Below are 72,089 nucleotides of genomic sequence, written 5' to 3'. Positions count from 1 at the left end.
TGTCACAAATTTAAACACAAGGCCTGGAGGAAATACTGAACTGTCACAAATTTAAACACAATGCCTGGAGGAAATACTGAACTGTCACAAATTTAAACACAGGGCCTGGAGGAAATACTGAACTGTTACAAATTTAAACACAAGGCCTGGAGGAAATACTGAACTGCCACAAATTTAAACACAGGGCCTGGAGGAAATACTGAACTGTTACAAATTTAAACACAAGGCCTGGAGGAAATACTGAACTGTCACAAATTTAAACACAAGGCCTGGAGGGAATACTGAACTGTCACAAATTTAAACACAAGGCCTGGAGGGAAATACTGAACTGTCACAAATTTAAGCACAGGGCCTGGAGGAAATACTGAACTGTCACAAATTTAAACACAAGGCCTGGAGGAAATACTGAACTGTCACAAATTTAAACACAGGGCCTGGAGGAAATACTGAACTGTCACAAATTTAAACACAAGGCCTGGAGGAAATACTGAACTGTCACAAATTTAAACACAAGGCCTGGAGGAAATACAGAACTGTCACAAATTTAAACACAGGGCCTGGAGGAAATACTGAACTGTCACAAATTTAAACACAGGGCCTGGAGGAAATACTGAATTGTCACAAATTTAAACACAAGGCCTGGAGGGAAATACTGAACTGTCACACATTTAAACACAAGGCATGGAGGAAATACTGAACTGTCACAAATTTAAACACAGGGCCTGGAGGAAATACTGAACTGTCACAAATTTAAACACAAGGCCTGGAGGGAATACTGAACTGTCACAAATTTAAACACAAGGCCTGGAAGAAATACTGAACTGTCACAAATTTAAACACAAGGCCTGGAGGAAATACTGAACTGTCACAAATTTAAACACAAGGCCTGGAGGGAATACTGAACTGTCACAAATTTAAACACAAGGCCTGGAGGAAATACTGAACTGTCACAAATTTAAACACAGGGCCTGGAGGGAAATACTGAACTGTCACAAATTTAAACACAAGGCCTGGAGGAAAGACTGAACTGTCACAAATTTAAACACAGGGCCTGGAGGAAATACTGAACTGTCACAAATTTAAACACAAGGCCTGGAGGAAATACTGAACTGTCACAAATTTAAACACAAGGCCTGGAGGAAATACTGAACTCTCACAAATTTAAACACAAGGCCTGGAGGAAATACTGAACTGTCACAAATTTAAACACAAGGCCTGGAGGAAATACTGAACTCTCACAAATTTAAACACAAGGCCTGGAGGAAATACTGAACTGTCACAAATTTAAACACAAGGCCTGGAGGAAATACTGAACTGTCACAAATTTAAATACAGGGCCTGGAGGAAATACTGAACTGTCACAAATTTAAACACAGGGTCTGGAGGAAATACTGAACTGTCACAAATTTAAACACAGGGTCTGGAGTAAATACTGAACTGTCACAAATTTAAACACAGGGCCTGGAGGAAATACTGAACTGTCACAAATTTAAACACAATGCCTGGAGGAAATACTGAACTGTCACAAATTTAAATACAGGGCCTGGAGGAAATACTGAACAGTCACAAATGTAAACACAGGGACTGAAGGAAATACTGAACTGTCACAAATTTAAACACAGGGCCTGGAGGAAATACTGAACTGTCACAAATGTAAACACAAGGCCTGGAGGGAATACTGAACTGTCACAACTTTAAACACAAGGCCTGGAGGAAATACTGAACTGTCACAAATTTAAACACAAGGCCTGGAAGAAATACTGAACTGTCACAAATTTAAATACAGGGCCTGGAGGAAATACTGAGCTGTCACAAATTTAAACACAAGGCCTGGAGGAAATACTGAACTGTCACAAATTTAAACACAAGGCCTGGAGGAAATACTGAACTGTCACAAATTTAAACACAAGGCCTGGAAGAAATACTGAACTGTCTCAAATTTAAATACAGGGCCTGGAGGAAATACTGAACTGTCACAAATTTAAACACAAGGCCTGGAGGAAATACTGAACTGTCACAAATTTAAACACAGGGCATGGAGTAAATACTGAACTGTCACAAATTTAAACACAAGGCCTGGAGGAAATACTGAACTGTCACAAATTTAAACACAAGGCCTGGAGTAAATACTGAACTGTCACAAATTTAAACACTAGGCCTGGATGAAATACTGAACTGTCACAAATTTAAACACAAGGCCTGGAGAAAATACTGAACTGTCACAAATTTAAATACAGGGCCTGGAGGAAATACTGAACTGTCACAAATTTAAACACAAGACCTGGAGGAAATACTGAACTGTCACAAATTTAAACACAAGGCCTGGAGGGAATACTGAACTGTCACAAATTTAAATACAGGGCCTGGAGGAAATACTGAACTGTCACAAATTTAAATACAGGGCCTGGAGGAAATACTGAACTGTCACAAATTTAAATACAGGGTCTGGAGGAAATACTGAACTGTCACAAATTTAAACACAAGGCCTGGAGGGAATACTGAACTGTCACAAATTTAAATACAGGGCCTGGAGGAAATACTGAACTGTCACAAATTTAAATACAGGGCCTGGAGGAAATACTGAACTGTCACAAATTTAAACACAGGGTCTTGAGTAAATACTGAACTGTCACAAATTTAAATACAGGGCCTGGAGGAAATACTGAGCTGTCACAAATTTAAACACAAGGCCTGGAGGAAATACTGAACTGTCACAAATTTAAACACAAGGCCTGGAAGAAATACTGAACTGTCACAAATTTAAACACAAGGCCTGGAGTAAATACTGAACTGTCACAAATTTAAACACTAGGCCTGGAGGAAATACTGAACTGTCACAAATTTAAACACAAGGCCTGGAGAAAATACTGAACTGTCACAAATTTAAACACAAGGCCTGGAAGAAATACTGAACTGTCACAAATTTAAACACAAGGCCTGGAGTAAATACTGAACTGTCACAAATTTAAACACTAGGCCTGGAGGAAATACTGAACTGTCACAAATTTAAACACAAGGCCTGGAGAAAATACTGAACTGTCACAAATTTAAATACAGGGCCTGGAGGAAATACTGAACTGTCACAAATTTAAACACAGGGACTGGAGGAAATACTGAACTGTCACAAATTTAAACACAAGGCCTGGAGGAAATACTGAACTGTCACAAATTTAAACACAAGGCCTGGAGGAAATACTGAACTGTCACAAATTTAAACACAAGGCCTGGAGGAAATACTGAACTGTCACAAATTTAAACACAAGGCCTGGAGGAAATACTGAACTGTCACAAATTTAAACACAAGGCCTGGATGAAATACTGAACTGTCACAAATTTAAATACAGGGCCTGGAGGAAATACTGAACTGTCACAAATTTAAACACAAGGCCTGGAGGGAATACTGAACTGTCACAAATTTAAATACAGGGCCTGGAGGAAATACTGAACTGTCACAAATTTAAATACAGGGCCTGGAGGAAATACTGAACTGTCACAAATTTAAACACAGGGTCTTGAGTAAATACTGAACTGTCACAAATTTAAATACAGGGCCTGGAGGAAATACTGAGCTGTCACAAATTTAAACACAAGGCCTGGAGGAAATACTGAACTGTCACAAATTTAAACACAAGGCCTGGATGAAATACTGAACTGTCACAAATTTAAATACAGGGCCTGGAGGAAATACTGAACAGTCACAAATTTAAACACAAGGCCTGGAGGAAATACTGAACTGTCACAAATTTAAATACAGGGCATGGAGGAAATACTGAACTGTCACAAATTTAAATACAGGGCCTGGAGGAAATACTGAACTGTCACAAATTTAAACACAAGGCCTGGAGGGAATACTGAACTGTCACAAATTTAAATACAGGGCCTGGAGGAAATACTGAACTGTCACAAATTTAAATACAGGGCCTGGAGGAAATACTGAACTGTCACAAATTTAAACACAGGGTCTTGAGTAAATACTGAACTGTCACAAATTTAAATACAGGGCCTGGAGGAAATACTGAACTGTCACAAATTTAAACACAGGGTCTTGAGTAAATACTGAACTGTCACAAATTTAAATACAGGGCATGGAGGAAATACTGAACTGTCACAAATTTAAATACAGGGCCTGGAGGAAATACTGAACTGTCACAAATTTAAACACAAGGCCTGGAGGGAATACTGAACTGTCACAAATTTAAATACAGGGCCTGGAGGAAATACTGAACTGTCACAAATTTAAATACAGGGCCTGGAGGAAATACTGAACTGTCACAAATTTAAACACAGGGTCTTGAGTAAATACTGAACTGTCACAAATTTAAATACAGGGCCTGGAGGAAATACTGAACTGTCACAAATTTAAATACAGGGCCTGGAGGAAATACTGAACTGTCACAAATTTAAACACAGGGTCTTGAGTAAATACTGAACTGTCACAAATTTAAATACAGGGCCTGGAGGAAATACTGAACTGTCACAAATTTAAACACAAGGCCTGGAGGGAATACTGAACTGTCACAAATTTAAATACAGGGCCTGGAGGAAATACTGAACTGTCACAAATTTAAATACAGGGCCTGGAGGAAATACTGAACTGTCACAAATTTAAACACAGGGTCTTGAGTAAATACTGAACTGTCACAAATTTAAATACAGGGCCTGGAGGAAATACTGAGCTGTCACAAATTTAAACACAAGGCCTGGAGGAAATACTGAACTGTCACAAATTTAAACACAAGGCCTGGATGAAATACTGAACTGTCACAAATTTAAATTCAGGGCCTGGAGGAAATACTGAACAGTCACAAATTTAAACACAAGGCCTGGAGGAAATACTGAACTGTCACAAATTTAAACACAGGGCATGGAGTAAATACTGAACTGTCACAAATTTAAATACAGGGCCTGGAGGAAATACTGAACTGTCACAAATTTAAACACAAGGCCTGGAGGAAATACTGAACTGTCACAAATTTAAATACAGGGCCTGGAGGTAATACTGAACTGTCACAAATTTAAACACAAGGCCTGGAGGAAATACTGAACTGTCACAAATTTAAACACAAGGCCTGGAGGAAATACTGAACTGTCACAAATTTAAATACAGGGCCTGGAGGAAATACTGAACTGTCACAAATTTAAACACAAGACCTGGAGGAAATACTGAACTGTCACAAATTAAAACACAAGGCCTGGAGGAAATACTGAACTGTCACAAATTTAAATACGGGGCCTGGAGGAAACACTGAACTGTCACAAATTTATACACAAGGCCTGGAGGAAATACTGAACTGTCACAAATTTAAACACAAGGCCTGGAGGAAATACTGAACTGTCACAAATTTAAATACAGGGCCTGGAGGAAATACTGAACTGTCACAAATTTAAACACAAGGCCTGGAGGAAATACTGAACTGTCACAAATTTAAACACAAGGCCTGGAGGAAATACTGAACTGTTACAAATTTAAACACAGGGTCTGGAGGAAATACTGAACTGTCACAAATTTAAACACAGGGCCTGGAGGAAATACTGAACTGTCACAAATTTAAACACAAGGCCTGGAGGAAATACTGATCTGTCACAAATTTAAACACAAGGCCTGGAGGAAATACTGAACTGTCACAAATTTAAACACAAGTCCTGGAGGAAATACTGAACTGTCACAAATTTAAACACAGGGTCTGGAGGAAATACTGAACTGTCACAAATTTAAACACAAGGCCTGGAGGAAATACTGAACTGTCACAAATTTAAACACAAGGCCTGGAGGAAATACTGAACTGTCACAAATTTAAACACAGTGCCTGGAGGAAATACTGAACTGTTACAAATTTAAACACAGGGTCTGGAGGAAATACTGAACTGTCACAAATTTAAACACAATGCCTGGAGGAAATACTGAACTGTCACAAATTTAAACACAAGTCCTGGAGGAAATACTGAACTGTCACAAATTTAAACACAAGGCCTGGAGGGAATACTGAACTGTCACAAATTTAAACACAAGTCCTGGAGGAAATACTGAACTGTCACAAATTTAAACACAAGGCCTGGAGGGAATACTGAACTGTCACAAATTTAAACACAAGGCCTGCAGGGAATACTGAACTGTCACAAATTTAAACACAAGGCCTGGAGGAAATACTGAACGGTCACAAATTTAAACACAAGGCCTGGAGGGAATACTGAACTGTCACAAATTTAAACACAGGGCCTGGAGGGAATACTGAACTGTCACAAATTTAAACACAAGGTCTGGAGGAAATACTGGTCTGTCACAGCTTTAAACACAGGGCCTGGAGGAAATCCTGAACTGTCACAAATTTAAACACAGGGCCTGGAGGAAATACTGAACTGTCACAAATTTAAACACAAGGCCTGGAGGAAATACTGAACTGTCACAAATTTAAACACAGGGTCTGGAGGAAATACTGAACTGTCACAAATTTAAACACAAGGCCTGGAGGAAATACTGAACTGTCACAAATTTAAAAACAAGGCCTGGAGGAAATACTGAACTGTCACAAATTTAAACACAAGGTCTGGAGGAAATACTGGTCTGTCACAGCTTTAAACACAGGGCCTGGAGGAAATCCTGAACAGTCACAAATTTAAACACAGGGCCTGGAGGAAATACTGAACTGTCACAAATTTAAACACAAGGCCTGGAGGAAATACTGAACTCTCACAAATTTAAACACAAGGCCTGGAGGGAATACTGAACTGTCACAAATTTAAACACAAGGCCTGGAGGAAATACTGAACTGTCACAAATTTAAACACAAGGCCTGGAGGAAATACTGAACTGTCACAAATTTAAACACAGGGCCTGGAGGAAATACTGAACTGTCACAAATTTAAACACAAGGCCTGGAGGAAATCCTGAACTGTCACAAATTTAAACACAAGGCCTGGAGGAAATACTGAACTGTCACAAATTTAAACACAATGCCTGGAGGAAATACTGAACTGTCACAACTTTAAACACAAGTCCTGGAGGAAATACTGAACTGTCACAAATTTAAACACAAGGCCTGGAGGGAATACTGAACTGTCACAAATTTAAACACAGGGCCTGGAGGAAATATTGAACTCTCACAAATTTAAACACAAGGCCTGGAGGGCATACTGAACTGTCAGAAATTTAAACACAAGGCCTGGAGGAAATACTGAACTGTTACAAATTTAAACACAGGGTCTGGAGGAAATACTGAACTGTCACAAATTTAAACACAAGGCCTGGAGGGAATACTGAACTCTCACAAATTTAAACACAAGGCCTGGAGGAAATACTGAACTGTTACAAATTTAAACACAGGGTCTGGAGGAAATACTGAACTGTCACAAATTTAAACACAAGGCCTGGAGGAAATACTGAACTGCCACAAACTTAAACACAGGGTCTGCAGGAAATACTGAACTGTCACAAATTTAAACACAAGGCCTGTAGGAAATACTGAACTGTCACAAATTTAAAAACAAGGCCTGGAGGAAATACTGAACTGTCACAAATTTAAACACAAGGTCTGGAGGAAATACTGGTCTGTCACAGCTTTAAACACAGGGCCTGGAGGAAATCCTGAACTGTCACAAATTTAAACACAGGGCCTGGAGGAAATACTGAACTGTCACAAATTTAAACACAAGGCCTGGAGGAAATACTGAACTGTCACAAACTTAAACACAGGGTCTGGAGGAAATACTGAACTGTCACAAATTTAAACACAAGGCCTGGAGGAAATACTGAACTGTCACAAATTTAAACACAGGGGCTGGAGGAAATACTGAACTGTCAGAAATTTAAACACAAGGCCTGGAGGAAAGACTGAACTGTCACAAATTTAAACACAAGGCCTGGAGTAAATACTGAACTGTCACAAATTTAAACACAGGGCCTGGAGTAAATACTGAACAGTCACAAATTTAAACACAAGGCCTGGAGGAAATACTGAACTCTCACAAATTTAAACACAGGGGCTGGAGGGAATACTGAACTGTCAGTAATTTAAACACAAGGCCTGGAGGAAATACTGAACTGTCACAAATTTAAACACAAGGCCTGGAGGAAATACTGAACTCTCACAAATTTAAACACAAGGCCTGGAGGAAATACTGAACTGTCACAAATTTAAACACAGGGCCTGGAGGAAATACTGAACTGTCACAAATTTAAACACAGGGCCCGGAGGAAAGACTGAACTGCCACAAATTTAAACACAGGGTCTGGAGGAAATACTGAACTGTCACAACTTTAAACACAAGGCCTGGAGTAAATACTGAACTGTCACAAATTTAAACACAGGGCCTGGAGTAAATACTGAACTGTCACAAATTTAAACACAAGGCCTGGAGTAAATACTGAACTGTTACAAATTTAAACACAAGGCCTGGAGGAAATACTGAACTGTCACAAATTTAAACACAAGGCCTGGAGTAAATACTGAACTGTTACAAATTTAAACACAAGGCCTGGAGGAAATACTGAACTGTCACAAATTTAAACACAGGGCCTGGAGGAAATACTGAACTGTCACAAATTTAAACACAAGGCCTGGAGTAAATACTGAACTGTTACAAATTTAAACACAGGGCCTGGAGGAAATACTGAACTGTCACAAATTTAAACACAAGGCCTGGAGGAAATACTGAACTCTCACAAATTTAAACACAGGGCCTGGAGGAACTACTGAACTGTCACAAATTTAAACACAAGGCCTGGAGGAAGTACTGAACTCTCACAAATTTAAACACAAGGCCTGGAGGGAATACTGAACTGTCAGTAATTTAAACACAAGGCCTGGAGGAAATACTGAACTGTCACAAATTTAAACACAAGGCCTGGAGGAAATACTGATCTGTCACAAATTTAAACACAAGGCCTGGAGGAAATACTGAACTGTCACAAATTTAAACACAGGGCCTGGAGTAAATACTGAACTGTCACAAATTTAAACACAAGGCCTGGAGGAAATACTGATCTGTCACAAATTTAAACACAAGGCCTGGAGGAAATACTGAACTGTCACAAATTTAAACACAGGGCCTGGAGGAAATACTGATCTGTCACAAATTTAAACACAAGGCCTGGAGGAAATACTGAACTGTCACAAATTTAAACACAAGGCCTGGAGGAAATACTGATCTGTCACAAATTTAAACACAAGGCCTGGAGGAAATACTGAACTGTCACAAATTTAAACACAGGGCCTGGAGGAAATACTGATCTGTCACAAATTTAAACACAAGGCCTGGAGGAAATACTGAACTGTCACAAATTTAAACACAAGGCCTGGAGGAAATACTGAACTGTCACAAATTTAAACACAAGGCCTGGAGGAAATACTGAACTGTCACAAATTTAAACACAGGGTCTGGAGGAAATACTGAACTGTCACAAATTTAAACACAAGGCCTGGAGGAAATACTGAACTGTCACAAATTTAAACACAAGGCCTGGAGGAAATACTGAACTGTCACAAATTTAAACACAGTGCCTGGAGGAAATACTGAACTGTTACAAATTTAAACACAGGGTCTGGAGGAAATACTGAACTGTCACAAATTTAAACACAATGCCTGGAGGAAATACTGAACTGTCACAAATTTAAACACAAGTCCTGGAGGAAATACTGAACTGTCACAAATTTAAACACAAGTCCTGGAGGAAATACTGAACTGTCACAAATTTAAACACAAGGCCTGGAGGGAATACTGAACTGTCACAAATTTAAACACAAGGCCTGGAGGAAATACTGAACTGTCACAAATTTAAACACAAGGCCTGGAGGGAATACTGAACTGTCACAAATTTAAACACAAGTCCTGGAGGAAATACTGAACTGTCACAAATTTAAACACAAGGCCTGGAGGGAATACTGAACTGTCACAAATTTAAACACATGGCCTGCAGGGAATACTGAACTGTCACAAATTTAAACACAAGGCCTGGAGGAAATACTGAACGGTCACAAATTTAAACACAAGGCCTGGAGGGAATACTGAACTGTCACAAATTTAAACACAAGGCCTGGAGGGAATACTGAACTGTCACAAATTTAAACACAAGGCCTGGAGGAAATACTGAACGGTCACAAATTTAAACACAAGGCCTGGAGGGAATACTGAACTGTCACAAATTTAAAAACAAGGCCTGGAGGAAATACTGAACTGTCACAAATTTAAACACAAGGTCTGGAGGAAATACTGGTCTGTCACAGCTTTAAACACAGGGCCTGGAGGAAATCCTGAACTGTCACAAATTTAAACACAGGGCCTGGAGGAAATACTGAACTGTCACAAATTTAAACACAAGGCCTGGAGGAAATACTGAACTGTCACAAATTTAAACACAGGGTCTGGAGGAAATACTGAACTGTCACAAATTTAAACACAAGGCCTGGAGGAAATACTGAACTGTCACAAATTTAAACACAAGGCCTGGAGTAAATACTGAACTGTCACAAATTTAAAAACAAGGCCTGGAGGAAATACTGAACTGTCACAAATTTAAACACAAGGCCTGGAGGAAATACTGAACTGTCACAAATTTAAAAACAAGGCCTGGAGGAAATACTGAACTGTCACAAATTTAAACACGAGGTCTGGAGGAAATACTGGCCTGTCACAGCTTTAAACACAGGGCCTGGAGGAAATCCTGAACAGTCACAAATTTAAACACAGGGCCTGGAGGAAATACTGAACTGTCACAAATTTAAACACAAGGCCTGGAGGAAATACTGAACTCTCACAAATTTAAACACAAGGCCTGGAGGGAATACTGAACTGTCACAAATTTAAACACAAGGCCTGGAGGAAATACTGAACTGTCACAAATTTAAACACAAGGCCTGGAGGAAATACTGAACTGTCACAAATTTAAACACAGGGCCTGGAGGAAATACTGAACTGTCACAAATTTAAACACAAGGCCTGGAGGGAATACTGAACTGTCACAAATTTAAACACAATGCCTGGAGGAAATACTGAACTGTCACAACTTTAAACACAAGTCCTGGAGGAAATACTGAACTGTCACAAATTTAAACACAAGGCCTGGAGGGAATACTGAACTGTCACAAATTTAAACACAAGTCCTGGAGGAAATACTGAACTGTCACAAATTTAAACACAAGGCCTGGAGGGAATACTGAACTGTCACAAATTTAAACACAAGGCCTGGAGGAAATACTGAACTGTCACAAATTTAAACACAAGGCCTGGAGGGAATACTGAACTGTCACAAATTTAAACACAAGTCCTGGAGGAAATACTGAACTGTCACAAATTTAAACACAAGGCCTGGAGGGAATACTGAACTGTCACAAATTTAAACACATGGCCTGCAGGGAATACTGAACTGTCACAAATTTAAACACAAGGCCTGGAGGAAATACTGAACGGTCACAAATTTAAACACAAGGCCTGGAGGGAATACTGAACTGTCACAAATTTAAACACAAGGCCTGGAGGGAATACTGAACTGTCACAAATTTAAACACAAGGCCTGGAGGAAATACTGAACGGTCACAAATTTAAACACAAGGCCTGGAGGGAATACTGAACTGTCACAAATTTAAAAACAAGGCCTGGAGGAAATACTGAACTGTCACAAATTTAAACACAAGGTCTGGAGGAAATACTGGTCTGTCACAGCTTTAAACACAGGGCCTGGAGGAAATCCTGAACTGTCACAAATTTAAACACAGGGCCTGGAGGAAATACTGAACTGTCACAAATTTAAACACAAGGCCTGGAGGAAATACTGAACTGTCACAAATTTAAACACAGGGTCTGGAGGAAATACTGAACTGTCACAAATTTAAACACAAGGCCTGGAGGAAATACTGAACTGTCACAAATTTAAACACAAGGCCTGGAGTAAATACTGAACTGTCACAAATTTAAAAACAAGGCCTGGAGGAAATACTGAACTGTCACAAATTTAAACACAAGGCCTGGAGGAAATACTGAACTGTCACAAATTTAAAAACAAGGCCTGGAGGAAATACTGAACTGTCACAAATTTAAACACGAGGTCTGGAGGAAATACTGGCCTGTCACAGCTTTAAACACAGGGCCTGGAGGAAATCCTGAACAGTCACAAATTTAAACACAGGGCCTGGAGGAAATACTGAACTGTCACAAATTTAAACACAAGGCCTGGAGGAAATACTGAACTCTCACAAATTTAAACACAAGGCCTGGAGGGAATACTGAACTGTCACAAATTTAAACACAAGGCCTGGAGGAAATACTGAACTGTCACAAATTTAAACACAAGGCCTGGAGGAAATACTGAACTGTCACAAATTTAAACACAGGGCCTGGAGGAAATACTGAACTGTCACAAATTTAAACACAAGGCCTGGAGGAAATACTGAACTGTCACAAATTTAAACACAAGGCCTGGAGGAAATCCTGAACTGTCACAAATTTAAACACAAGGCCTGGAGGAAATACTGAACTGTCACAAATTTAAACACAATGCCTGGAGGAAATACTGAACTGTCACAACTTTAAACACAAGTCCTGGAGGAAATACTGAACTGTCACAAATTTAAACACAAGGCCTGGAGGGAATACTGAACTGTCACAAATTTAAACACAGGGCCTGGAGGAAATATTGAACTCTCACAAATTTAAACACAAGGCCTGGAGGGCATACTGAACTGTCAGAAATTTAAACACAAGGCCTGGAGGAAATACTGAACTGTTACAAATTTAAACACAGGGTCTGGAGGAAATACTGAACTGTCACAAATTTAAACACAAGGCCTGGAGGGAATACTGAACTCTCACAAATTTAAACACAAGGCCTGGAGGAAATACTGAACTGTTACAAATTTAAACACAGGGTCTGGAGGAAATACTGAACTGTCACAAACTTAAACACAGGGTCTGCAGGAAATACTGAACTGTCACAAATTTAAACACAAGGCCTGTAGGAAATACTGAACTGTCACAAATTTAAAAACAAGGCCTGGAGGAAATACTGAACTGTCACAAATTTAAACACAAGGTCTGGAGGAAATACTGGTCTGTCACAGCTTTAAACACAGGGCCTGGAGGAAATCCTGAACTGTCACAAATTTAAACACAGGGCCTGGAGGAAATACTGAACTGTCACAAATTTAAACACAAGGCCTGGAGGAAATACTGAACTGTCACAAACTTAAACACAGGGTCTGGAGGAAATACTGAACTGTCACAAATTTAAACACAAGGCCTGGAGGAAATACTGAACTGTCACAAATTTAAACACAGGGGCTGGAGGAAATACTGAACTGTCAGAAATTTAAACACAAGGCCTGGAGGAAAGACTGAACTGTCACAAATTTAAACACAAGGCCTGGAGTAAATACTGAACTGTCACAAATTTAAACACAGGGCCTGGAGTAAATACTGAACAGTCACAAATTTAAACACAAGGCCTGGAGGAAATACTGAACTCTCACAAATTTAAACACAGGGCCTGGAGGAACTACTGAACGGTCACAAATTTAAACACAAGGCCTGGAGGAAGTACTGAACTCTCACAAATTTAAACACAAGGCCTGGAGGGAATACTGAACTGTCAGTAATTTAAACACAAGGCCTGGAGGAAATACTGAACTGTCACAAATTTAAACACAAGGCCTGGAGGAAATACTGAACTCACACAAATTTAAACACAAGGCCTGGAGGAAATACTGAACTGTCACAAATTTAAACACAGGGTCTGGAGGAAATACTGAACTGTCACAAATTTAAACACAATGCCTGGAGGAAATACTGAACAGTCACAAATTTAAACACAGGGCCTGGAGGAAATACTGAACTGTCACAAATTTAAACACAAGGCCTGGAGGAAATACTGAACTCTCACAAATTTAAACACAAGGCCTGGAGTAAATACTGAACTGTCACAAATTTAAACACAAGGCCTGGAGGAAATACTGAACTGTCACAAATTTAAACACAAGGCCTGGAGGAAATACTGAACTGTCACAAATTTAAACACAGGGCCTGGAGGAAATACTGAACTGTCACAAATTTAAACACAAGGCCTGGAGGAAATACTGAACTGTCACAAATTTAAACACAAGGCCTGGAGGAAATACTGAACTGTCACAAATTTAAACACAAGGCCTGGAGGAAATACTGAACTGTCACAAATTTAAACACAAGGCCTGGAGGAAATACTGAACTGTCACAAATTTAAACACAGGGCCTGGAGGAAATACTGAACTGTCACAAATTTAAACACAAGGCCTGGAGGAAATCCTGAACTGTCACAAATTTAAACACAAGGCCTGGAGGAAATACTGAACTGTCACAAATTTAAACACAATGCCTGGAGGAAATACTGAACTGTCACAACTTTAAACACAAGTCCTGGAGGAAATACTGAACTGTCACAAATTTAAACACAAGGCCTGGAGGGAATACTGAACTGTCACAAATTTAAACACAGGGCCTGGAGGAAATATTGAACTCTCACAAATTTAAACACAAGGCCTGGAGGGAATACTGAACTGTCAGAAATTTAAACACAAGGCCTGGAGGAAATACTGAACTGTTACAAATTTAAACACAGGGTCTGGAGGAAATACTGAACTGTCACAAATTTAAACACAAGGCCTGGAAGGAATACTGAACTCTCACAAATTTAAACACAAGGCCTGGAGGAAATACTGAACTGTTACAAATTTAAACACAGGGTCTGGAGGAAATACTGAACTGTCACAAACTTAAACACAGGGTCTGGAGGAAATACTGAACTGTCACAAATTTAAACACAAGGCCTGTAGGAAATACTGAACTGTCACAAATTTAAAAACAAGGCCTGGAGGAAATACTGAACTGTCACAAATTTAAACACAAGGTCTGGAGGAAATACTGAACTGTCACAAACTTAAACACAGGGTCTGGAGGAAATCCTGAACTGTCACAAATTTAAACACAAGGCCTGGAGGAAATCCTGAACTGTCACAAATTTAAACACAGGGCCTGGAGGAAATACTGAACTGTCACAAATTTAAACACAAGGCCTGGAGGAAATACTGAACTGTCACAAACTTAAACACAGGGTCTGGAGGAAATACTGAACTGTCACAAATTTAAACACAAGGCCTGGAGGAAATACTGAACTGTCACAAATTTAAACACAAGGCCTGGAGGAAATACTGAACTGTCACAAATTTAAACACAGGGCCTGGAGGAAATACTGAACTGTCACAAATTTAAACACAAGGCCTGGAGGAAATACTGAACTGTCACAAATTTAAACACAAGGCCTGGAGGAAATACTGAACTGTCACAAATTTAAACACAGGGCCTGGAGGAAATACTGAACTGTCACAAATTTAAACACAAGGCCTGGAGGAAATACTGAACTGTCACAAATTTAAACACAAGGCCTGGAGGAAATACTGAACTGTCACAAATTTAAACACAAGGCCTGGAGGAAATCCTGAACTGTCACAAATTTAAACACAAGGCCTGGAGGAAATACTGAACTGTCACAAATTTAAACACAATGCCTGGAGGAAATACTGAACTGTCACAACTTTAAACACAAGTCCTGGAGGAAATACTGAACTGTCACAAATTTAAACACAAGGCCTGGAGGGAATACTGAACTGTCACAAATTTAAACACAGGGCCTGGAGGAAATATTGAACTCTCACAAATTTAAACACAAGGCCTGGAGGGAATACTGAACTGTCAGAAATTTAAACACAAGGCCTGGAGGAAATACTGAACTGTTACAAATTTAAACACAGGGTCTGGAGGAAATACTGAACTGTCACAAATTTAAACAATAGGCCTGGAAGGAATACTGAACTCTCACAAATTTAAACACAAGGCCTGGAGGAAATACTGAACTGTTACAAATTTAAACACAGGGTCTGGAGGAAATACTGAACTGTCACAAACTTAAACACAGGGTCTGGAGGAAATACTGAACTGTCACAAATTTAAACACAAGGCCTGTAGGTAATACTGAACTGTCACAAATTAAAAAAACAAGGCCTGGAGGAAATACTGAACTGTCACAAATTTAAACACAAGGCCTGGAGGAAATACTGAACTGTCACAAATTTAAACACAAGGCCTGGAGGAAATACTGAACTGTCACAAATTTAAACACAAGGCCTGGAGGAAATACTGAACTGTCACAAATTTAAACACAGGGCCTGGAGGAAATACTGAACTGTCACAAATTTAAACACAAGGCCTGGAGGAAATACTGAACTGTCACAAATTTAAACACAAGGCCTGGAGGAAATACTGAACTGTCACAAATTTAAACACAAGGCCTGGAGGAAATACTGAACTGTCACAAATTTAAACACAATGCCTGGAGGAAATACTGAACTGTCACAACTTTAAACACAAGTCCTGGAGGAAATACTGAACTGTCACAAATTTAAACACAAGGCCTGGAGGGAATACTGAACTGTCACAAATTTAAACACAGGGCCTGGAGGAAATATTGAACTCTCACAAATTTAAACACAAGGCATGGAGGGAATACTGAACTGTCAGAAATTTAAACACAAGGCCTGGAGGAAATACTGAACTGTTACAAATTTAAACACAGGGTCTGGAGGAAATACTGAACTGTCACAAATTTAAACAGAAGGCCTGGAAGGAATACTGAACTCTCACAAATTTAAACACAAGGCCTGGAGGAAGTACTGAACTCTCACAAATTTAAACACAAGGCCTGGAGTAAATACTGAACTGTCAGTAATTTAAACACAAGGCCTGGAGGAAATACTGAACTGTCACAAATTTAAACACAGGGCCTGGAGGAAATATTGAACTCTCACAAATTTAAACACAAGGCATGGAGGGAATACTGAACTGTCAGAAATTTAAACACAAGGCCTGGAGGAAATACTGAACTGTTACAAATTTAAACACAGGGTCTGGAGGAAATACTGAACTGTCACAAATTTAAACAGAAGGCCTGGAAGGAATACTGAACTCTCACAAATTTAAACACAAGGCCTGGAGGAAGTACTGAACTCTCACAAATTTAAACACAAGGCCTGGAGGGAATACTGAACTGTCAGTAATTTAAACACAAGGCCTGGAGGAAATACTGAACTGTCACAAATTTAAACACAAGGCCTGGAGGAAATACTGAACTCTCACAAATTTAAACACAAGGCCTGGAGGAAATACTGAACTGTCACAAATTTAAACACAGGGCCTGGAGGAAATACTGAACTGTCACAAATTTAAACACAGGGCCCGGAGGAAAGACTGAACTGTCACAACTTTAAACACAGGGTCTGGAGGAAATACTGAACTGTCACAAATTTAAACACAATGCCTGGAGGAAATACTGAACAGTCACAAATTTAAACACAAAGCCTGGAGGAAATACTGTACTGTCACAAATTTAAACACAAGGCCTGGAGGAAATACTGAACTGTCACAAATTTAAACACAAGGCCTGGAGGAAATACTGAACTGTCACAAATTTAAACACAAGGCCTGGAGGAAATACTGAACTGTTACAAATTTAAACACAGGGCCTGGAGGAAATACTGAACTGTCACAAATTTAAACACAGGGTCTGGAGGAAATACTGAACTGTCACAAATTTAAACACGAGGCCTGGAGGAAATACTGAACTGTCACAAATTTAAACACAAGGCCTGGAGGAAATACTGAACTGTCACAAATTTAAACACAGGGCCTGGAGGAAATACTGAACTGTCACAAATTTAAACACAGGGCCTGGAGGAAATACTGAACTGTCACAAATTTAAACACAAGGCCTGGAGGAAATACTGAACTGTCACAAATTTAAACACAAGGCCTGGAGGAAATACTGAACTGTCACAAATTTAAACACAAGGCCTGGAGGAAATACTGAACTGTCACAAATTTAAACACAGGGCCTGGAGGAAATACTGAACTGTCACAAATTTAAACACAGGGCCTGGAGGAAATACTGAACTGTCACAAATTTAAACACAAGGCCTGGAGGAAATACTGAACTGTCACAAATTTAAACACAGGGCCTGGAGGAAATACTGAACTGTCACAAATTTAAACACAGGGCCTGGAGGAAATACTGAACTCTCACAAATTTAAACACAAGGCCTGGAGGGAATACTGAACTGTCAGTAATTTAAACACAAGGCCTGGAGGAAATACTGAACTGTCACAAATTTAAACACAAGGCCTGGAGGAAATACTGAACTCTCACAAATTTAAACACAAGGCCTGGAGGAAATACTGAACTGTCACAAATTTAAACACAAGGCCTGGAGGAAATACTGAACTGTCACAAATTTAAACACAGGGCCTGGAGGAAATATTGAACTCTCACAAATTTAAACACAAGGCATGGAGGGAATACTGAACTGTCAGAAATTTAAACACAAGGCCTGGAGGAAATACTGAACTGTTACAAATTTAAACACAGGGTCTGGAGGAAATACTGAACTGTCACAAATTTAAACAGAAGGCCTGGAAGGAATACTGAACTCTCACAAATTTAAACACAAGGCCTGGAGGAAGTACTGAACTCTCACAAATTTAAACACAAGGCCTGGAGGGAATACTGAACTGTCAGTAATTTAAACACAAGGCCTGGAGGAAATACTGAACTGTCACAAATTTAAACACAAGGCCTGGAGGAAATACTGAACTCTCACAAATTTAAACACAATGCCTGGAGGAAATACTGAACTGTCACAAATTTAAACACAGGGCCTGGAGGAAATACTGAACTGTCACAAATTTAAACACAGGGCCCGGAGGAAAGACTGAACTGTCACAACTTTAAACACAGGGTCTGGAGGAAATACTGAACTGTCACAAATTTAAACACAATGCCTGGAGGAAATACTGAACAGTCACAAATTTAAACACAAAGCCTGGAGGAAATACTGTACTGTCACAAATTTAAACACAAGGCCTGGAGGAAATACTGAACTGTCACAAATTTAAACACAAGGCCTGGAGGAAATACTGAACTGTCACAAATTTAAACACAAGGCCTGGAGGAAATACTGAACTGTTACAAATTTAAACACAGGGCCTGGAGGAAATACTGAACTGTCACAAATTTAAACACAGGGTCTGGAGGAAATACTGAACTGTCACAAATTTAAACACGAGGCCTGGAGGAAATACTGAACTGTCACAAATTTAAACACAAGGCCTGGAGGAAATACTGAACTGTCACAAATTTAAACACAGGGCCTGGAGGAAATACTGAACTGTCACAAATTTAAACACAGGGCCTGGAGGAAATACTGAACTGTCACAAATTTAAACACAAGGCCTGGAGGAAATACTGAACTGTCACAAATTTAAACACAAGGCCTGGAGGAAATACTGAACTGTCACAAATTTAAACACAAGGCCTGGAGGAAATACTGAACTGTCACAAATTTAAACACAGGGCCTGGAGGAAATACTGAACTGTCACAAATTTAAACACAGGGCCTGGAGGAAATACTGAACTGTCACAAATTTAAACACAGGGTCTGGAGGAAATACCGAACTGTCACAAATTTAAACACAAGGCCTGGAGGGAATACTGACCTGTCAGAAATTTAAACACAGGGCCTGGAGGAAATACTGAACTGTCACAAATTTAAACACAGGGCCTGGAGGAAATACTGAACTGTCACAAATTTAAACACAAGGCCTGGAGGAAATACTGAACTGTCACAAATTTAAACACAAGGCCTGGAGGAAATACTGAACTGTCACAAATTTAAACACAAGGCCTGGAGGAAATACTGAACTGTCACAAATTTAAACACAAGGCCTGGAGTAAATACTGAACTGTCACAAATTTAAACACAGGGCCTGGAGGAAATACTGAACTGTCACAAATTTAAACACAATGCCTGGAGGAAATACTGAACTGTCACAAATTTAAACACAAGGCCTGGAGGAAATACTGAACTGTCACAAATTTAAACACAAGGCCTGGAGGAAATACTGAACTGTCACAAATTTAAACACAGGGCCTGGAGGAAATACTGAACTGTTACAAATTTAAACACAGGGCCTGGAGGAAATACTGAACTGTCACAAATTTAAACACAAGGCCTGGAAGGAATACTGAACTGTCACAAATTTAAACACAAGGCCTGGAGGGAATACTGAACTGTCACAAATTTAAACACAAGGCCTGGAGGAAATACTGAACTCTCACAAATTTAAACACAAGGCCTGGAGGAAATACTGAACTGTCACAAATTTAAACACAGGGCCTGGAGGAAATACTGAACTGTTACAAATTTAAACACAGGGTCTGGAGGAAATACTGAACAGTCACAAATTTAAACACAGGGCCTGAATGAAAAACTGAACTGTCACAAATTTAAACACAAGGCCTGGAGGAAATACTGAACAGTCACAAATTTAAACACAAGGCCTGGAGGAAATACTGAACTGTCACAAATTTAAACACAAGGCCTGGAGGAAATACTAGTCTGTCACAGCTTTAAACACAAGGCCTGGAGGAAATACTGAACTGTCACAAATTTAAACACAAGGCCTGGAGGAAATCCTGAAATGTCACAAATTTAAACACAAGGCCTGGAGGAAATACTGAACTGTCACAAATTTAAACACAGGGCCTGGAGGAACTACTGAACTGTCACAAATTTAAACACAAGGCCTGGAGGAAATACTGAACTGTCACAAATTTAAACACAAGGCCTGGAGGAAATACTGAACTGTCACAAATTTAAACACAGGGCCTGGAGGAAATACTGAACTGTCACAAATTTAAACACAAGGCCTGGAGGAAATACTGAACTGTCACAAATTTAAACACAGGGCCTGGAGGAAATACTGAACTGTCACAAATTTAAACACAAGACCTGGAGGAAATACTGAACTGTCACAAATTTAAACACAAGGCCTGGAGGAAATACTGAACTGTCACAAATTTAAACACAAGGCCTGGAGGAAATACTGAACTGTCACAAATTTAAACACAGGGCCTGGAGGAAATACTGAACTGTCACAAATTTAAACACAAGGCCTGGAGGAAATACTGAACTGTCACAAATTTAAACACAAGGCCTGGAGGAAATACTGAACTGTCACAAATTTAAACACAAGGCCTGGAGGAAATACTGAACTGTCACAAATTTAAACACAAGTCCTGGAGGAAATACTGAACTGTCACAAATTTAAACACAAGGCCTGGAGGAAATCCTGAACTGTCACAAATTTAAACACAAGGCCTGGAGGAAATACTGAACTGTCACAAATTTAAACACAAGGCCATCAGGAAATACTGAACTGTCAAAAATTTAAACACAGGGCCTGGAGGAAATACTGAACTGTCACAAATTTAAACACAGGGCCTGGAGGAAATCCTGAACGGTCACAAATTTAAACACAAGGCCTGGAGGGAATACTGAACTGTCACAAATTTAAACACAAGGCCTGGAGGAAATACTGAACTGTCACAAATTTAAACACAGGGCCTGGAGGAAATACTGAACTGTCACAAATTTAAACACAGGGCCTGGAGGAAATACTGAACTGTCACAAATTTAAACACAGGGCCTGGAGGGAATACTGAACTGTCACAAATTTAAACACTGGGCCTGGAGGGAATACTGAACTGTCACAAGTTTAAACACAGGGCCTGGAGAAAATACTGAACTCTCACAAATTTAAACACAAGGCCTGGAGGGAATACTGAACTGTCACAAATTTAAACACAAGGCCTGGAGGAAATACTGAACTGTCACAAATTTAAACACAAGGCCTGGAGGAAATACTGAACTCTCACAAATTTAAACACAAGGCCTGGAGGAAATACTGAACTCTCACAAATTTAAACACAAGGCCTGGAGGGAATACTGAACTGTCACAAATTTAAACACAAGGCCTGGAGGGAATACTGAACTGTCACAAATTTAAACACAAGGCCTGGAGGAAATACTGAACTGTCACAAATTTAAGCACAGGGTCTGGAGGAAATACTGAACTGTCACAAATTTAAATACAGGGCCTGGAGGAAATACTGAACTGTTACAAATTTAAACACAAGGCCTGGAGGAAATACTGAACTGTCACAAATTTAAACACAAGGCCTGGAGGGAATACTGAACTGTCACAAATTTAAACACAAGGCCTGGAGGAAATACTGAACTGTCACAAATTTAAACACAAGGCCTGGAGGAAATACTGAACTGTCACAAATTTAAACACAGGGCCTGGAGGAACTACTGAACTGTCACAAATTTAAACACAAGGCCTGGAGGAAATACTGAACTGTCACAAATTTAAACACAAGGCCTGGAGGAAATACTGAACTGTCACAAATTTAAACACAAGGCCTGGAGGAAATACTGAACAGTCACAAATTTAAACACAGGGCCTGAACGAAAAACTGAACTGTCACAAATTTAAACACAAGGCCTGGAGGGAATACTGAACTGTCACAAATTTAAACACAAGGCCTGGAGGAAATACTGGTCTGTCACAGCTTTAAACACAAGGCCTGGAGGAAATACTGAACTGTCACAAATTTAAACACAAGGCCTGGAGGGAATACTGAACTGTCACAAATTTAAACACAAGGCCTGGAGGTAATACTGAACTGTCACAAATTTAAACACAAGGCCTGGAGGAAATACTGGTCTGTCACAGCTTTAAACACAAGGCCTGGAGGAAATACTGAACTGTCACAAATTTAAACACAAGGCCTGGAGGAAATCCTGAACTGTCACAAATTTAAACACAAGGCCTGGAGGAAATACTGAACTGTCACAAATTTAAACACAGGGCCTGGAGTAAATACTGAACTGTCACAAATTTAAACACAGGGCCTGGAGGAAATCCTGAACGGTCACAAATTTAAACACAAGGCCTGGAGGGAATACTGAACTGTCACAAATTTAAACACAAGGCCTGGAGGAAATACTGAACTGTCACAAATTTAAACACAGGGCCTGGAGGAAATACTGAACTGTCACAAATTTAAACACAGGGCCTGGAGGAAATACTGAACTGTCACAAATTTAAACACAGGGCCTGGAGGAAATCCTGAACTTTCACAAATTTAAACACAAGGCCTGGAGGGAATACTGAACTGTCACAAATTTAAACACAAGGCCTGGAGGAAATACTGAACTGTCACAAATTTAAACACAGGGCCTGGAGGAAATACTGAACTGTCACAAATTTAAACACAAGGCCTGGAGGAAATACTGAACTGTCACAAATTTAAACACAGGGCCTGGAGGAACTACTGAACTGTCACAAATTTAAACACAAGGCCTGGAGGGAATACTGAACTGTCACAAATTTAAACACAGGGCCTGGAGGAACTACTGAACGGTCACAAATTTAAACACAAGGCCTGGAGGGAATACTGAACTGTCACAAATTTAAACACTGGGCCTGGAGGGAATACTGAACTGTCACAAGTTTAAACACAGGGCCTGGAGAAAATACTGAACTCTCACAAATTTAAACACAAGGCCTGGAGGGAATACTGAACTGTCACAAATTTAAACACAAGGCCTGGAGGAAATACTGAACTCTCACAAATTTAAACACAAGGCCTGGAGGGAATACTGAACTGTCACAAATTTAAACACAAGGCCTGGAGGAAATACTGAACTCTCACAAATTTAAACACAAGGCCTGGAGGAAATACTGAACTCTCACAAATTTAAACACAAGGCCTGGAGGGAATACTGAACTGTCACAAATTTAAACACAAGGCCTGGAGGAAATACTGAACTGTCACAAATTTAAGCACAGGGTCTGGAGGAAATACTGAACTGTCACAAATTTAAATACAGGGCCTGGAGGAAATACTGAACTGTTACAAATTTAAACACAAGGCCTGGAGGAAATACTGAACTGTCACAAATTTAAACACAAGGCCTGGAGGGAATACTGAACTGTCACAAATTTAAACACAAGGCCTGGAGGAAATACTGAACTGTCACAAATTTAAACACAAGGCCTGGAGGAAATACTGAACTGTCACAAATTTAAACACAGGGCCTGGAGGAACTACTGAACTGTCACAAATTTAAACACAAGGCCTGGAGGAAATACTGAACTGTCACAAATTTAAACACAAGGCCTGGAGGAAATACTGAACTGTCACAAATTTAAACACAAGGCCTGGAGGAAATACTGAACAGTCACAAATTTAAACACAGGGCCTGAACGAAAAACTGAACTGTCACAAATTTAAACACAAGGCCTGGAGGGAATACTGAACTGTCACAAATTTAAACACAAGGCCTGGAGGAAATACTGGTCTGTCACAGCTTTAAACACAAGGCCTGGAGGAAATACTGAACTGTCACAAATTTAAACACAAGGCCTGGAGGGAATACTGAACTGTCACAAATTTAAACACAAGGCCTGGAGGTAATACTGAACTGTCACAAATTTAAACACAAGGCCTGGAGGAAATACTGGTCTGTCACAGCTTTAAACACAAGGCCTGGAGGAAATACTGAACTGTCACAAATTTAAACACAAGGCCTGGAGGAAATCCTGAACTGTCACAAATTTAAACACAAGGCCTGGAGGAAATACTGAACTGTCACAAATTTAAACACAGGGCCTGGAGTAAATACTGAACTGTCACAAATTTAAACACAGGGCCTGGAGGAAATCCTGAACGGTCACAAATTTAAACACAAGGCCTGGAGGGAATACTGAACTGTCACAAATTTAAACACAAGGCCTGGAGGAAATACTGAACTGTCACAAATTTAAACACAGGGCCTGGAGGAAATACTGAACTGTCACAAATTTAAACACAGGGCCTGGAGGAAATACTGAACTGTCACAAATTTAAACACAGGGCCTGGAGGAAATCCTGAACTTTCACAAATTTAAACACAAGGCCTGGAGGGAATACTGAACTGTCACAAATTTAAACACAAGGCCTGGAGGAAATACTGAACTGTCACAAATTTAAACACAGGGCCTGGAGGAAATACTGAACTGTCACAAATTTAAACACAAGGCCTGGAGGAAATACTGAACTGTCACAAATTTAAACACAGGGCCTGGAGGAACTACTGAACGGTCACAAATTTAAACACAAGGCCTGGAGGGAATACTGAACTGTCACAAATTTAAACACAAGGCCTGGAGGGAATACTGAACTGTCACAAATTTAAACACAGGGCCTGGAGGAACTACTGAACGGTCACAAATTTAAACACAAGGCCTGGAGGGAATACTGAACTGTCACAAATTTAAACACTGGGCCTGGAGGGAATACTGAACTGTCACAAGTTTAAACACAGGGCCTGGAGAAAATACTGAACTCTCACAAATTTAAACACAAGGCCTGGAGGGAATACTGAACTGTCACAAATTTAAACACAAGGCCTGGAGGAAATACTGAACTCTCACAAATTTAAACACAAGGCCTGGAGGGAATACTGAACTGTCACAAATTTAAACACAAGGGCTGGAGGAAATACTGAACTCTCACAAATTTAAACACAAGGCCTGGAGGAAATACTGAACTCTCACAAATTTAAACACAAGGCCTGGAGGGAATACTGAACTTCACAAATTTAAACACAAGGCCTGGAGGGAATACTGAACTGTCACAAATTTAAACACAAGGCCTGGAGGAAATACTGAACTGTCACAAATTTAAACACAGGGCCTGGAGGAAATACTGAACTGTCACAAATTTAAGCACAGGGTCTGGAGGAAATACTGAACTGTCACAAATTTAAATACAGGGCCTGGAGGAAATACTGAACTGTTACAAATTTAAACACAAGGCCTGGAGGAAATACTGAACTGTCACAAATTTAAACACAAGGCCTGGAGGGAATACTGAACTGTCACAAATTTAAACACAAGGCCTGGAGGAAATACTGAACTGTCACAAATTTAAACACAAGGCCTGGAGGAAATACTGAACTGTCACAAATTTAAACACAGGGCCTGGAGGAACTACTGAACTGTCACAAATTTAAACACAAGGCCTGGAGGAAATACTGAACTGTCACAAATTTAAACACAAGGCCTGGAGGAAATACTGAACTGTCACAAATTTAAACACAAGGCCTGGAGGAAATACTGAACAGTCACAAATTTAAACACAGGGCCTGAACGAAAAATTGAACTGTCACAAATTTAAACACAAGGCCTGGAGGGAATACTGAACTGTCACAAATTTAAACACAAGGCCTGGAGGAAATACTGGTCTGTCACAGCTTTAAACACAAGGCCTGGAGGAAATACTGAACTGTCACAAATTTAAACACAAGGCCTGGAGGGAATACTGAACTGTCACAAATTTAAACACAAGGCCTGGAGGTAATACTGAACTGTCACAAATTTAAACACAAGGCCTGGAGGAAATACTGGTCTGTCACAGCTTTAAACACAAGGCCTGGAGGAAATACTGAACTGTCACAAAATTAAACACAAGGCCTGGAGGTAATACTGAACTGTCACAAATTTAAACGCAAGGCCTGGAGGTAATACTGAACTGTCACAAATTTAAACACAAGTCCTGGAGGAAATACTGGTCTGTCACAGCTTTAAACACAAGGCCTGGAGGAAATACTGAACTGTCACAAATTTAAACACAAGGCCTGGAGGAAATACTGAACTGTCACAAATTTAAACACAGGGACTGGAGGAAATACTGAACTGTCACAAATTTAAACACAAGGCCTGGAGGAAATACTGAACTGTCACAAATTTAAACACAGGGCCTGGAGGGAATACTGAACTGTCACAAATTTAAACACAAGGCCTGGAGGGAATACTGAAATGTCACAAATTTAAACACAGGGCCTGGAGTAAATACTGAACTGTCACAAATTTAAACACAAGGCCTGGAGGAAATACTGAACTGTCACAAATTTAAACACAGGGCCTGGAGGAAATACTGAACTGTTACAAATTTAAGCACAGGGTCTGGAGGAAATACTGAACTGTCACAAATTTAAACACAGGGCCTGGAGGAAATACTGAAATGTTACAAATTTAAACACAAGGCCTGGAGGAAATACTGAACTGTCACAAATTTAAACACAAGGCCTGGAGGGAATACTGAACTGTCACAAATTTAAACACAAGGCCTGGAGGAAATACTGAACTGTCACAAATTTAAACACAAGGCCTGGAGGAAATACTGAACTGTCACAAATTTAAACACAGGGCCTGGAGGAACTACTGAACTGTCACAAATTTAAACACAAGGCCTGGAGGAAATACTGAACTGTCACAAATTTAAACACAAGGCCTGGAGGAAATACTGAACTGTCACAAAATTAAACACAGGGCCTGTAGGAAATACTGAACAGTCACAAATTTAAACACAGGGCCTGAACGAAAAACTGAACTGTCACAAATTTAAACACAAGGCCTGGAGGAAATACTGAACTGTCACAAATTTAAACACAAGGCCTGGAGGAAATACTGGTCTGTCACAGCTTTAAACACAAGGCCTGGAGGAAATACTGAACTGTCACAAATTTAAACACAAGGCCTGGAGGAAATCCTGAACTGTCACAAATTTAAACACAGGGCCTGGAGGAACTACTGAACGGTCACAAATTTAAACACAAGGCCTGGAGGGAATACTGAACTGTCACAAATTTAAACACAAGGCCTGGAGGAAATACTGAACTGTCACAAATTTAAACACAGGGCCTGGAGGAACTACTGAACGGTCACAAATTTAAACACAAGGCCTGGAGGGAATACTGAACTGTCACAAATTTAAACACAAGGCCTGGAGGGAATACTGAACTGTCACAAATTTAAACACAGGGCCTGGAGGAACTACTGAACGGTCACAAATTTAAACACAAGGCCTGGAGGGAATACTGAACTGTCACAAATTTAAACACTGGGCCTGGAGGGAATACTGAACTGTCACAAGTTTAAACACAGGGCCTGGAGAAAATACTGAACTCTCACAAATTTAAACACAAGGCCTGGAGGGAATACTGAACTGTCACAAATTTAAACACAAGGCCTGGAGGAAATACTGAACTGTCACAAATTTAAACACAAGGCCTGGAGGAAATACTGAACTCTCACAAATTTAAACACAAGGCCTGGAGGAAATACTGAACTGTCACAAATTTAAGCACAGGGTCTGGAGGAAATACTGAACTGTCACAAATTTAAATACAGGGCCTGGAGGAAATACTGAACTGTTACAAATTTAAACACAAGGCCTGGAGGAAATACTGAACTGTCACAAATTTAAACACAAGGCCTGGAGGGAATACTGAACTGTCACAAATTTAAACACAAGGCCTGGAGGAAATACTGAACTGTCACAAATTTAAACACAAGGCCAGGAGGAAATACTGAACTGTCACAAATTTAAACACAGGGCCTGGAGGAACTACTGAACTGTCACAAATTTAAACACAAGGCCTGGAGGAAATACTGAACTGTCACAAATTTAAACACAAGGCCTGGAGGAAATACTGAACTGTCACAAATTTAAACACAAGGCCTGGAGGAAATACTGAACAGTCACAAATTTAAACACAGGGCCTGAACGAAAAACTGAACTGTCACAAATTTAAACACAAGGCCTGGAGGGAATACTGAACTGTCACAAATTTAAACACAAGGCCTGGAGGAAATACTGGTCTGTCACAGCTTTAAACACAAGGCCTGGAGGAAATACTGAACTGTCACAAATTTAAACACAAGGCCTGGAGGGAATACTGAACTGTCACAAATTTAAACACAAGGCCTGGAGGTAATACTGAACTGTCACAAATTTAAACACAAGGCCTGGAGGAAATACTGGTCTGTCACAGCTTTAAACACAAGGCCTGGAGGAAATACTGAACTGTCACAAATTTAAACACAAGGCCTGGAGGAAATCCTGAACTGTCACAAATTTAAACACAAGGCCTGGAGGAAATACTGAACTGTCACAAATTTAAACACAGGGCCTGGAGTAAATACTGAACTGTCACAAATTTAAACACAGGGCCTGGAGGAAATCCTGAACGGTCACAAATTTAAACACAAGGCCTGGAGGGAATACTGAACTGTCACAAATTTAAACACAAGGCCTGGAGGAAATACTGAACTGTCACAAATTTAAACACAGGGCCTGGAGGAAATACTGAACTGTCACAAATTTAAACACAGGGCCTGGAGGAAATACTGAACTGTCACAAATTTAAACACAGGGCCTGGAGGAAATACTGAACTTTCACAAATTTAAACACAAGGCCTGGAGGGAATACTGAACTGTCACAAATTTAAACACAAGGCATGGAGGAAATACTGAAATGTCACAAATTTAAACACAGGGCCTGGAGGAAATACTGAACTGTCACAAATTTAAACACAAGGCCTGGAGGAAATACTGAACTGTCACAAATTTAATCACAGGGCCTGGAGGAAATACTGAACTGTCACAAATTTAAACACAAGGCCTGGAGGAAATACTGAACTGTCACAAATTTAAACACAGGGCCTGGAGGAACTACTGAACGGTCACAAATTTAAACACAAGGCCTGGAGGGAATACTGAACTGTCACAAATTTAAACACAAGGCCTGGAGGGAATACTGAACTGTCACAAATTTAAACACAGGGCCTGGAGGAACTACTGAACGGTCACAAATTTAAACACAAGGCCTGGAGGGAATACTAAACTGTCACAAATTTAAACACTGGGCCTGGAGGGAATACTGAACTGTCACAAGTTTAAACACAGGGCCTGGAGAAAATACTGAACTCTCACAAATTTAAACACAAGGCCTGGAGGGAATACTGAACTGTCACAAATTTAAACACAAGGCCTGGAGGAAATACTGAACTCTCACAAATTTAAACACAAGGCCTGGAGGGAATACTGAACTGTCACAAATTTAAACACAAGGCCTGGAGGAAATACTGAACTCTCACAAATTTAAACACAAGGCCTGGAGGAAATACTGAACTCTCACAAATTTAAACACAAGGCCTGGAGGGAATACTGAACTTCACAAATTTAAACACAAGGCCTGGAGGGAATACTGAACTGTCACAAATTTAAACACAAGGCCTGGAGGAAATACTGAACTGTCACAAATTTAAACACAGGGCCTGGAGGAAATACTGAACTGTCACAAATTTAAGCACAGGGTCTGGAGGAAATACTGAACTGTCACAAATTTAAATACAGGGCCTGGAGGAAATACTGAACTGTTACAAATTTAAACACAAGGCCTGGAGGAAATACTGAACTGTCACAAATTTAAACACAAGGCCTGGAGGGAATACTGAACTGTCACAAATTTAAACACAAGGCCTGGAGGAAATACTGAACTGTCACAAATTTAAACACAAGGCCTGGAGGAAATACTGAACTGTCACAAATTTAAACACAGGGCCTGGAGGAACTACTGAACTGTCACAAATTTAAACACAAGGCCTGGAGGAAATACTGAACTGTCACAAATTTAAACACAAGGCCTGGAGGTAATACTGAACTGTCACAAATTTAAACACAAGGCCTGGAGGAAATACTGGTCTGTCACAGCTTTAAACACAAGGCCTGGAGGAAATACTGAACTGTCACAAAATTAAACACAAGGCCTGGAGGTAATACTGAACTGTCACAAATTTAAACGCAAGGCCTGGAGGTAATACTGAACTGTCACAAATTTAAACACAAGTCCTGGAGGAAATACTGGTCTGTCACAGCTTTAAACACAAGGCCTGGAGGAAATACTGAACTGTCACAAATTTAAACACAAGGCCTGGAGGAAATACTGAACTGTCACAAATTTAAACACAGGGACTGGAGGAAATACTGAACTGTCACAAATTTAAACACAAGGCCTGGAGGAAATACTGAACTGTCACAAATTTAAACACAGGGCCTGGAGGGAATACTGAACTGTCACAAATTTAAACACAAGGCCTGGAGGGAATACTGAAATGTCACAAATTTAAACACAGGGCCTGGAGTAAATACTGAACTGTCACAAATTTAAACACAAGGCCTGGAGGAAATACTGAACTGTCACAAATTTAAACACAGGGCCTGGAGGAAATACTGAACTGTTACAAATTTAAGCACAGGGTCTGGAGGAAATACTGAACTGTCACAAATTTAAACACAGGGCCTGGAGGAAATACTGAAATGTTACAAATTTAAACACAAGGCCTGGAGGAAATACTGAACTGTCACAAATTTAAACACAAGGCCTGGAGGGAATACTGAACTGTCACAAATTTAAACACAAGGCCTGGAGGAAATACTGAACTGTCACAAATTTAAACACAAGGCCTGGAGGAAATACTGAACTGTCACAAATTTAAACACAGGGCCTGGAGGAACTACTGAACTGTCACAAATTTAAACACAAGGCCTGGAGGAAATACTGAACTGTCACAAATTTAAACACAAGGCCTGGAGGAAATACTGAACTGTCACAAAATTAAACACAGGGCCTGTAGGAAATACTGAACAGTCACAAATTTAAACACAGGGCCTGAACGAAAAACTGAACTGTCACAAATTTAAACACAAGGCCTGGAGGAAATACTGAACTGTCACAAATTTAAACACAAGGCCTGGAGGAAATACTGGTCTGTCACAGCTTTAAACACAAGGCCTGGAGGAAATACTGAACTGTCACAAATTTAAACACAAGGCCTGGAGGAAATCCTGAACTGTCACAAATTTATACACAGGGCCTGGAGGAACTACTGAACAGTCACAAATTTAAACACAAGGCCTGGAGGGAATACTGAACTGTCACAAATTTAAACACAGGGACTGGAGGAAATACTGAACTGTCACAAATTTAAACACAAGGCCTGGAGGAAATACTGAACTGTCACAAATTTAAACACAGGGCCTGGAGGGAATACTGAACTGTCACAAATTTAAACACAAGGCCTGGAGGAAATACTGAACTGTTACAAATTTAAACACAAGGCCTGGAGGGAATACTGAAATGTCACAAATTTAAACACAGGGCCTGGAGTAAATACTGAACTGTCACAAATTTAAACACAAGGCCTGGAGGAAATACTGAACTGTCACAAATTTACACACAGGGCCTGGAGGAACTACTGAACAGTCACAAATTTAAACACAAGGCCTGGAGGGAATACTGAACTGTCACAAATTTAAACACAGGGCCTGGAGGAACTACTGAACTGTCACAAATTTAAACACAAGGCCTGGAGGGAATACTGAACTGTCACAAATTTAAACACAAGGCCTGGAGGGAATACTGAACTGTCACAAATTTAAACACAGGGCCTGGAGGAACTACTGAACGGTCACAAATTTAAACACAAGGCCTGGAGGGAATACTGAACTGTCACAAATTTAAACACAGGGCCTGGAGGGAATACTGAACTGTCACAAATTTATACACAGGGCCTGGAGGAACTACTGAACAGTCACAAATTTAAACACAAGGCCTGGAGGGAATACTGAACTATCACAAATTTAAACACAGGGCCTGGAGGGAATACTGAACTGTCACAAATTTATACACAGGGCCTGGAGGAACTACTGAACAGTCACAAATTTAAACACAAGGCCTGGAGGGAATACTGAACTGTCACAAATTTAAACACAGGGCCTGGAGGAACTACTGAACGGTCACAAATTTAAACACAAGGCCTGGAGGGAATACTGAACTGTCACAAATTTAAACACAGGGCCTGGAGGAACTACTGAACTGTCACAAATTTAAACACAAGGCCTGGAGGGAATACTGAACTGTCACAAATTTAAACACAAGGCCTGGAGGAACTACTGAACGGTCACAAATTTAAACACAAGGCCTGGAGGGAATACTGAACTGTCACAAATTTAAACACAGGGCCTGGAGGGAATACTGAACTGTCACAAATTTAAACACAAGGCCTGGAGGGAATACTGAACTGTCACAAATTTAAACACAGGGCCTGGAGGAACTACTGAACGGTCACAAATTTAAACACAAGGCCTGGAGGGAATACTGAACTGTCACAAATTTAAACACAAGGCCTGGAGGGAATACTGAACTGTCACAAATTTAAACACAGGGCCTGGAGGAACTACTGAACGGTCACAAATTTAAACACAAGGCCTGGAGGGAATACTGAACTGTCACAAATTTAAACACAGGGCCTGGAGGGAATACTGAACTGTCACAAATTTAAACACAGGGCCTGGAGGAAATACTGAACTGTCACAAATTTAAACACAAGGCCTGGAGGAAATACTGAACTGTCACAAATTTAAACACAAGGCCTGGAGGAAATACTGAACTGTCACAAATTTAAACACAAGGCCTGGAGGAAATACTGAACTCTCACAAATTTAAACACAAGGCCTGGAGGGAATACTGAACTGTCACAAATTTAAACACAAGGCCTGGAGGAAATACTGAACTGTCACAAATTTAAACACAGGGCCTGGAGGAAATACTGAACTGTTACAAATTTAAACACAAGGCCTGGAGGAAATACTGAACTGTCACAAATTTAAACACAAGGCCTGGAGGAAATACTGAACTGTCACAAATTTAAACACAGGGCCTGGAGGAAATACTGAACTGTTACAAATTTAAACACAGGCCTGGAGGAAATACTGAACTCTCACAAATTTAAACACAAGGCCTGGAGGGAATACTGAACTGTCACAAATTTAAACACAAGGCCTGGAGGAAATACTGAACAGTCACAAATTTAAACACAAGGCCTGGAGGAAATACTGAACTGTCACAAATTTAAACACAAGGCCTGGAGGAAATACTGGTCCGTCACAGCTTTAAACACAAGGCCTGGAGGAAATACTGAACTGTCACAAATTTAAACACAGGGCCTGGAATAAATACTGAACTGTCACAAATTTAAACACAGGGCCTGGAGGAACTACTGAACTGTCACAAATTTAAACACAAGGCCTGGAGGAAATACTGAACTGTCACAAATTTAAACACAAGGCCTGGAGGGAATACTGAACTGTCACAACTTTAAACACAAGGCCTGGAGGAAATACTGAACTGTCACAAATTTAAACACAAGGCCTGGAGGGAATACTGAACTGTCACAACTTTAAACACAAGGCCTGGAGGAAATACTGAACTGTCACAAATTTAAACACAAGGCCTGGAGGAAATACTGAACTGTCACAAATTTAAACACAGGGCCTGGAGTAAATACTGAACTGTCACAAATTTAAACACAAGGCCTGGAGGAAATACTGAACTGTCACAAATTTAAACACAGGGCCTGGAGGAACTACTGAACTGTCACAAATTTAAACACAAGGCCTGGAGGGAATACTGAACTGTCACAAATTTAAACACAGGGCCTGGAGGAACTACTGAACTGTCACAAATTTAAACACAAGGCCTGGAGGAACTACTGAACTGTCACAAATTTAAACACAAGGCCTGGAGGGAATACTGAACTGTCACAAATTTAAACACAGGGCCTGGAGGAACTACTGAACGGTCACAAATTTAAACACAAGGCCTGGAGGGAATACTGAACTGTCACAAATTTAAACACAGGGCCTGGAGGAAATACTGAACTCTCACAAATTTAAACACAAAGCCTGGAGGGAATACTGAACTGTCACAAATTTGAACACAGGGCCTGGAGGGAATACTGAACTGTCACAAATTTAAACACAGGGACTGGAGGAAATACTGAACTGTCACAAATTTAAACACAAGGCCTGGAGGAAATACTGAAATGTCACAAATTTAAACACAAGGCCTGGAGGAAATACTGAACTGTCACAAATTTAAACAAAAGGCCTGGAGGAAATACTGAACTGTCACAAATTTAAACACAAGGCCTGGAGGAAATACTGAACTCTCACAAATTTAAACACAAGGCCTGGAGGGAATACTGAACTGTCACAAATTTAAACACAAGGCCTGGAGGAAATACTGAACTGTCACAAATTTAAACACAGGGCCTGGAGGAAATACTGAACTGTTACAAATTTAAACACAAGGCCTGGAGGAAATACTGAACTGTCACAAATTTAAACACAAGGCCTGGAGGAAATACTGAACTGTCACAAATTTAAACACAGGGCCTGGAGGAAATACTGAACTGTTACAAATTTAAACACAGGGCCTGGAGGAAATACTGAACTCTCACAAATTTAAACACAAGGCCTGGAGGGAATACTGAACTGTCACAAATTTAAACACAAGGCCTGGAGGAAATACTGAACAGTCACAAATTTAAACACAAGGCCTGGAGGAAATACTGAACTGTCACAAATTTAAACACAAGGCCTGGAGGAAATACTGAACTGTCACAAATTTAAACACAAGGCCTGGAGGAAATACTGAACAGTCACAAATTTAAACACAAGGCCTGGAGGAAATACTGTACTGTCACAAATTTAAACACAGGGCCTGAACGAAAAATTGAACTGTCACAAATTTAAACACAAGGCCTGGAGGGAATACTGAACTGTCACAAATTTAAACACAAGGCCTGGAGGAAATACTGGTCTGTCACAGCTTTAAACACAAGGCCTGGAGGAAATACTGAACTGTCACAAATTTAAACACAAGGCCTGGAGGGAATACTGAACTGTCACAAATTTAAACACAAGGCCTGGAGGTAATACTGAACTGTCACAAATTTAAACACAAGGCCTGGAGGAAATACTGGTCTGTCACAGCTTTAAACACAAGGCCTGGAGGAAATACTGAACTGTCACAAAATTAAACACAAGGCCTGGAGGTAATACTGAACTGTCACAAATTTAAACGCAAGGCCTGGAGGTAATACTGAACTGTCACAAATTTAAACACAAGTCCTGGAGGAAATACTGGTCTGTCACAGCTTTAAACACAAGGCCTGGAGGAAATACTGAACTGTCACAAATTTAAACACAAGGCCTGGAGGAAATACTGAACTGTCACAAATTTAAACACAGGGACTGGAGGAAATACTGAACTGTCACAAATTTAAACACAAGGCCTGGAGGAAATACTGAACTGTCACAAATTTAAACACAGGGCCTGGAGGGAATACTGAACTGTCACAAATTTAAACACAAGGCCTGGAGGGAATACTGAAATGTCACAAATTTAAACACAGGGCCTGGAGTAAATACTGAACTGTCACAAATTTAAACACAAGGCCTGGAGGAAATACTGAACTGTCACAAATTTAAACACAGGGCCTGGAGGAAATACTGAACTGTTACAAATTTAAGCACAGGGTCTGGAGGAAATACTGAACTGTCACAAATTTAAACACAGGGCCTGGAGGAAATACTGAAATGTTACAAATTTAAACACAAGGCCTGGAGGAAATACTGAACTGTCACAAATTTAAACACAAGGCCTGGAGGGAATACTGAACTGTCACAAATTTAAACACAAGGCCTGGAGGAAATACTGAACTGTCACAAATTTAAACACAAGGCCTGGAGGAAATACTGAACTGTCACAAATTTAAACACAGGGCCTGGAGGAACTACTGAACTGTCACAAATTTAAACACAAGGCCTGGAGGAAATACTGAACTGTCACAAATTTAAACACAAGGCCTGGAGGAAATACTGAACTGTCACAAAATTAAACACAGGGCCTGTAGGAAATACTGAACAGTCACAAATTTAAACACAGGGCCTGAACGAAAAACTGAACTGTCACAAATTTAAACACAAGGCCTGGAGGAAATACTGAACTGTCACAAATTTAAACACAAGGCCTGGAGGAAATACTGGTCTGTCACAGCTTTAAACACAAGGCCTGGAGGAAATACTGAACTGTCACAAATTTAAACACAAGGCCTGGAGGAAATCCTGAACTGTCACAAATTTAAACACAGGGCCTGGAGGAACTACTGAACGGTCACAAATTTAAACACAAGGCCTGGAGGGAATACTGAACTGTCACAAATTTAAACACAAGGCCTGGCGGAAATACTGAACTGTCACAAATTTAAACACAGGGCCTGGAGGAACTACTGAACGGTCACAAATTTAAACACAAGGCCTGGAGGGAATACTGAACTGTCACAAATTTAAACACAAGGCCTGGAGGGAATACTGAACTGTCACAAATTTAAACACAGGGCCTGGAGGAACTACTGAACGGTCACAAATTTAAACACAAGGCCTGGAGGGAATACTGAACTGTCACAAATTTAAACACTGGGCCTGGAGGGAATACTGAACTGTCACAAGTTTAAACACAGGGCCTGGAGAAAATACTGAACTCTCACAAATTTAAACACAAGGCCTGGAGGGAATACTGAACTGTCACAAATTTAAACACAAGGCCTGGAGGAAATACTGAACTGTCACAAATTTAAACACAAGGCCTGGAGGAAATACTGAACTCTCACAAATTTAAACACAAGGCCTGGAGGAAATACTGAACTGTCACAAATTTAAGCACAGGGTCTGGAGGAAATACTGAACTGTCACAAATTTAAATACAGGGCCTGGAGGAAATACTGAACTGTTACAAATTTAAACACAAGGCCTGGAGGAAATACTGAACTGTCACAAATTTAAACACAAGGCCTGGAGGGAATACTGAACTGTCACAAATTTAAACACAAGGCCTGGAGGAAATACTGAACTGTCACAAATTTAAACACAAGGCCAGGAGGAAATACTGAACTGTCACAAATTTAAACACAGGGCCTGGAGGAACTACTGAACTGTCACAAATTTAAACACAAGGCCTGGAGGAAATACTGAACTGTCACAAATTTAAACACAAGGCCTGGAGGAAATACTGAACTGTCACAAATTTAAACACAAGGCCTGGAGGAAATACTGAACAGTCACAAATTTAAACACAGGGCCTGAACGAAAAACTGAACTGTCACAAATTTAAACACAAGGCCTGGAGGGAATACTGAACTGTCACAAATTTAAACACAAGGCCTGGAGGAAATACTGGTCTGTCACAGCTTTAAACACAAGGCCTGGAGGAAATACTGAACTGTCACAAATTTAAACACAAGGCCTGGAGGGAATACTGAACTGTCACAAATTTAAACACAAGGCCTGGAGGTAATACTGAACTGTCACAAATTTAAACACAAGGCCTGGAGGAAATACTGGTCTGTCACAGCTTTAAACACAAGGCCTGGAGGAAATACTGAACTGTCACAAATTTAAACACAAGGCCTGGAGGAAATCCTGAACTGTCACAAATTTAAACACAAGGCCTGGAGGAAATACTGAACTGTCACAAATTTAAACACAGGGCCTGGAGTAAATACTGAACTGTCACAAATTTAAACACAGGGCCTGGAGGAAATCCTGAACGGTCACAAATTTAAACACAAGGCCTGGAGGGAATACTGAACTGTCACAAATTTAAACACAAGGCCTGGAGGAAATACTGAACTGTCACAAATTTAAACACAGGGCCTGGAGGAAATACTGAACTGTCACAAATTTAAACACAGGGCCTGGAGGAAATACTGAACTGTCACAAATTTAAACACAGGGCCTGGAGGAAATACTGAACTTTCACAAATTTAAACACAAGGCCTGGAGGGAATACTGAACTGTCACAAATTTAAACACAAGGCATGGAGGAAATACTGAACTGTCACAAATTTAAACACAGGGCCTGGAGGAAATACTGAACTGTCACAAATTTAAACACAAGGCCTGGAGGAAATACTGAACTGTCACAAATTTAATCACAGGGCCTGGAGGAAATACTGAACTGTCACAAATTTAAACACAAGGCCTGGAGGAAATACTGAACTGTCACAAATTTAAACACAGGGCCTGGAGGAACTACTGAACGGTCACAAATTTAAACACAAGGCCTGGAGGGAATACTGAACTGTCACAAATTTAAACACAAGGCCTGGAGGGAATACTGAACTGTCACAAATTTAAACACAGGGCCTGGAGGAACTACTGAACGGTCACAAATTTAAACACAAGGCCTGGAGGGAATACTAAACTGTCACAAATTTAAACACTGGGCCTGGAGGGAATACTGAACTGTCACAAGTTTAAACACAGGGCCTGGAGAAAATACTGAACTCTCACAAATTTAAACACAAGGCCTGGAGGGAATACTGAACTGTCACAAATTTAAACACAAGGCCTGGAGGAAATACTGAACTCTCACAAATTTAAACACAAGGCCTGGAGGGAATACTGAACTGTCACAAATTTAAACACAAGGCCTGGAGGAAATACTGAACTCTCACAAATTTAAACACAAGGCCTGGAGGAAATACTGAACTCTCACAAATTTAAACACAAGGCCTGGAGGGAATACTGAACTTCACAAATTTAAACACAAGGCCTGGAGGGAATACTGAACTGTCACAAATTTAAACACAAGGCCTGGAGGAAATACTGAACTGTCACAAATTTAAACACAGGGCCTGGAGGAAATACTGAACTGTCACAAATTTAAGCACAGGGTCTGGAGGAAATACTGAACTGTCACAAATTTAAATACAGGGCCTGGAGGAAATACTGAACTGTTACAAATTTAAACACAAGGCCTGGAGGGAATACTGAACTGTCACAAATTTAAACACAGGGACTGGAGGAAATACTGAACTGTCACAAATTTAAACACAGGGACTGGAGGAAATACTGAACTGTCACAAATTTAAACACAAGGCCTGGAGGAAATACTGAACTGTCACAAATTTAAACACAGGGCCTGGAGGGAATACTGAACTGTCACAAATTTAAACACAAGGCCTGGAGGGAATACTGAAATGTCACAAATTTAAACACAGGGCCTGGAGTAAATACTGAACTGTCACAAATTTAAACACAAGGCCTGGAGGAAATACTGAACTGTCACAAATTTAAACACAGGGCCTGGAGGAAATACTGAACTGTTACAAATTTAAGCACAGGGTCTGGAGGAAATACTGAACTGTCACAAATTTAAACACAGGGCCTGGAGGAAATACTGAAATGTTACAAATTTAAACACAAGGCCTGGAGGAAATACTGAACTGTCACAAATTTAAACACAAGGCCTGGAGGGAATACTGAACTGTCACAAATTTAAACACAAGGCCTGGAGGAAATACTGAACTGTCACAAATTTAAACACAAGGCCTGGAGGAAATACTGAACTGTCACAAATTTAAACACAGGGCCTGGAGGAACTACTGAACTGTCACAAATTTAAACACAAGGCCTGGAGGAAATACTGAACTGTCACAAATTTAAACACAAGGCCTGGAGGAAATACTGAACTGTCACAAAATTAAACACAGGGCCTGTAGGAAATACTGAACAGTCACAAATTTAAACACAGGGCCTGAACGAAAAACTGAACTGTCACAAATTTAAACACAAGGCCTGGAGGAAATACTGAACTGTCACAAATTTAAACACAAGGCCTGGAGGAAATACTGGTCTGTCACAGCTTTAAACACAAGGCCTGGAGGAAATACTGAACTGTCACAAATTTAAACACAAGGCCTGGAGGAAATCCTGAACTGTCACAAATTTAAACACAGGGCCTGGAGGAACTACTGAACGGTCACAAATTTAAACACAAGGCCTGGAGGGAATACTGAACTGTCACAAATTTAAACACAAGGCCTGGAGGAAATACTGAACTGTCACAAATTTAAACACAGGGCCTGGAGGAACTACTGAACGGTCACAAATTTAAACACAAGGCCTGGAGGGAATACTGAACTGTCACAAATTTAAACACAAGGCCTGGAGGGAATACTGAACTGTCACAAATTTAAACACAGGGCCTGGAGGAACTACTGAACGGTCACAAATTTAAACACAAGGCCTGGAGGGAATACTGAACTGTCACAAATTTAAACACTGGGCCTGGAGGGAATACTGAACTGTCACAAGTTTAAACACAGGGCCTGGAGAAAATACTGAACTCTCACAAATTTAAACACAAGGCCTGGAGGGAATACTGAACTGTCACAAATTTAAACACAAGGCCTGGAGGAAATACTGAACTGTCACAAATTTAAACACAAGGCCTGGAGGAAATACTGAACTCTCACAAATTTAAACACAAGGCCTGGAGGAAATACTGAACTGTCACAAATTTAAGCACAGGGTCTGGAGGAAATACTGAACTGTCACAAATTTAAATACAGGGCCTGGAGGAAATACTGAACTGTTACAAATTTAAACACAAGGCCTGGAGGAAATACTGAACTGTCACAAATTTAAACACAAGGCCTGGAGGGAATACTGAACTGTCACAAATTTAAACACAAGGCCTGGAGGAAATACTGAACTGTCACAAATTTAAACACAAGGCCAGGAGGAAATACTGAACTGTCACAAATTTAAACACAGGGCCTGGAGGAACTACTGAACTGTCACAAATTTAAACACAAGGCCTGGAGGAAATACTGAACTGTCACAAATTTAAACACAAGGCCTGGAGGAAATACTGAACTGTCACAAATTTAAACACAAGGCCTGGAGGAAATACTGAACAGTCACAAATTTAAACACAGGGCCTGAACGAAAAACTGAACTGTCACAAATTTAAACACAAGGCCTGGAGGGAATACTGAACTGTCACAAATTTAAACACAAGGCCTGGAGGAAATACTGGTCTGTCACAGCTTTAAACACAAGGCCTGGAGGAAATACTGAACTGTCACAAATTTAAACACAAGGCCTGGAGGGAATACTGAACTGTCACAAATTTAAACACAAGGCCTGGAGGTAATACTGAACTGTCACAAATTTAAACACAAGGCCTGGAGGAAATACTGGTCTGTCACAGCTTTAAACACAAGGCCTGGAGGAAATACTGAACTGTCACAAATTTAAACACAAGGCCTGGAGGAAATCCTGAACTGTCACAAATTTAAACACAAGGCCTGGAGGAAATACTGAACTGTCACAAATTTAAACACAGGGCCTGGAGTAAATACTGAACTGTCACAAATTTAAACACAGGGCCTGGAGGAAATCCTGAACGGTCACAAATTTAAACACAAGGCCTGGAGGGAATACTGAACTGTCACAAATTTAAACACAAGGCCTGGAGGAAATACTGAACTGTCACAAATTTAAACACAGGGCCTGGAGGAAATACTGAACTGTCACAAATTTAAACACAGGGCCTGGAGGAAATACTGAACTGTCACAAATTTAAACACAGGGCCTGGAGGAAATACTGAACTTTCACAAATTTAAACACAAGGCCTGGAGGGAATACTGAACTGTCACAAATTTAAACACAAGGCATGGAGGAAATACTGAACTGTCACAAATTTAAACACAGGGCCTGGAGGAAATACTGAACTGTCACAAATTTAAACACAAGGCCTGGAGGAAATACTGAACTGTCACAAATTTAATCACAGGGCCTGGAGGAAATACTGAACTGTCACAAATTTAAACACAAGGCCTGGAGGAAATACTGAACTGTCACAAATTTAAACACAGGGCCTGGAGGAACTACTGAACGGTCACAAATTTAAACACAAGGCCTGGAGGGAATACTGAACTGTCACAAATTTAAACACAAGGCCTGGAGGGAATACTGAACTGTCACAAATTTAAACACAGGGCCTGGAGGAACTACTGAACGGTCACAAATTTAAACACAAGGCCTGGAGGGAATACTAAACTGTCACAAATTTAAACACTGGGCCTGGAGGGAATACTGAACTGTCACAAGTTTAAACACAGGGCCTGGAGAAAATACTGAACTCTCACAAATTTAAACACAAGGCCTGGAGGGAATACTGAACTGTCACAAATTTAAACACAAGGCCTGGAGGAAATACTGAACTCTCACAAATTTAAACACAAGGCCTGGAGGGAATACTGAACTGTCACAAATTTAAACACAAGGCCTGGAGGAAATACTGAACTCTCACAAATTTAAACACAAGGCCTGGAGGAAATACTGAACTCTCACAAATTTAAACACAAGGCCTGGAGGGAATACTGAACTTCACAAATTTAAACACAAGGCCTGGAGGGAATACTGAACTGTCACAAATTTAAACACAAGGCCTGGAGGAAATACTGAACTGTCACAAATTTAAACACAGGGCCTGGAGGAAATACTGAACTGTCACAAATTTAAGCACAGGGTCTGGAGGAAATACTGAACTGTCACAAATTTAAATACAGGGCCTGGAGGAAATACTGAACTGTTACAAATTTAAACACAAGGCCTGGAGGAAATACTGAACTGTCACAAATTTAAACACAAGGCCTGGAGGGAATACTGAACTGTCACAAATTTAAACACAAGGCCTGGAGGAAATACTGAACTGTCACAAATTTAAACACAAGGCCTGGAGGAAATACTGAACTGTCACAAATTTAAACACAGGGCCTGGAGGAACTACTGAACTGTCACAAATTTAAACACAAGGCCTGGAGGAAATACTGAACTGTCACAAATTTAAACACAAGGCCTGGAGGTAATACTGAACTGTCACAAATTTAAACACAAGGCCTGGAGGAAATACTGGTCTGTCACAGCTTTAAACACAAGGCCTGGAGGAAATACTGAACTGTCACAAAATTAAACACAAGGCCTGGAGGTAATACTGAACTGTCACAAATTTAAACGCAAGGCCTGGAGGTAATACTGAACTGTCACAAATTTAAACACAAGTCCTGGAGGAAATACTGGTCTGTCACAGCTTTAAACACAAGGCCTGGAGGAAATACTGAACTGTCACAAATTTAAACACAAGGCCTGGAGGAAATACTGAACTGTCACAAATTTAAACACAGGGACTGGAGGAAATACTGAACTGTCACAAATTTAAACACAAGGCCTGGAGGAAATACTGAACTGTCACAAATTTAAACACAGGGCCTGGAGGGAATACTGAACTGTCACAAATTTAAACACAAGGCCTGGAGGGAATACTGAAATGTCACAAATTTAAACACAGGGCCTGGAGTAAATACTGAACTGTCACAAATTTAAACACAAGGCCTGGAGGAAATACTGAACTGTCACAAATTTAAACACAGGGCCTGGAGGAAATACTGAACTGTTACAAATTTAAGCACAGGGTCTGGAGGAAATACTGAACTGTCACAAATTTAAACACAGGGCCTGGAGGAAATACTGAAATGTTACAAATTTAAACACAAGGCCTGGAGGAAATACTGAACTGTCACAAATTTAAACACAAGGCCTGGAGGGAATACTGAACTGTCACAAATTTAAACACAAGGCCTGGAGGAAATACTGAACTGTCACAAATTTAAACACAAGGCCTGGAGGAAATACTGAACTGTCACAAATTTAAACACAGGGCCTGGAGGAACTACTGAACTGTCACAAATTTAAACACAAGGCCTGGAGGAAATACTGAACTGTCACAAATTTAAACACAAGGCCTGGAGGAAATACTGAACTGTCACAAAATTAAACACAGGGCCTGTAGGAAATACTGAACAGTCACAAATTTAAACACAGGGCCTGAACGAAAAACTGAACTGTCACAAATTTAAACACAAGGCCTGGAGGAAATACTGAACTGTCACAAATTTAAACACAAGGCCTGGAGGAAATACTGGTCTGTCACAGCTTTAAACACAAGGCCTGGAGGAAATACTGAACTGTCACAAATTTAAACACAAGGCCTGGAGGAAATCCTGAACTGTCACAAATTTATACACAGGGCCTGGAGGAACTACTGAACAGTCACAAATTTAAACACAAGGCCTGGAGGGAATACTGAACTGTCACAAATTTAAACACAGGGACTGGAGGAAATACTGAACTGTCACAAATTTAAACACAAGGCCTGGAGGAAATACTGAACTGTCACAAATTTAAACACAGGGCCTGGAGGGAATACTGAACTGTCACAAATTTAAACACAAGGCCTGGAGGAAATACTGAACTGTTACAAATTTAAACACAAGGCCTGGAGGGAATACTGAAATGTCACAAATTTAAACACAGGGCCTGGAGTAAATACTGAACTGTCACAAATTTAAACACAAGGCCTGGAGGAAATACTGAACTGTCACAAATTTACACACAGGGCCTGGAGGAACTACTGAACAGTCACAAATTTAAACACAAGGCCTGGAGGGAATACTGAACTGTCACAAATTTAAACACAGGGCCTGGAGGAACTACTGAACTGTCACAAATTTAAACACAAGGCCTGGAGGGAATACTGAACTGTCACAAATTTAAACACAAGGCCTGGAGGGAATACTGAACTGTCACAAATTTAAACACAGGGCCTGGAGGAACTACTGAACGGTCACAAATTTAAACACAAGGCCTGGAGGGAATACTGAACTGTCACAAATTTAAACACAGCGCCTGGAGGGAATACTGAACTGTCACAAATTTATACACAGGGCCTGGAGGAACTACTGAACAGTCACAAATTTAAACACAAGGCCTGGAGGGAATACTGAACTATCACAAATTTAAACACAGGGCCTGGAGGGAATACTGAACTGTCACAAATTTATACACAGGGCCTGGAGGAACTACTGAACAGTCACAAATTTAAACACAAGGCCTGGAGGGAATACTGAACTGTCACAAATTTAAACACAGGGCCTGGAGGAACTACTGAACGGTCACAAATTTAAACACAAGGCCTGGAGGGAATACTGAACTGTCACAAATTTAAACACAGGGCCTGGAGGAACTACTGAACTGTCACAAATTTAAACACAAGGCCTGGAGGGAATACTGAACTGTCACAAATTTAAACACAAGGCCTGGAGGAACTACTGAACGGTCACAAATTTAAACACAAGGCCTGGAGGGAATACTGAACTGTCACAAATTTAAACACAGGGCCTGGAGGGAATACTGAACTGTCACAAATTTAAACACAAGGCCTGGAGGGAATACTGAACTGTCACAAATTTAAACACAGGGCCTGGAGGAACTACTGAACGGTCACAAATTTAAACACAAGGCCTGGAGGGAATACTGAACTGTCACAAATTTAAACACAAGGCCTGGAGGGAATACTGAACTGTCACAAATTTAAACACAGGGCCTGGAGGAACTACTGAACGGTCACAAATTTAAACACAAGGCCTGGAGGGAATACTGAACTGTCACAAATTTAAACACAGGGCCTGGAGGGAATACTGAACTGTCACAAATTTAAACACAGGGCCTGGAGGAAATACTGAACTGTCACAAATTTAAACACAAGGCCTGGAGGAAATACTGAACTGTCACAAATTTAAACACAAGGCCTGGAGGAAATACTGAACTGTCACAAATTTAAACACAAGGCCTGGAGGAAATACTGAACTCTCACAAATTTAAACACAAGGCCTGGAGGGAATACTGAACTGTCACAAATTTAAACACAAGGCCTGGAGGAAATACTGAACTGTCACAAATTTAAACACAGGGCCTGGAGGAAATACTGAACTGTTACAAATTTAAACACAAGGCCTGGAGGAAATACTGAACTGTCACAAATTTAAACACAAGGCCTGGAGGAAATACTGAACTGTCACAAATTTAAACACAGGGCCTGGAGGAAATACTGAACTGTTACAAATTTAAACACAGGGCCTGGAGGAAATACTGAACTCTCACAAATTTAAACACAAGGCCTGGAGGGAATACTGAACTGTCACAAATTTAAACACAAGGCCTGGAGGAAATACTGAACAGTCACAAATTTAAACACAAGGCCTGGAGGAAATACTGAACTGTCACAAATTTAAACACAAGGCCTGGAGGAAATACTGGTCCGTCACAGCTTTAAACACAAGGCCTGGAGGAAATACTGAACTGTCACAAATTTAAACACAGGGCCTGGAATAAATACTGAACTGTCACAAATTTAAACACAGGGCCTGGAGGAACTACTGAACTGTCACAAATTTAAACACAAGGCCTGGAGGGAATACTGAACTGTCACAAATTTAAACACAGGGCCTGGAGTAAATACTGAACTGTCACAAATTTAAACACAAGGCCTGGAGGAAATACTGAACTGTCACAAATTTAAACACAGGGCCTGGAGGAACTACTGAACTGTCACAAATTTAAACACAAGGCCTGGAGGGAATACTGAACTGTCACAAATTTAAACACAGGGCCTGGAGGAACTACTGAACTGTCACAAATTTAAACACAAGGCCTGGAGGAACTACTGAACTGTCACAAATTTAAACACAAGGCCTGGAGGGAATACTGAACTGTCACAAATTTAAACACAGGGCCTGGAGGAACTACTGAACGGTCACAAATTTAAACACAAGGCCTGGAGGGAATACTGAACTGTCACAAATTTAAACACAGGGCCTGGAGGAAATACTGAACTCTCACAAATTTAAACACAAAGCCTGGAGGGAATACTGAACTGTCACAAATTTGAACACAGGGCCTGGAGGGAATACTGAACTGTCACAAATTTAAACACAGGGACTGGAGGAAATACTGAACTGTCACAAATTTAAACACAAGGCCTGGAGGAAATACTGAAATGTCACAAATTTAAACACAAGGCCTGGAGGAAATACTGAACTGTCACAAATTTAAACAAAAGGCCTGGAGGAAATACTGAACTGTCACAAATTTAAACACAAGGCCTGGAGGAAATACTGAACTCTCACAAATTTAAACACAAGGCCTGGAGGGAATACTGAACTGTCACAAATTTAAACACAAGGCCTGGAGGAAATACTGAACTGTCACAAATTTAAACACAGGGCCTGGAGGAAATACTGAACTGTTACAAATTTAAACACAAGGCCTGGAGGAAATACTGAACTGTCACAAATTTAAACACAAGGCCTGGAGGAAATACTGAACTGTCACAAATTTAAACACAGGGCCTGGAGGAAATACTGAACTGTTACAAATTTAAACACAGGGCCTGGAGGAAATACTGAACTCTCACAAATTTAAACACAAGGCCTGGAGGGAATACTGAACTGTCACAAATTTAAACACAAGGCCTGGAGGAAATACTGAACAGTCACAAATTTAAACACAAGGCCTGGAGGAAATACTGAACTGTCACAAATTTAAACACAAGGCCTGGAGGAAATACTGGTCCGTCACAGCTTTAAACACAAGGCCTGGAGGAAATACTGAACTGTCACAAATTTAAACACAGGGCCTGGATGAACTACTGAACTGTCACAAATTTAAACACAAGGCCTGGAGGGAATACTGAACTGTCACAAATTTAAACACAGGGCCTGGAGTAAATACTGAACTGTCACAAATTTAAACACAAGGCCTGGAGGAAATACTGAACTGTCACAAATTTAAACACAGGGCCTGGAGGAACTACTGAACTGTCACAAATTTAAACACAAGGCCTGGAGGGAATACTGAACTGTCACAAATTTAAACACAAGGCCTGGAGGGAATACTGAACTGTCACAAATTTAAACACAGGGCCTGGAGGAACTACTGAACGGTCACAAATTTAAACACAAGGCCTGGAGGGAATACTGAACTGTCACAAATTTAAACACAGGGCCTGGAGGGAATACTGAACTGTCACAAATTTAAACACAGGGCCTAGAGGAAATACTGAACTCTCACAAATTTAAACACAAGGCCTGGAGGGAATACTGAACTGTCACAAATTTAAACACAAGGCCTGGAGGAAATACTGAACTGTCACAAATTTAAACACAGGGCCTGGAGGAAATACTGAACTGTTACAAATTTAAACACAGGGCCTGGAGGAAATACTGAACTGTCACAAATTTAAACACAAGGCCTGGAGGAAATACTGAACTGTCACAAATTTAAACACAAGGCCTGGAGGAAATACTGAACTGTCACAAATTTAAACACAAGGCCTGGAGGAAATACTGAACTGTCACAAATTTAAACACAAGGCATGGAGGAAATACTGAACTGTCACAAATTTAAACACAAGGCCTGGAGGAAATACTGAACTGTCACAAATTTAAACACAGGGCCTGTAGTAAATACTGAACTGTCACAAATTTAAACACAAGGCCTGGAGGAAATACTGAACTGTCACAAATTTAAATACAGGGCCTGGAGGAAATACTGAACTGTTACAAATTTAAACACAAGGCCTGGAGGAAATACTGAACTGACACAACTTTAAACACAGGGCCTGGAGGAAACACTGAACTGTGACTAATTTAAACACAAGGCCTGGAGGGAATACTGAACTCTCACAAATTTAAACACAGGGCCTGTAGTAAATACTGAACTGTCACAAATTTAAACACAAGGCCTGGAGGAAATACTGAACTGTCACAAATTTAAATACAGGGCCTGGAGGAAATACTGAACTGTTACAAATTTAAACACAAGGCCTGGAGGAAATACTGAACTGTCACAACTTTAAACACAGGGCCTGGAGGAAACACTGAACTGTCACAAATTTAAACACAGGGTCTGGAGGAAATACTGAACTCTCACAAATTTAAACACAAGGCCTGGAGTATATACTGAACTGTCACAAATTTAAACACAAGGCCTGGAGGAAATACTGAACTGTCACAAATTTAAACACAAGGCCTGGAGGAAATACTGAACTGTCACAAATTTAAACACAGGGCCTGGTGGAAATATTGAACTCTCACAAATTTAAACACAAGGCCTGGAGGGAATACTGAACTGTCAGAAATTTAAACACAAGGCCTGGAGGAAATACTGAACTGTCACAAATTTAAACACAAGGCCTGGAGGGAATACTGAACTCTCACAAATTTAAACACAAGGCCTGGAGGAAATACTGAACTGTTACAAATTTAAACACAGGGTCTGGAGGAAATACTGAACTGTCACAAATTTAAACACAGCGTCTGGAGGAAATACTGAACTGTCACAAATTTAAACACAAGGCCTGGAGGAAATACTGAACTGTCACAAATTTAAACACAAGGCCTGGAGGAAATACTGAACTGTCACAAACTTAAACACAAGGCCTGGAGGAAATACTGAACTGTCACAAATTTAAACACAGGGCCTGGAGGAAATACTGAACTGTCACAAATTTAAACACAAAGCCTGGAGGAAATACTGAACTGTCACAAATTTAAACACAAGGCCTGGAGGAAATACTGAACTGTCACAAATTTAAACACAAGGCCTGGAGGAAATACTGAACTGTCACAAATTTAAACACAGGGCCTGGAGGAAATACTGAACTGTCACAAATTTAAACACAAGGCCTGGAGGAAATACTGAACTGTCACAAATTTAAACACAAGGCCTGGAGGAAATACTGAACTGTCACAAATTTAAACACAAGGCCTGGAGGAAATACTGAACTGTCACAAATTTAAACACAAGACCTGGAGGAAATACTGAACTTTCACAAATTTAAACACAAGGCCTGGAGGAAATACTGAACTGTCACAAATTTAAACACAAGGCCTGGAGGAAATACTGAACTGTCACAAATTTAAACACAAGGTCTGGAGGAAATACTGAACTGTCACAAATTTAAACACAAGGTCTGGAGGAAATACTGGTCTGTCACAGCTTTAAACACAGGGCCTGGAGGAAATCCTGAACTGTCACAAATTTAAACACAAGGTCTGGAGGAAATACTGGTCTGTCACAGCTTTAAACACAGGGCCTGGAGGAAATCCTGAACTGTCACAAATTTAAACACAAGGCCTGGAGGAAATACTGAACTCTCACAAATTTAAACACAAGGCCTGGAGGGAATACTGAACTGTCACAAATTTAAACACAAGGCCTGGAAGAAATACTGAACTCTCACAAATTTAAACACAAGGCCTGGAGGGAATACTGAACTGTCACAAATTTAAACACAAGGCCTGGAAGAAATACTGAACTGTCACAAATTTAAACACAAGGTCTGGAGGAAATACTGAACTGTTACAAATTTAAACACAAGGCCAGGAAGAAATACTGAACTGTCACAAATTTAAACACAAGGCCTGGAGGAAATACTGAACTGTCACAAATTTAAACACAAGGCCTGGAGGAAATACTGAACTGTCACAAATTTAAACACAGTGCCTGGAGGAACTACTGAACGGTCACAAATTTAAACACAAGGCCTGGAGTAACTACTGAACTGTCAGAAATTTAAACACAAGGCCTGGAGGAAATACTGAACTGTCACAAATTTAAACACAGGGCCTGGAGGGAAATACTGAACTGTCACAAATTTAAACACAGGGCCTGGAGGAAATACTGAACTGTCACAAATTTAAACACAAGGCCTGGAGGAAATACTGAACTGTCACAAATTTAAACACAAGGCCTGGAGGAAATACTGAACTGTCACAAACTTAAACACAAGGCCTGGAGGAAATACTGAACTGTCACAAATTTAAACACAGAGCCTGGAGGAAATACTGAACTGTCACAAATTTAAACACAGGGCCTGGAGGAAATACTGAACTGTCACAAATTTAAACACAAGGCCTGGAGGAAATACTGAACTGTCACAAATTTAAACACAGGGCCTGGAGGAAATACTGAACTGTCACAAATTTAAACACAAGGCCTGGAGGAAATACTGAACTGTCACAAATTTAAACACAAGGCCTGGAGGAAATACTGAACTGTCACAAATTTAAACACAAGGCCTGGAGGAAATACTGAACTGTCACAAATTTAAACACAAGGCCTGGAGGAAATACTGAACTGTCACAAATTTAAACACAAGGCCTGGAGGAAATACTGAACTGTCACAAATTTAAACACAAGGCCTGGAGGAAATACTGAACTGTCACAAACTTAAACACAAGGCCTGGAGTAAATACTGAACTGTCACAAATTTAAACACAAGGCCTGGAGGAAATACTGAACTGTCACAAATTTAAACACAAGGCCTGGAGAAAATGCTGATCTATCACAAATTTAAACACAGGGCCTGGAGTAAATACTGAACTGTCACAAATTTAAGCACAGTGCCTGGAGGAAATACTGAACTGTCACAAATTTAAGCACAGGGCCTGGAGTAAATACTGAACTGTCACAAATTTAAACACAGGGCCTGGAGTAAATACTGAACTGTCACAAATTTAAACACAGGGTCTGGAGGAAATACTGAACTGTCACCACTTTAAAGACAGTTCCTGGGGGAAATATTGAGCTCTCACAACTTTAAACACAGGACCTGGAGGAAATACTGAGCTGTAAGAAATTTAAACACAGGGTCTGGAGGAAATACTGAGCTGTCACAAATTTAAGCACAGGGCCTGGAGTAAATACTGAGCTGTCACAAATTTAAACACAGGGCCTGGAGGAAATACTGAACTGTCACAAACGTAAACAAAGGGCCTGGGGGAGACACTCAGCTGTCACAATCGTAAACACAGGTCTTGGGGGAAATACTGAACTGTCACAACTTCAAAAGACAGGTCCTGGGGGAAATACTGAACTGTCACAATTGTAAACACAGGGCCAGGAAGGAATACTGAGCTGTCACAACATTAAAGACAGGTCTTGGGGGAAACACTGAACTGTCACATCTTTAAACACAGGTACTGGGGGAAATAATGAGCTGTCACAACTTTAAAGACAGGTCCTGGGGCAAATGCTGAGCTGTCACAGCATTAAAGACAGGTCCTGGGCGAAATATTGAGCTGTCACAACTTTAAAGACAGGTCCTGGGGCAAATACTGAGCTCTCACATCTTTAAAGACAGGTCCTGGGTGAAATATTGAGCTGTCACAACTTCAAAGTCAGGTCCTGGGGGAAATACTCAACTGTCACCTCTTTAAACACAGGTGCTGGGGGAAATATTGAGCTGGCACCACTTTGAAGACAGGTCCTGGGGGAAATACTGAACTGTCACCACTTTAAAGACAGGTCCTGGGGGAAATATTGAGCTGTCGCAACTTTAAAGTCAGGTCCTGGGGGAAATATTGAGCTGTCGCAACGTTAAAGACAGGTCCTGGGGTTAATATTGAGCTGTCACAGTTTCAAAGTCAGGTCCTGGGGGAAATACTGAACTGTCACCACTTTGAAGACAGGTCCTGGGGGAAATACTGAACTGTCACCACTTTAAAGACAGGTCCTGGGGGAAATACTGAGCTGGCACAACTATGAAGACAGGTCCTGGGGTAAATACTGAGCTGTCACAACTTTAAAGACAGGTCCTGGGGGAAATACTGAGCTGGCACAACTTTAAAGACAGGTCCTGGGGTAAATACTGAGCTGGCTCAACTTTAAAGACAGGTCCTGGGGGAAATACTGAGCTGGCACAACTTTAAAGACAGGTCCTGGGGGAAATACTGAGCTGTCACAACTTTAAAGACAGGTCCTGGGGGAAATACTGAGCTGTCACAACTTTAAAGACAGGTCCTGGGGAAATACTGAGCTGGCACAACTTTGAAGACAGGTCCTGGGGTAAATACTGAGCTGTCACATCTTTAAAGACAGGTCCTGGGGGAAATACTGAGCTGGCACAACTTTGAAGACAGGTCCTGGGGGAAATACTGAACTGTCACAAATTTAAACACAGGGCCTGGAGGAAATACTGAACTGTCACAAATTTAAACACAGGGCCTGGAGTAAATACTGATCTGTCACAAATTTAAGCACAGGGCCTGGAGTAAATACTGATCTGTCACAAATTTAAACACAGGGCCTGGAGGAAATACTGAACTGTCACAAATTTAAACACAGGGACTGGAGGGAATACTGATCTGTCACAAATTTAAACACAGGGCCTGGAGGAAATACTGATCTGTCACAAATTTAAACACAGCGCCTGGAGGAAATACTGAACTGTCACAAATTTAAACACAGGGACTGGAGGGAATACTGATCTGTCACAAATTTAAACACAGGGCCTGGAGGAAATACTGAACTGTCACAAATTTAAACACAGGGACTGGAGGGAATACTGAACTGTCACAAATTTAAACACAGTGGCTGGAGAGAAATACTGAACTGTCACAAATTTAAACACAGGGCCTGGAGGAAATACTGAACTGTCACAAATTTAAACACAGGGCCTGGAGGAAATACTGAACTGTCACAAATTTAAACACAGTGCCTGGAGAGAAATACTGAACTGTCACAAATTTAAACACAGGGCCTGGAGTAAATACTGAACTGTCACAAATTTAAACACAGGGCCTGGAGGAAATACTGAACTGTCACAAATTTAAACACAGTGCCTGGAGAGAAATACTGAACTGTCACAAATTTAAACACAGGGCCTGGAGTAAATACTGAACTGTCACAAATTTAAACACAAGGCCTGGAGGAAATACTGAACTGTCACAAATTTAAACACAGGGCCTGGAGTAAATACTGATCTGTCACAAATTTAAACACAGGGCCTGGAGGAAATACTGAACTGTCACAAATTTAAGCACAGGGCCTGGAGTAAATACTGATCTGTCACAAATTTAAGCACAGGGCCTGGAGTAAATACTGAACTGTCACAAATTTAAACACAAGGCCTGGAGTAAATACTGAACTGTCACAAATTTAAGCACAGGGCCTGGAGTAAATACTGATCTGTCACAAATTTAAACACAGGGCCTGGAGGAAATACTGAACTGTCACAAATTTAAACACAGGGACTGGAGGGAATACTGAACTGTCACAAATTTAAACACAGTGCCTGGAGGAAATACTGAACTGTCACAAATTTAAACACAGGGCCTGGAGTAAATACTGAACTGTCACAAATTTAAACACAGGGCCTGGAGGAAATGCTGAACTGTCACAAATTTAAACACAAGGCCTGGAGGAAATACTGAACTGTCACAAATTTAAACACAGGGGCTGGAGGAAATATTGAACTGTCGCAAATTTAAACACAGGGGCTGGAGGAAATACTGAACTGTCACCACTTTAAAGACAGTTCCTGGGGGAAATATTGAGCTCTCACAACTTTAAACACAGGACCTGGAGGAAATACTGAGCTGTAAGAAATTTAAACACAGGGTCTGGAGGAAATACTGAGCTGTCGCAAATTTAAACACAAGGCCTGGAGGAAATACTGAACTGTCACAAATTTAAACACAAGGCCTGGAGGGAATACTGAACTCTCACAAGTTTAAACACAAGGCCTGGAGGAAATACTGAACTGTTACAAATTTAAACACAGGGCCTGGAGGAAATACTGAACTGTCACAAATTTAAACACAGGGCCTGGAGGAAATACTGAACTGTCACAAATTTAAACACAAGGCCTGGAGGAAATACTGAACTGTTACAAATTTAAACACAGGGCCTGGAGGAAATACTGAACTGTCACAAATTTAAACACAGGGCCTGGAGGAAATACTGAACTGTCACAAATTTAAACACAAGGCCTGGAGGAAATACTGAACTGTTACAAATTTAAACACAGGGCCTGGAGGAAATACTGAACTGTCACAAATTTAAACACAAGGCCTGGAGGAAATACTGAACTGTCACAAATTTAAACACAGGGCCTGGAGGAAATACTGAACTCTCACAAATTTAAACACAGGGCCTGTAGTAAATACTGAACTGTCACAAATTTAAACACAAGGCCTGGAGGAAATACTGAACTGTCACAAATTTAAACACAAGGCCTGGAGGAAATACTGAACTGTCACAAATTTAAACACAGGGCCTGGAGGAAATACTGAACTGTCACAAATTTAAACACAAGGCCTGGAGGAATTAATGAGCTGTAGGAAATTTAAACACAAGTCCTGGAGTAAATACTGAACTGTCACAAATTTAAACACAGTGGCTGGAGGAAATACTGATCTGTCACAAATTTAAACACAGTGGCTGGAGAAAATGCTGAACTGTCACAAATTTAAACACAAGGCCTGGGGGAAATACTGAACTGTCACAAATTTAAACACAGGGCCTGGAGAAAATGCTGAACTGTCACAAATTTAAACACAAGGCCTGGAGAAAATGCTGAACTGTCACAAATTTAAACACAAGGCCTGGGGGAAATACTGAACTGTCACAAATTTAAACACAAGGCCTGGAGAAAATGCTGAACTGTCACAAATTTAAACACAAGGCCTGGGGGAAATACTGAACTGTCACAAATTTAAACACAAGGCCTGGAGAAAATGCTGAACTGTCACAAATTTAAACACAAGGCCTGGAGGAAATACTGAACTGTCACAAATTTAAACACAGGGCCTGGAGGAAATACTGAACTGTCACAAATTTAAACACAAGGCCTGGAGGAAATACTGAACTGTCACAAATTTAAACACAGGGCCTGGAGGAAATACTGAACTGTCACAAATTTAAACACAAGGCCTGGAGTAAATGCTGATCTGTCACAAATTTAAACACAGTGTCTGGAGGAAATACTGAACTGTCACAAATTTAAACACAGGGCCTGGAGGGAATACTGAACTGTCACAAATTTAAACACAAGGCCTGGAGTAAATACTGATCTGTCACAAATTTAAACACAAGGCCTGGAGGAAATACTGATCTGTCACAAATTTAAACACAGGGCCTGGAGTAAATACTGAACTGTCACAAATTTAAGCACAGGGCCTGGAGTAAATACTGATCTGTCACAAATTTAAACACAGTGCCTGGAGGAAATACTGAACTGTCACAAATTTAAACACAGGGCCTGGAGTAAATACTGAACTGTCACAAATTTAAACACAGGGGCTGGAGGAAATACTGAACTGTCACAAATTTAAACACAGGGCCTGGAGTAAACACTGAACTGTCACAAATTTAAACACAGGGCCTGGAGTAAATACTGAACTGTCACAAATTTAAACACAGGGGCTGGAGGAAATACTGAACTGTCACAAATTTAAACACAGGGGCTGGAGGAAATACTGAACTGTCACAAATTTAAACACAGGGGCTGGAGGAAATACTGAACTGTCACAAATTTAAACACAGGGGCTGGAGGAAACACTGAACTGTCACAAATTTAAGCACAGGGCCTGGAGTAAATACTGAGCTGTCACAACTTTAAACACAGTTCCTGGAGGTAATACTGAGCTGTCACAAATTTAAACACAGGGCCTGGAGGATATACTGAACTGTCACAAATTTAAACACAGGGCCTGGGGGAGACACTCAGCTGTCACAATCGTAAACACAGGTCTTGGGGGAAACACTGAACTGTCACAACTTTAAACACAGGTCTTGGGGAAATACTGAACTGTCACAACTTCAAAAGACAGGTCCTGGGGGAAATACTGAACTGTCACAATTGTAAACACAGGGCCAGGAAGGAATACTGAGCTGTCACAACATTAAAGACAGGTCTTGGGGGAAACACTGAACTGTCACATCTTTAAAGACAGGTCCTGGGGCAAATGCTGAGCTGTCACAGCATTAAAGACAGGTCCTGGGCGAAATATTGAGCTGTCACAACTTTAAAGACAGGTCCTGGGGCAAATACTGAGCTCTCACATCTTTAAAGACAGGTCCTGGGTGAAATATTGAGCTGTCACAACTTCAAAGTCAGGTCCTGGGGGAAATACTCAACTGTCACCTCTTTAAACACAGGTGCTGGGGGAAATATTGAGCTGGCACCACTTTGAAGACAGGTCCTGGGGGAAATACTGAGCTGGCACCACTTTGAAGACAGGTCCTGGGGGAAATACTGAACTGTCACCACTTTAAAGTCAGGTCCTGGGGGAAATACTGAGCTGTCGCAACTTTAAAGACAGGTCCTGGGGTTAATATTGAGCTGTCACAGTTTCAAAGTCAGGTCCTGGGGGAAATATTGAGCTGTCGCAACTTTAAAGACAGGTCCTGGGGTTAATATTGAGCTGTCACAGTTTCAAAGTCAGGTCCTGGGGGAAATACTGAACTGTCACCACTTTGAAGACAGGTCCTGGGGGAAATACTGAACTGTCACCACTTTAAAGACAGGTCCTGGGGGAAATACTGAGCTGGCACAACTTTAAAGACAGGTCCTGGGGGAAATATTGAGCTGTCGTAACTTTAAAGACAGGTCCAGGGGAAATGCTGAGCTGTCACAACTTTAAAGACAGGTCCTGGGGGAAATAATGAACTGTCACCACTTTAAAGACAGGTCCAGGGGAAATGCTGAGCTGTCACAACTTGAAAGACAGGTCCTGAGGGAAATACTGAGCTGTCACAACTTTAAAGACAGGTCCTGGGGTAAATACTGAGCTGTCACAACTTTAAAGACAGGTCCTGGGGGAAATACTGAGCTGTCACAACTTTAAAGACAGGTCCTGAGGGAAATACTGAGCTGTCACAACTTTAAAGACAGGTCCTGGGGGAAATACTGAGCTGTCACAACTTTAAAGACAGGGCCTGGGTAAAATACTGAGCTGTCACATCTTTAAAGACAGGTCCTGAGGGAAATACTGAGCTGTCATAACTGTAAACAAAGGGCCTGAGGGAAATTCTGAAATGTCACAAATGTAAACACAGGGCCTGGAGGAAATACTGAACTGTAACAACTTTAAACACGGTGCCTGGGGGAAATCCTGAACTGTCACAACTTTAAAGACAGGTCCTGGGGGAAATACTGAGCTGTCACAACTTTAAACACTGGTCTTGGGGGAAATACTGAGCAGTCACAACTTTAGAGACAGGTCCTGGGGGAAATACTGAGCTTTCACAACATTAAAGACAGGTCTTGGGGGAAATACTGAACTGTCACGACTTTAAACACAGGTACTGGGGGAAATACTGAACTGTCACAACGGTAAATACAGGGCCTGGAGGAATTGCTAATCTGTCACAACTTAAAAGACAGGTCCTGGGGGAAGTACTGAGCTGTCACAACATTAAAGACAGGTCTTGGGGGAAACACTGAACTGTCACAACTTTAAACACAGGTACTGGGGGAATTACTGAGCTGTCATAACTTTAAACACTGGTCTTGGGGGAAAGACTGAACTGTCACAACGGTAAACACAGGGCCTGGGGGAAATACTGAACTGTCACAACTTTAAAGACAGGTCCTGGGGGAAATACTGAGCTGTCACAACTTTAAACACTGGTCTTGGGGGAAATACTGAACTGTCACAACTTTAAAGACAGGTCCTGGGGGAAATACTGAGCAGTCACAACTTTAAAGACATGTCCTTGGGGAAATACTGAGCTGTCACAACTTTAAACATAGGTTCTTGGGGCAATACTGAACTTTCACAACTTTAAAGACAAGTCCTGGGGGAAATACTGAGCTCTCACAACTTTAAACACAGGTCCTGGGGGAAATACTGAGCTTTCACAACATTAAAGACAGGTCTTGGGGGAAACATTGAACTGTCACAACTTTAAACACAGGTACTGGGGGAAATACTGAACTGTCACAACTTTAAACACAGGGCCTGGAGGAAATACTGAACTGCCACAAATTTAAACACAAGGCCTGGAGGAAACACTGAACTGTCACAACTTTAAACACAGGGCCTGGAGGAAATACTGAACTGTCACAAATTTAAACACAAGACCTGGAGGAAATACTGATCTGTCACAATTGTAAGCACAGGTCCCGGGGGAAATACTGAGCTGTCGCAACTTTAAAGACTGGTCCTGGGGGAAATACTGAGCTCTCGCAACTTTAAAGACAGGTCCTGGGGGAAATACTGAGCTCTCACAACTTTAAACACAGGGCCTGGAGGAAATACTGAACTGTCACAAATTTAAATACAGGGCCTGGAGGAAATACTGAACTGTCACAAATTTAAACAGAAGGCCTGGAGGAAATACTGAACTGTCACAACTTTAAACACAGGGCCTGGAGGAAATACTGAACTGTCACAGCTTTAAACACAGGGCCTGGAGGAAATCCTGAACTGTCACAAATTTAAACACAAGGCCTGGAGGAAATACTGAACTGTCACAAATTTAAACACAGGGCCTGGAGGAACTACTGAACGGTCACAAATTTAAACACAAGGCCTGGAGGAAATACTGAACTCTCACAAATTTAAACACAAGGCCTGGAGGAAATACTGAACTCTCACAAATTTAAACACAAGGCCTGGAGGAAATACTGAACAGTCACAAATTTAAACACAAGGCCTGGAGGAAATACTGAACTGTCACAAATTTAAACACAAGGCCTGGAGGAAATACTGAACTGTCACAAATTTAAACACAAGGCCTGGAGGAAATACTGAACTGTCACAAATTTAAACACAGGGTCTGGAGTATATACTGAACTGTCACAAATTTAAATACAGGGCCTGGAGGAAATACTGAACTGTCACAAATTTAAACACAAGGCCTGGAGGAAATACTGAACTGTCACAAATTTAAACACAGGGCCTGGAGGAAATACTGAACTCTCACAAATTAAAACACAAGGCCTGGAGGAAATACTGAACTGTCACAAATTTAAACACAGGGTCTGGAGTATATACTGAACTGTCACAAATTTAAATACAGGGCCTGGAGGAAATACTGAACTGTCACAAATTTAAACACAAGGCCTGGAGGAAATACTGAACTGTCACAAATTTAAATACAAGGCCTGGAGGAAATACTGAACTGTCACAAATTTAAATACAGGGCCTGGAGGAAATACTGAACTGTCACAAATTTAAATACAGGGCCTGGAGGAAATACTGAACTGTCACAAATTTAAACACAGGGCCTGGAGTAAATACTGAACTGTCACAAATTTAAATACAGGGCCTGGAGGAAATACTGAACTGTCACAAATTTAAACACAAGGCCTGGAGGAAATACTGAACTGTCACAAATTTAAATACAGGGCCTGGAGGAAACACTGAACTGTCACAAATTTAAACACAAGGCCTGGAGGAAATACTGAACTGTCACAAATTTAAACACAAGGCCTGGAGGAAATACTGAACTGTCACAAATTTAAATACAAGGCCTGGAGGAAATACTGAACTGTCACAAATTTAAACACAGGGTCTGGAGTAAATACTGAACTGTCACAAATTTAAACACAGGGTCTGGAGTAAATACTGAACTGTTACAAATTTAAACACAAGGCCTGGAGGAAATACTGAACTGTCACAAATTTAAACACAAGGCCTGGAGGAAATACTGAACTGTCACAAATTTATACACAAGGCCTGGAGGAAATACTGAACTGTCGCAAATTTAAACACAAGGCCTGGAGGAAATACTGAACTGTCGCAAATTTAAACACAAGGCCTGGAGGAAATCCTGAACTGTCACAAATTTAAACACAAGGCCTGGAGGAAATACTGAACTGTCACAAATTTAAACACAGGGTCTGGAGTAAATACTGAACTGTTACAAATTTAAACACAAGGCCTGGAGGCAATACTGAACTGTCACAAATTTAAACACAAGGCCTGGAGGAAATACTGAACTGTCACAAATTTAAACACAAGGCCTGGAGGAAATACTGAACTGTCACAAATTTAAACACAAGGCCTGGAGGAAATACTGAACTGTCGCAAATTTAAACACAAGGCCTGGAGGAAATACTGAACTGTCACAAATTTAAACACAAGGCCTGGAGGAAATACTGAACTGTCACAAATTTAAACACAGGACCTGGAGGAAATACTGAACTGTCACAAATTTAAATACAGGGCCTGGAGGAAATACTGAACTGTCACAAATTTAAATACAGGGCCTGGAGGAAATACTGAACTGTCACAAATTTAAACACAGGGCCTGGAGTAAATACTGAACTGTCACAAATTTAAATACAGGGCCTGGAGGAAATACTGAACTGTCACAAATTTAAACAGAAGTCCTGGAGGAAATACTGAACTGTCACAAATTTAAATACAGGGCCTGGAGGAAACACTGAACTGTCACAAATTTAAACACAAGGCCTGGAGGAAATACTGAACTGTCACAAATTTAAACACAGGGCCTGGAGGAAATACTGAACTGTCACAAATTTAAATACAAGGCCTGGAGGAAATACTGAACTGTCACAAATTTAAACACAGGGTCTGGAGTAAATACTGAACTGTCACAAATTTAAACACAGGGTCTGGAGTAAATACTGAACTGTTACAAATTTAAACACAAGGCCTGGAGGAAATACTGAACTGTCACAAATTTAAACACAAGGCCTGGAGGAAATACTGAACTGTCACAAATTTATACACAAGGCCTGGAGGAAATACTGAACTGTCACAAATTTAAACACAAGGCCTGGAGGAAATCCTGAACTGTCACAAATTTAAACACAAGGCCTGGAGGAAATACTGAACTGTCACAAATTTAAACACAAGGCCTGGAGGAAATACTGAACTGTCACAAATTTAAACACAAGGCCTGGAGGAAATACTGAACTGTTACAAATTTAAACACAAGGCCTGGAGGAAATACTGAACTGTCACAAATTTAAACACAGGGACTGGAGGAAATACTGAACTGTCACAGCTTTAAACACAGGGCCTGGAGGAAATACTGAACTGTCACAACTTTAAACACAGGGCCTGGAGGAAATACTGAACTGTCACAGCTTTAAACACAGGGCCTGGAGGAAATCCTGAACTGTCACAAATTTAAACACAAGGCCTGGAGGAAATACTGAACTGTCACAAATTTAAACACAAGGCCTGGAGGAAATACTGAACTGTCACAACTTTAAACACAAGGCCTGGAGGAAATCCTGAACTGTCACAGCTTTAAACACAGGGCCTGGAGGAAATCCTGAACTGTCACAAATTTAAACACAAGGCCTGGAGGAAATACTGAACTGTCACAAATTTAAACACAGGGCCTGGAGGAACTACTGAACGGTCACAAATTTAAACACAAGGCCTGGAGCAAATACTGAACTCTCACAAATTTAAACACAAGGCCTGGAGGAAATACTGAACTCTCACAAATTTAAACACAAGGCCTGGAGGAAATACTGAACTGTCACAAATTTAAACACAAGGCCTGGAGGAAATACTGAACTGTCACAAATTTAAACACAGGGTCTGGAGGAAATACTGAACTGTTACAAATTTAAACACAGGGCCTGGAGGAAATACTGTACTGTCACAAATTTAAACACAGGGCCTGGAGGAAATACTGAACTGGCACAAATTTAAACACAGGGCCTGGAGGAAATACTGAACTCTCACAAATTTAAACACAAGGCCTGGAGGAAATACTGAACTGTCACAAATTTAAACACAGGGCCTGGAGGAAATACTGAACTCTCACAAATTTAAACACAAGGCCTGGAGGAAATACTGAACTGTCACAAATTTAAACACAGGGCCTGGAGGAAATACTGAACTGTCACAAATTTAAACACAGGGCCTGGAGGAAATACTGAACTGTCACAAATTTAAACACAAGGCCTGGAGGAAATACTGTAATGTCACAAATTTAAACACAAGGCCTGGAGGGAATACTGAACTGTCACAAATTTAAACACAGGGCCTGGAGGAAATAGTGAACTCTCACAAATTTAAACACAAGGCCTGGAGGAAATACTGTAATGTCACAAATTTAAACACAAGGCCTGGAGGAAATACTGAACTGTCACAAATTTAAACACAAGGCCTGGAGGGAATACTGAACTGTCACAAATTTAAACACAAGGCCTGGAGGAAATACTGAACAGTCACAAATTTAAGCACAGGGCCCGGAGGAAAGACTGAACTGTCACAAATTTAAACACAGGGTCTGGAGGAAATACTGAACTGTCACAAATTTAAACACAGGGCCTGGAGGAATTACTGAACTGTCACAAATTTAAACACAAGGCCTGGAGGAAATACTGAACTGTCACAAATTTAAACACAAGGCCTGGAGGAAATACTGTACTGTCACAAATATAAACACAGGGCCTGGATGAAATACTGAACTGTCACAAATTAAAACACAGGGTCTGGAGGAAATACTGAACTGTCACAAATTTAAACACAGGGCCTGGAGGAAATACTGAACTGTCACAAATTTAAACACAAGGCCTGGAGGAAATACTGTACTGTCACAAATATAAACACAGGGCCTGGATGAAATACTGAACTGTCACAAATTTAAACACAAGGCCTGGAGGAAATACTGAACTGTCACAAATTTAAACACAAGGCCTGGAGGAAATACTGTACTGTCACAAATTTAAACACAAGGCCTGGAGGAAATACTGTACTGTCACAAATTTAAACACAGGGCCTGGATGAAATACTGAACTGTCACAAATTTAAACACAAGGCCTGGAGGAAATACTGTACTGTCACAAATTTAAACACAAGGCCTGGAGGAAATACTGTACTGTCACAAATTTAAACACAAGGCCTGGAGGAAATACTGAACTGTCACAAATTTAAACACAAGGCCTGGAGGAAATACTGTACTGTCACAAATTTAAACACAAGGCCTGGAGGAAATACTGTACTGTCACAAATTTAAACACAGGGCCTGGATGAAATACTGAACTGTCACAAATTTAAACACAAGGCCTGGAGGAAATACTGAACTGTCACAAATTTAAACACAAGGCCTGGAGGAAATACTGTACTGTCACAAATTTAAACACAAGGCCTGGAGGAAATACTGAACTGTCACAAATTTAAACACAAGGCCTGGAGGAAATACTGTACTGTCACAAATATAAACACAGGGCCTGGATGAAATACTGAACTGTCACAAATTTAAACACAAGGCCTGGAGGAAATACTGAACTGTCACAAATTTAAACACAAGGCCTGGAGGAAATACTGTACTGTCACAAATTTAAACACAAGGCCTGGAGGAAATACTGTACTGTCACAAATTTAAACACAGGGCCTGGATGAAATACTGAACTGTCACAAATTTAAACACAAGGCCTGGAGGAAATACTGTACTGTCACAAATTTAAACACAAGGCCTGGAGGAAATACTGTACTGTCACAAATTTAAACACAAGGCCTGGAGGAAATACTGAACTGTCACAAATTTAAACACAAGGCCTGGAGGAAATACTGAACTGTCACAAATTTAAACACAAGGCCTGGAGGAAATACTGTACTGTCACAAATATAAACACAGGGCCTGGATGAAATACTGAACTGTCACAAATTTAAACACAAGGCCTGGAGGAAATACTGAACTGTCACAAATTTAAACACAAGGCCTGGAGGAAATACTGTACTGTCACAAATTTAAACACAAGGCCTGGAGGAAATACTGTACTGTCACAAATTTAAACACAGGGCCTGGATGAAATACTGAACTGTCACAAATTTAAACACAAGGCCTGGAGGAAATACTGTACTGTCACAAATTTAAACACAAGGCCTGGAGGAAATACTGTACTGTCACAAATTTAAACACAAGGCCTGGAGGAAATACTGAACTGTCACAAATTTAAACACAAGGCCTGGAGGAAATACTGTACTGTCACAAATTTAAACACAAGGCCTGGAGGAAATACTGTACTGTCACAAATTTAAACACAGGGCCTGGATGAAATACTGAACTGTCACAAATTTAAACACAAGGCCTGGAGGAAATACTGAACTGTCACAAATTTAAACACAAGGCCTGGAGGAAATACTGTACTGTCACAAATTTAAACACAAGGCCTGGAGGAAATACTGAACTGTCACAAATTTAAACACAAGGCCTGGAGGAAATACTGTACTGTCACAAATATAAACACAGGGCCTGGATGAAATACTGAACTGTCACAAATTTAAACACAAGGCCTGGAGGAAATACTGAACTGTCACAAATTTAAACACAAGGCCTGGAGGAAATACTGTACTGTCACAAATTTAAACACAAGGCCTGGAGGAAATACTGTACTGTCACAAATTTAAACACAGGGCCTGGATGAAATACTGAACTGTCACAAATTTAAACACAAGGCCTGGAGGAAATACTGTACTGTCACAAATTTAAACACAAGGCCTGGAGGAAATACTGTACTGTCACAAATTTAAACACAAGGCCTGGAGGAAATACTGAACTGTCACAAATTTAAACACAAGGCCTGGAGGAAATACTGTACTGTCACAAATTTAAACACAAGGCCTGGAGGAAATACTGTACTGTCACAAATTTAAACACAGGGCCTGGATGAAATACTGAACTGTCACAAATTTAAACACAAGGCCTGGAGGAAATACTGAACTGTCACAAATTTAAACACAAGGCCTGGAGGAAATACTGTACTGTCACAAATTTAAACACAAGGCCTGGAGGAAATACTGTACTGTCACAAATTTAAACACAGGGCCTGGATGAAATACTGAACTGTCACAAATTTAAACACAAGGCCTGGAGGAAATACTGTACTGTCACAAATTTAAACACAAGGCCTGGAGGAAATACTGTACTGTCACAAATTTAAACACAAGGCCTGGAGGAAATACTGAACTGTCACAAATTTAAACACAAGGCCTGGAGGAAATACTGTACTGTCACAAATTTAAACACAAGGCCTGGAGGAAATACTGTACTGTCACAAATTTAAACACAGGGCCTGGATGAAATACTGAACTGTCACAAATTTAAACACAAGGCCTGGAGGAAATACTGAACTGTCACAAATTTAAACACAAGGCCTGGAGGAAATACTGTACTGTCACAAATTTAAACACAGGGCCTGGATGAAATACTGAACTGTCACAAATTTAAGCACAAGGCCTGGAGGAAATACTGAACAGTCACAAATTTAAACACAGGGTCTGGAGGAAATACTGTACTGTCACAAATTTAAACACAAGGCCTGGAGGAAATACTGAACTGTCACAAATTTAAACACAAGGCCTGGAGGAAATACTGTACTGTCACAAATTTAAACACAAGGCCTGGAGGAAATACTGAACTGTCACAAATTTAAACACAAGGCCTGGAGGAAATACTGAACTGTCACAAATTTAAACACAAGGCCTGGAGGGAAATACTGAACTGTCACAAATTTAAACACAAGGCCTGGAGGGAAATACTGAACTGTCGCAAATTTAAACACAGGGCCTGGAGGAAATACTGAACTGTCACAAATTTAAACACAAGGCCTGGAGGAAATACTGAACTGTCACAAATTTAAACACAAGGCCTGGAGGAAATACTGAACTGTCACAAATTTAAACACAAGGCCTGGAGGAAATACTGAACTGTCACAAATTTAAAGACAAGGCCTGGAGGGAAATACTGAACTGTCACAAATTTAAACACAAGGCCGGGAGGAAATACTGAACTGACACAAATTTAAACACAGGGCCTGGAGGAAATACTGAACTGTCACAAATTTAAACACAAGGCCGGGAGGTAATACTGAACTGTCACAAATTTAAATACAGGGCCTGGAGGAAATACTGAACTGTCACAAATTTAAACACAAGGCCTGCAGGGAAATACTGAACTGTCACAAATTTAAGCACAGGGCCTGGAGGGAAATACTGAACTGTCACAAATTTAAACACAAGGCCTGGAGGAAATACTGAACTGTCACAAATTTAAACACAAGGCCTGGAGGAAATACTGAACTGTCACAAATTTATACACAGGGTCTGGAGTAAATACTGAACTGTCACAAATTTAAACACAGGGGCTGGAGGAAATACTGAACTGTCACAAATTTAAACACAAGGCCTGGAGGAAATACTGAACTGTCACAAATTTAAACACAGGGCCTGGAGGAAATACTGAATTGTCACAAATTTAAACACAAGGCCTGGAGGAAATACTGAACTGTCACAAATTTAAACACAGGGGCTGGAGGAAATATTGAACTGTCGCAAATTTAAACACAGGGGCTGGAGCAAATACTGAACTGTCACCACTTTAAAGACAGTTCCTGGGGGAAATATTGAGCTCTCACAACTTTAAACACAGGACCTGGAGGAAATACTGAGCTGTAAGAAATTTAAACACAGGGTCTGGAGGAAATACTGAGCTGTCGCAAATTTAAACACAAGGCCTGGAGGAAATACTGAACTGTCACAAATTTAAACACAAGGCCTGGAGGAAATACTGAACTGTTACAAATTTAAACACAGGGTCTGGAGGAAATACTGAACTGTCACAAATTTAAACACAGGGCCTGGAGGGAATACTGAACTGTCACAAATTTAAACACAAGGCCTGGAGGAAATACTGAACTGTCACAAATTTAAACACAAGGCCTGGAGGAAATACTGAACTGTTACAAATTTAAACACAGGGCCTGGAGGAAATACTGAACTGTCACAAATTTAAACACAAGGCCTGGAGGAAATACTGAACTGTCACAAATTTAAACACAGGGCCTGGAGGAAATACTGAACTCTCACAAATTTAAACACAGGGCCTGTAGTAAATACTGAACTGTCACAAATTTAAACACAAGGCCTGGAGGAAATACTGAACTGTCACAAATTTAAACACAAGGCCTGGAGGAAATACTGAACTGTCACAAATTTAAACACAAGGCCTGGAGGAATTCATGAGCTGTAGGAAATTTAAACACAAGTCCTGGAGTAAATACTGAACTGTCACAAATTTAAACACAGTGGCTGGAGGAAATACTGATCTGTCACAAATTTAAACACAGTGGCTGGAGGAAATACTGAACTGTCACAAATTTAAACACAAGGCCTGGAGAAAATGCTGAACTGTCACAAATTTAAACACAAGGCCTGGGGGAAATACTGAACTGTCACAAATTTAAACACAAGGCCTGGAGGAAATACTGAACTGTCACAAATTTAAACACAGGGCCTGGAGGAAATACTGAACTGTCACAAATTTAAACACAGGGCCTGGAGGAAATACTGAACTGTCACAAATTTAAACACAAGGCCTGGAGTAAATACTGATCTGTCACAAATTTAAACACAGTGTCTGGAGGAAATACTGAACTGTCACAAATTTAAACACAGGGCCTGGAGGGAATACTGAACTGTCACAAATTTAAACACAAGGCCTGGAGTAAATACTGATCTGTCACAAATTTAAACACAAGGCCTGGAGGAAATACTGATCTGTCACAAATTTAAACACAGGGCCTGGAGTAAATACTGAACTGTCACAAATTTAAGCACAGGGCCTGGAGTAAATACTGATCTGTCACAAATTTAAACACAGTGCCTGGAGGAAATACTGAACTGTCACAAATTTAAACACAGGGCCTGGAGTAAATACTGAACTGTCACAAATTTAAACACAGGGGCTGGAGGAAATACTGAACTGTCACAAATTTAAACACAGGGCCTGGAGTAAATACTGAACTGTCACAAATTTAAACACAGGGCCTGGAGTAAATACTGAACTGTCACAAATTTAAACACAGGGGCTGGAGGAAATACTGAACTGTCACAAATTTAAACACAGGGGCTGGAGGAAATACTGAACTGTCACAAATTTAAACACAGGGGCTGGAGGAAATACTGAACTGTCACAAATTTAAACACAGGGGCTGGAGGAAATACTGAACTGTCACAAATTTAAACACAAGGCCTGGAGGAAACACTGAACTGTCACAAATTTAAGCACAGGGCCTGGAGTAAATACTGAGCTGTCACAACTTTAAACACAGTTCCTGGAGGTAATACTGAGCTGTCACAAATTTAAACACAGGGCCTGGAGGATATACTGAACTGTCACAAACATAAACAAAGGGCCTGGGGGAGACACTCAGCTGTCACAATCGTAAACACAGGTCTTGGGGGAAACACTGAACTGTCACAACTTTAAACACAGGTCTTGGGGAAATACTGAACTGTCACAACTTCAAAAGACAGGTCCTGGGGGAAATACTGAACTGTCACAATTGTAAACACAGGGCCAGGAAGGAATACTGAGCTGTCACAACATTAAAGACAGGTCTTGGGGGATACACTGAACTGTCACATCTTTAAAGACAGGTCCTGGGGCAAATGCTGAGCTGTCACAGCATTAAAGACAGGTCCTGGGCGAAATATTGAGCTGTCACAACTTTAAAGACAGGTCCTGGGGCAAATACTGAGCTCTCACATCTTTAAAGACAGGTCCTGGGTGAAATATTGAGCTGTCACAACTTCAAAGTCAGGTCCTGGGGGAAATACTCAACTGTCACCTCTTTAAACACAGGTGCTGGGGGAAATATTGAGCTGGCACCACTTTGAAGACAGGTCCTGGGGGAAATACTGAGCTGGCACCACTTTGAAGACAGGTCCTGGGGGAAATACTGAACTGTCACCACTTTAAAGACAGGTCCTGGGGGAAATACTGAGCTGTCGCAACTTTAAAGACAGGTCCTGGGGTTAATATTGAGCTGTCACAGTTTCAAAGTCAGGTCCTGGGGGAAATATTGAGCTGTCGCAACTTTAAAGACAGGTCCTGGGGTTAATATTGAGCTGTCACAGTTTCAAAGTCAGGTCCAGGGGGAAATACTGAACTGTCACCACTTTGAAGACAGGTCCTGGGGGAAATACTGAACTGTCACCACTTTAAAGACAGGTCCTGGGGGAAATACTGAGCTGGCACAACTTTAAAGACAGGTCCTGGGGGAAATATTGAGCTGTCGTAACTTTAAAGACAGGTCCAGGGGAAATGCTGAGCTGTCACAACTTGAAAGACAGGTCCTGAGGGAAATACTGAGCTGTCACAACTTTAAAGACAGGTCCTGGGGTAAATACTGAGCTGTCACAACTTTAAAGACAGGTCCTGAGGGAAATACTGAGCTGTCACAACTTTAAAGACAGGTCCTGGGGAAAATACTGAGCTGTCACAACTTTAAAGACAGGGCCTGGGTAAAATACTGAGCTGTCACATCTTTAAAGACAGGTCCTGAGGGAAATACTGAGCTGTCATAACTGTAAACAAAGGGCCTGAGGGAAATTCTGAAATGTCACAAATGTAAACACAGGGCCTGGAGGAAATACTGAACTGTAACAACTTTAAACACGGTGCCTGGGGGAAATCCTGAACTGTCACAACTTTAAAGACAGGTCCTGGGGGAAATACTGAGCTGTCACAACTTTAAACACTGGTCTTGGGGGAAATACTGAGCAGTCACAACTTTAGAGACAGGTCCTGGGGGAAATACTGAACTGTCACAACGGTAAATACAGGGCCTGGAGGAATTGCTAATCTGTCACAACTTAAAAGACAGGTCCTGGGGGAAGTACTGAGCTGTCACAACATTAAAGACAGGTCTTGGGGGAAACACTGAACTGTCACAACTTTAAACACAGGTACTGGGGGAATTACTGAGCTGTCATAACTTTAAACACTGGTCTTGGGGGAAAGACTGAACTGTCACAACGGTAAACACAGGGCCTGGGGGAAATACTGAACTGTCACAACTTTAAAGACAGGTCCTGGGGGAAATACTGAGCAGTCACAACTTTAAAGACATGTCCTTGGGGCAATACTGAACTTTCACAACTTTAAAGACAAGTCCTGGGGGAAATACTGAGCTCTCACAACTTTAAAGACAAGTCCTGGGGGAAATACTGAGCTCTCACAACTTTAAAGACAGGTCCTGGGGGAAATACTGAGCTTTCACAACATTAAAGACAGGTCCTGGGGGAAACATTGAACTGTCACAACTTTAAACACAGGTACTGGGGGAAATACTGAGCTCTCACAACTTTAAAGACAGGTCCTGGGGGAAATACTGAACTGCCACAAATTTAAACACAAGGCCTGGAGGAAACACTGAACTGTCACAACTTTAAACACAGGGCCTGGAGGAAATACTGAACTGTCACAAATTTAAACACAAGACCTGGAGGAAATACTGATCTGTCACAATTGTAAGCACAGGTCCCGGGGGAAATACTGAGCTGTCGCAACTTTAAAGACAGGTCCTGGGGGAAATACTGAGCTCTCACAACTTTAAAGACAGGTCCTGGGGGAAATACTAAACTGTCACAACTTGTAAGACAGGTCCTGGGGGAAATACTGAGCTGTCACAACTTTAAAGACAGGTCCTGAGGGAAATACTGAGCTGTCATAACTGTAAACAAAGGGCCTGGGTGAAATTCTGAAATGTCACAACTGTAAATACAGGGCCTGGAGGAAATATTGAGCTGTCACAATGGTACATACAGGGCCTGGAGGTAATGCTAATCTGTCACAACGTGAAACGCAGGTCCTGGGGGTAATACTGAGCTGTCACAACTTTAAAGACAGGTCCTGGGGGAAATACCGGGCTGTCACAAATATAAAGACATGTCCTGGGGAAAATACTGAGCTGTCACAACTTTAAACATAGGTTCTTGGGGCAATACTGAAATATCGCAACTTTGAAGACAAGTCCTGGGGGAAATACTGAGCTGTCACAACTTTAAACATAGGTTCTTGGGGCAATACTGAACTTTCACAACTTTGAAGACAAGTCCTGGGGGAAATACTGAGCTGTCACAACTTTAATTACAGGTCCGGGGGGTAATACTGAGCTGTCAT

This window comes from Heterodontus francisci, unplaced genomic scaffold (assembly GCF_036365525.1).
Source record: "Heterodontus francisci isolate sHetFra1 unplaced genomic scaffold, sHetFra1.hap1 HAP1_SCAFFOLD_151, whole genome shotgun sequence".
NCBI classification, from domain to species: Eukaryota; Metazoa; Chordata; class Chondrichthyes; order Heterodontiformes; family Heterodontidae; genus Heterodontus; species Heterodontus francisci.
This window is presented reverse-complemented; position numbering follows the sequence as displayed.